Genomic DNA, 72,089 nt, shown 5'->3' with positions numbered 1-72,089 from the left:
AAATTGTTCATGTTGTTTGCTACTATGGCAAACAGCATGAACACTTAAGATTCCAACTGGTTAAGTTTCTTGCACAAAAGATGCTGTCAGTTACTCTACTATAAAAACTTTTAAACTAATCTTGTGTAGAGCTAGCTATCTTTATACTACATTGCCTTGCTATTCTCCTTTAGCTGCTATTTCTAATTAACTGTTATTTTGCATTACAGTATTTACTTCGTTTGTCCTCCCTCGAACATTTGTTAAGCCACATGTTTTCGGGCTTGCCATTAACATCTGATCTATCACCTAATCTGTCGACTACCTTACAAAAGCTATTACTTCTGGCATTTTGCCCATCCGTACGAAACTATTTCAGGGTTACTTGGTCAAAAAGGTTACAAATGTAACGTTTGCTTTAACTCATATCCTGTGCATATATTATAATATATTTAACATACAGTATTTATATTATAATACAGTATATTTATATTATAATTTATTATACTAGCACGAGAGTACGTTGCCGCGCGGTGTGACGCGCCAGGACACGTTGCCGCGCGGTGCGACGCGCCGGGACATGTCGCCCCGTGGTGCGACGCGCCGGGACACGTCGCCGCGTGGTGCGACGCGCCAGGACACGTCGCCGCGTGGTGCGACGCGCCAGGACACGTCGCCGCGTGGTGCGACGCGCCAGGACACGTTGCCGCGTGGTGCGACGCGCCAGGACACGTTGCCGCGTGGTGCGACGCGCCAGGACACGTTGCGCGTGGTGCGACGCGCCAGGACACGTTGCCGCGTGGTGCGACGCGCCAGGACACGTCGCCGCGTGGTGCGACGCGCCAGGACACGTCGCCGCGTGGTGCGACGCGCCAGGACACGTCGCCGCGTGGTGCGACGCGCCAGGACACGTCGCCGCGTGGTGCGACGCGCCAGGACACGTTGCGCGTGGTGCGACGCGCCAGGACACGTTGCGCGTGGTGCGACGCGCCAGGACACGTTGTCGCGTGGTGCGACGCGCCAGGACACGTCGCCGAAACACGAAATATACTTATCATATCTACTTCAATATATATATTTAGTTCTGAAGATATAATATGTACCAAGTTCTTTAACTACCTCAACGTGTAACCCATTCCACTTGCTCACTTACAACAAGGCAGAGCTTCCTGACATCTCTACAATGTAGCTAGCTTCCTGCAAGTAGAAATCGTTCTACTGCTAGCAATTTTGAATACTTATTTGTTGTAGACGGACAGTAAATAACCTTTAGAATATCCTGAAATTATGTGTATTTCGTCCCCCTTACTGCGGACTTTACTCAGATTGTGTAATTAAATTAAACCCGCACCACTTGTACTTTCCCCACCTTTTTGAGGTAACGAGACATCATCCCTCAGCCCCCTCGCCCCCGTCCCGTCCATACAAACACCTTGAGGTTATCTTGAGATGATTTCGGGGCTTTTTTAGTGTCCCCGCGGCCCGGTCCTCGACTAGGCCTCCACCCTCAGGAAGCAGCCCGTGACAGCTGACTAACACCCAGGTACCTATTTTACTGCTAGGTAACAGGGGCATAGGGTGAAAGAAACTCTGCCCATTGTTTCTCGCCTGCGTCTGGGATCGAACCCAGGACCACAGAATCACAAGTCCCGCGTGCTGTCCGCTCGGCCGACCGGCTCCCCTCTTCCTCTTACCAGACCTACGCCCATCACCACCATTGTTCAACTAGCCCGCCCTGTGCATCATACATTTGTATCTGTCCATACATTACGTGGCAGCTTCAGCCTGCCTTTGGAAATTAATAATTAACGAAGATTTTATTAAAATACGAAGGGCGATTAAATAAAAATTCACAAGGGTTTTATTTTTGTAGTCGAGTTTTATTCTCCAGAAAACACCACCCGACTGAGAAAGAATACCCGGATGTAATGGGAGATTTGCTTGATCACAGGGGTCTTGCCTGGGCTTGATCCTTCCCGGGCAGAACAATGGGTCTTTCCGAATATATTTCCTCACGGATGTTGTATTTCAAATTCAAATACACTTGTCAATTCAAATACAATTGTCAAATACACTTTGACAGTGTCGTCAAAATGTGTTTGACGACACTGTCACACCTCTTTCAACTCCCACCAGTAATATTAGCTATTCTTCACAAAGACCCCGTGTCCGATTATGCTACTTCAAAGGTAAGCAAGCCAACATTTAGTAGACAAGTGAGCATCTTTTCGACAGGCGCACGTGACCTCGCAGCCGAGTGGACAGCGCTTGGGAGTCGTAGTCCAAAGGCACTGGTTGCGATTCCAAGTCGAGGAAAAAACAAATGGGTAGTTACTTTCGCCTAATCCCTCTGTTCGCCTAGCAGTAAATATGTACCATGCTCTAGCTTACATCCTGGGAATGTGCGCGTGTGGTAGAGAAATAAATGCAGTAGATAAGATATGGGAAAATAGGTAGAGTCGGTACATTTAATACCCGACGGTTGAAAAGGCGGGGTCCAAGAGATAACAGCTCGACCTTGTAGACACAAACTGTCCTCCATGGACAGGTTTAGAGATGTGTTAAACTATATGTTTAACACATCTCTAACCCTGTCCTTGAAGGACAGAAGAAAATGTATATATGCTGGTTAGCATTGTAAATGTGTCTACCACGTCTGTGGTAGACACATTTATTATTCTCTACCACGTCTGTGGTAGAGCATAATAATAAAAAAAACTGTAAATACACCACCCTTTACGTAATCTGTGCAACTGACGACACACCTTGTTTTTAACACGAAATACTGCTTGTGCACGCTCTAAACAAACCAATATAACATAACACAGTAAAGCCCACCTCATCCACAACACGACCCAGACATACGTGTTAAAGCCCCCACCTCACCCTCAACCCGACCCAGACATTAAAGGAGAGCGCCCCAAACGCAACGCCGATTTAAAGTACATATTATTCGATAGAGTCGAATATAAACAGTACACATTCAAATAAATGAAAATTATGATATTTATAATCAATACGTAAACAAAATCGACAAAGTTCATAAACGTTAAATGTTGGTAAGTCACTAAGAAGTAGGCCTAATTTAAAAGGCAAAGGCAATCGACACCATATGAAGCAAGGCATCATTTATCGAATTCATATGACACCCATATACGCTATTCTTAAAGTTGATGGTTACTTAATTTATTACATAAAGCTTCCCATAACGTAATTCAGTATTCGGGTATGCGTGGAGTCAACTTACACATCGCTTTGAACAAACTTCAAAATGGAGACTCGTCCAACATGAACCCCTGAACCCGCTCCCTTTGCGATAACTGTCTTGACACCCACCGTCGCTTCCACCACTCTGACTCAGCAACACGTCATCAGCGCAGGGCCGGGCCGAGAGGCAGGCGGGGAGGAGAGGATTGAAGGACGGGATGCGAGGGATCCGACTGTGGGGAAGGTAGGAAGGCTCAGGGAGGACAGACGGACGATGAGAGAGCATGGTGAGTAGCGCAGTGAGATGATATGGAGGGTTGTGATGGTGTACATGGGGGGGAGAGGGAGGGGTGGGGTGGGGGAGAGTAGGGAGGAGGGTAGTAGGGGTAACCAGGTAGCCGTCCGCCTCTTCTCACACCACACATACAACTACACTCGCTACATTAGCGAGTGTTAGTTGTAAGAACACAACTAAGGAATTAGTTGTGTTAGTTAATAGAACAGTAAGGAATGAACGGGCTGCAAAAATCACTGCTTGCTTGCTCCACAGGCGGCTCATGACTTATTTAGTCTAAGGCTCAATTCAGTAAATGATAGAACATTATGTCAAGACAATTTCACAGTAGTTAAATTAATATACAGATCAGGAAACAACCAACCTGAATAATCCTAAGGTAACACCACCCACCTGTCTCGAACACGCTTGCCGTGTGCTTTAACTTGCCTCTCTCTCCTCGACACCTTTCAAGTCGCAGCTGTGGTTTCTCTAGATTCACCCCCACTTCTGTCTGCTCTGCCCCAACATCTTTAACCTTTGTGGAAAACAAAAACACCAGCGACTTCCTTACCCCCCTCCTCATTTGTCTAACACCCCTACCTCCCTCTTTCATGTCTCCCGCCCCGTCCCTCCCTCAAAGCTTGAAAATGATCGAGAAAAGTAAAAGTAGGGAAAATATATGTAAGCAGTCTTATATACCTATACAGTCCAAGCGAATGGATATGTAAGTCGTCGCATTAGGGCAAATCTGTGAGTCATAATGTCGGAAGACCTTACCTTTAAAAGAACACAAAGTAGCTGTCACAACTGTAAGAAAAATATGTTGGATCCTAGAACCTTTCGAACAAGAGGTGCCATACCACTGACGATACCTTTCGAGACACTAGTGCACTCTAGGGAGGAATATTGTTGCACAATAACAGCCTCATTCAAAGCTGGAGAAACTGCTGACCTGGAGTGTGTGCGCAAAGATCCTTTACTGCTAGAATCCACTCGACATCTAAATTAATGGGACCGACTAAACATTTTAAATCTGTATTCTATGAAGCCCAGGCGGGAGAGATACATAATCATTTCCAACCTCGCGTGGTGTTCAAGACATTAATCGATAAACACCTCCAAAGGATACCTCATCAACCAGGCTGTAGGTGATACGTTAGGCTGCAAGCAGCCGCGTCTAACAGGCTGGTTGATCAGACCACCAACCAGAAGGCCTGGTCAGAGACCGGGCCGCGCTGACGTTGATCCTGGCAATCATCACAAGGTAAGGTAGACCAATGCCAAGGCTCCAGAAATATATTACACGCTTCCGAACTGTTGCTGCTGATGCTACTGCAGTCTTACAGTTAACGGCAACGTGGAAAATTAATAACTGCGATCACATTTCAAAATACAAGTACAATATAGAATCACGATTTTGTGCGGGAAAGTTGTTACTGTAAAATGTGAGTTGTAACGTATGTGTAAACTCTCTTCATTAAGAGGATTAGAGCGACTGCAACCTTCTCGCCTGTCTCCTCAATCTTACCTTATAATTTTATTTTTCTCAATTTCAAAGAGTTCTTAGTGATATATATATATATATATATATATATATATATATATATATATATATATATATATATATATATATATATATATATATATATATATATATATATATATATATATACACACACACACACACACATATATATATACATACCCTCCTTCCTTCTGGAGATGTTTTAATATACGCAAGTACTTAAGTTAATTCGTTTCAATTCTTCTTCCGTGGTCTGACACTCACATTCTGACATCACGTTAATTTGTGTTAATTTTCGTGATTTACACACACACACACACACACATCCACAACATTTGTTTAGACAACCATTTACATTGACGCGCATGACACACTCAACAGTTAGCTGGCATGAAAGAACAAAGTTAACTACGCTACCAAACATGATCTGTGTCAGCAATGAGGACAGCTCCGCCGGCGATGTCTCATCTCACCTCACATCAACATTTTTCCTTCACTTTCACCTCCAATGTTTTATCCCCAATAAAAAAAAAATTCTGCAGGACCCACAACTGTAAATTTCACCTTTTGTAAGGGAAATAACTTTCTACACTTATTGACAGGTTGAAAAGTTGATGCCTCATGTTAAAAGTGGATGTTTCTATGCTACCTTTACCCTTCACATTTGTATCTACCTTTCGGTCTAGTTAGATATTTTATTGTGCAGTATTATTGAACCTAAGCCAATAGTACCCCCATATATATATATATATATATATATATATATATATATATATATATATATATATATATATATATATATATATATATATATATATATGGGGGTGTATATATATATATATATATAGTGATCTAAACTCACGAGACTCGTGAGCGGCCAGTTTCTTGTTACAGCGCCTCAGTTCTGAGAGGAAATGCGTGCTTTATCCTGGGTATGCACCCAACCTCCGAGGAGCTGGATGAGGTCCTCGAACACTGATTGTTATATTGTCATATATGTGTGTGTGTTCTCTGTAAACTGTAGCATTGCAATAAAACAAATTATTATATATATATATATATATATATATATATATATATATATATATATATATATATATATATATATATATATATATATATATATATATATATATATATAATAGGGGTAGTAAGAGAGGAAACGATTAAAGTGCAGGCGATGAGTCACAATAACGTGGCTGAAGTATGTTGACCAGACCACACACTAGAAATTGAAGGGACGACGACGTTTCGGTCCGTCCTGGACCATTCTCAAGTCGATTGATTAATCAATAAACGATTAAAGTGTTCAGTGAGAATCCACAAGGTCTTCTCTGAATACCCTTTATTTCCTTCTTCGAGGCTGTGGGTCCCTACAATTGCACCAGCGGTGGTACCCCCTTATTATAGTGATCTATAGTAGACTTATGTTTAAAACGTCAGTTGATTTGAACAGGAAACTTAAGCGGCTGCTAAGGAATGTTTACAGTTGGAACCACCTCAAAAACCTGTCAACAAAATGTTAGATGCCAAAAGCAACACAAAATTAGATCATCAAATTTTAATCGATTTGATTTTAGAACCTGGAGTAACCTTCCAAACAAAAACAAAACACAATCCGACAATGTTAACAGAAACAAGCAAACGGACGGACGGATAGACATAGCTGAACACAATCTTCCCACATTCGAAGCCTTGAGGATTGAGAAAGAGAGGATTGAGGAAACAGGGTTGAGCTGCTCTAGCAGTCTGTCTGATAGTGTAATGCCAGACATCTAACACTCGTGGTCCAGTACACGTACAGAACGAGTCACCAAATGAACAAAAGCATGGTGTCACCTTCGTACCAAATGGAACCCAAATTAGGGAGGTTCGATTTTTTTCGTTTTCCATCATGGTGGTCAAGTGTTGCTTCACTTTCTTATATGTAAAACAAAAGTATTTACTTGAATTTTTGCAATTTTCTTTTTTTATTTGTACAGCATTTCCATCACCCCCTATGTGTGCCATTGCTCCTAAAGTTCAGAAATGCTGTCTTAGAACATAATAAAACCGTTTAGGTTACTCAGCATCACGTTTTCTCTAAACACGATCTGCAATCACTTTTACATCCTGGCTCCTATTACATACTGCTCGGTTTAGGAGCACGATAGGCCACTGGAAGAATTTAAGAGCAGGATGGGTTGTGGGAGAGGGGTTTTAAAAGTAGGATAGACTGGGAGGAATTTAGGACCAGGGTAGGTTGTGGGCCGGGAGGGAAGGAGAGGATTTGAAGCAGGATAGGCCGTGGGGGCTTTAGAATCAGGATTGGCAGTGGGAAGGGGGAGGGTTGGAGCCAGGATAGGTTGTGGGAGGATGGATTTTGGGAGCAGGATATGCTGGAGAAGGGATTTGAAACCAGAAAAGCCTGTGGGCGGAGGGGGTGGGAGCCGGATAGGCTGTAGGAAGGGGGGCAGGAATTAGTATGTGGTGAGTTTAGGGTCAAAGGTATGGAGTGGGTTTAGAGGCCAGGAAAGGGGTACGAAGGGCAGGCCACTGTTTGGAGGTGGGCCAATAAAGGGGTGTGAGGGATCTGTTTAATACACTTTGTACTCAAGAGGTTTTTGAAAATGCCAATCTTAATTACTTTACGAAATCAAAGCCAATTTAAGAAGAAAATTAAATGTACACAATTTAGCAAATTGCCTTTTGTTATTGGTCAAATCTAAAATGACAGGAACGCTCAGTCACCGAAGCCATGTAAATCTGCTCAATATATAAATTCAGGTGAGGCTGACAATGTACAAGACATAGACAATAAAATTACAAAACCACGCAAACCTAATTAATAGGATCAATGAAAAGTTAATTCATTAATTCGCACCAAACCCGACTGGCACATTTCCGCACCATGCACCTGGTGACCTAAATTTCGCACAATACCAGCAGAGGCGATTACAATTTCCGATGAACGGCGTGGGTTGAAATAAAAAAAAATTATTTAATCATACTTCCATTTTCCAATTAACAAATCTGCCAAGATTTCTATGTTCTTGAAGAGCAAAGATAATGTATTAGTACTTAGTTGTGACACAGATGCCACTACGTCAGCCGGTAACTTAACAGTATCATGACAGACCCCCACACCAAACGCCCGCATACACCAACCACAAAAGATCCTAGAAATCACATGACGTGCACCTATGACGTCATAACTTATGCTTGCCCGGGAAATATGCCTAAATTGTGTCAAGAGACGCCGGTGTTGTCCATTCACGTGGCGGCGATTTGGCGCCGAGAGGCTGCGAGGAGAGCCAGGGGAAAAGGGGTACTAAAGGGCGGGGTTGACGCAGTCTTGTGCATTCATGTGCGGCTACTGCAGACGTCACAGCCCGTGGTGGTGGTGAGAAGCGGCGGACACTGCATCTTCTCTTACCTTGATCGATGAAGGCCAGCCTAACCCCCACCACCAGTAAAAAGGTGTCACCGTGTTTCCAGGCGACAAACCTGCACCAGGATTATGGGGAGGGAAAAAGGCCGGGGGACGGGGAGTGTTGAGTTAGCTTTGTACGAAAGTGACAATATTTTTACCTTGGTATCCCTCTGGCAGATCAAACGCCGCTGGTCTAGGCTACCGCAGAGTGCACAGTAAGCGTGCCTCGGCCGACAAGCACAGCAGCAGGGGCTAAGGCAGTGTACTGTGTAGAGTGGAGCCAGAGAGTATCCCGCACACTAACACCAAGGCAACTAACCTGTGCTGGTGGCTCGCTGGCCGCCGGCGTGCGCACACCCTCCCATCCCAGTTACCAGGCCGTTTACACCATATCTTCCCATATTTACACCAACTACACCACCAACGCTTCAACCTTCACCCTCTAGTGCAATGTCCTCCAGCCAATCGCCATCTCCACATCCCCTGTACTTCCATTCCTAGCAGCTCATCATCATTTCCCAAATCTACTAAACCAGAACCGGCAACTCAAGTGGTGAGATTTAGTAGCATCGGGCTTTAAAGCTATTAATACCCTTCATCTATTTGATAAGTACATTTTGCCTATGTAACAATTGCTCACGAATTCGTCCATATGGGAGAAAAAATCATCCATCAGCCCAGCACCAACAAACAGGCCGGACGAAAGGCAGACAAAGCCCTTTTTGACAGCTGGTCGTGACGTCATCACCAGCGCTTCCCCAAATCGCTGACATCATTTCGCTACCGTAACGCTGGTTCTCTCGGGTAAATCCATTACGATCGCTCAAACAAATCTTAATCTTTCAAAGCCGAATTTCACGATTTATCATCATTGAAATCAAATAACCAACGACCAAATGAAAGCAAAAGTAATGGAAATATGGAAATTATTCAGTGCCACAGAAAACGAACGAAGATTCAAGGAAAACCACACGCAGAAACAAAGGGAAGGCTCAAGTAGACACGATAATATATTTAAACATTAAGTAATAAGTTTCATTTTCGCCCATCAAATATTTGTTCATGATATATATGTTGTAACATGGTCCAATTTCATATTTCTATAAATGTGTAATGTCAGGCGCATAATAGCGGTAGAAGTATGAAAAAGGTCAAGCGCTCAGAATGGTTTAAGTAGTGCCGTTAATTAAACACGGAGAGTTAAGGGGATTCGGAGAATGGATGACGGAGAAGGGGGAATCCCGGGAGTGGATGACCGGGGAGAAGGGGGAATCCCGAGAGTGGATGACCGGGGAGAAGGGGGAATCCCGAGTGGATGACCGGCGAGAAGGGGGAATCCCGAGAGTGGATGACCGGGGGGAAGGGGGAATCCCGAGAGTGGATGACCGGGGAGAAGGGGGAATCCCAGGAGCGGATGACCAGGTGGGAATCCCAGGAGCGAATGACCGGGGGAGGGAGGAATCCCAGGAGCGGATGACCAGGGGAAGAGGAATCCCGGAAGCGGATGACCCGGGAAGGGGAATCCCGAGAGCAGATGACCCAGGGGAAGGGGAATCCCGGAAGCGGATGACCCGGGGGAAGGGGATCCCGAGAGCGGATGACCTGGGGGAAGGGGAATCCCAGGAGCGGATAACTCGGGGGAAGGGGAATCCCAGGAGCGGATAACTCGGGGGAAGGGGAATCCCAGGAGCGGATGACTCGGGGGAAGGGGAATCCCAGGAGCGGATGACCCAGGGGAAGGGGAATCCCGAGAGCGGATGACCCGGGGGAAGGGGAATCCCGAGAGCGGATGACCCGGGGGAAGGGGAATCCCGAGAGCGGATGACCCGGGGGAAGGGGAATCCCGAGAGCGGATGACCCGGGGGAAGGGGAATCCCGGGAACGAATGGCCCCGGGGGAGGGTGAATGACCTGGGGGAGGGGAAATCCCAGGAGCGGATGACTCGGAGGAAGGGGAATCCCAGGAGCGGATAACCCGGGGGAAGGGGAATCCCAGGAGCGGATGACCCGGAAGAAGGGGAATCCCGGTAGTGGATGACCCGGAAGGGGAATCCCAGTAGTGGATGACCGTGCAGGAGGGGGGGTTCCTGGTAGCAGATGAACGGGAGGGGGGGTTGTAATCCCAAGAGCGGATGACCGGGGGAATGTAATCCGGGGAGTGGATGAGGGGGGGATATCTGGGTGGGATGATGAGGACTCTGGGGAGGAGGAAGAAGTGGATTCCAAACTAGTATTTACCCAAGTCTTTCCTGAATCTAAATGTTTCCAGTTTATATCCACCGTTTCTTGTTGAATAATATTTTGTATTGATATAGTTACAGCCTTGTTTATTTACAGTACTGTACTTCTATCATGTAACCTCTTACTCTGTCTTTCTAGACAAAGTTATATTTTTTATCTCTTCATAAGGAAGGTTTTAAATTCCTGAGGGATTTCTCTATGCATTTAAGTGAACCTGTATATACTTTTGGTACAGTGACCAAAACTGAATGGCCTAACAAGAGGCCAGATAGCAGAAGACTAACAAGTCATATTACTAAGGTTCTAGAAATATATCTTGGTAATGTTGTTGGGACGACCACGATCAAGGGATTGGATGCACCCGATCATCGCCCGAGGGATATGATATATCCAATTGTATACCGATATGTTGGTATACAATCTGCTTAATTCCATACATTTATGCTTTTATTTATTTGGGGGGGGGGGAGGGTGCTTAAGATCTCTACTAATCATTATTCCCAGACCTTCATTCACATTCAGATTTCATAATTTCAACCTGGTTCACCTGATATCTGGTAAATATTATTACTTTGACTCAGATTCCTATATTTTCCTGCCTTGAATCTGCTTATTTGCCAGAGCAAATCGTGCTAGTGGTGCTCAATTTACTATTATACAGTCAGCTTAAGCATAAAATGTGCTTTTTAATGTACTGATTTGTCTGTGCACTTATTTTTTTGCTATGTTACAGAGAATGTAATTATTCAAGTAATATTACTTGAGTATCAAGTAGTAGTTACAGTACTTTTAATTATAATTCAGGCAATTCTAGGCTGAGCTATTCATATTTCTCAGTGAGTAAAAGTTATTTTGTTATAGACATCCCATTTCTTAAATTATATGAATGAGGAGTGTTTACAGTTTTGTTTGGTGCATAGTTCAGCGGAACATAGCACCCATTTTAATAGTAATATTCACAAGTTACCATTTCCATTAAACAATAAAATCCTATCACCAGGAATAAATGTCACGATGAGGGTATTTATTTACCAGAGAACCACTATTTTTATATCGTAAAAATACAGTACTGTATTATATATTCATTAGACAAGATTTTAAAATGTGCGCATCAATATCCTCTTGCAATCTTGTTGATTCACTGAATGCACTAGATCTTATGGTATCACAGCCTAAAAATGTCACCAATGGTTACAAATAATATAAAAGATAAATTACAATACAGTACTGTGTAATACTGAATTTCTGTAGGCAACAGTGGCTAACAAAAATTTAGTAAAAGACACTGCAGAAGGCCTATTAGCCCATGAAATGAATTTGCAGAGTTCTCAATCCAGCTGCTGAGGAATCCCCAAGTACCTATACCTGGTAGAACTAATGAATGCATGATGATGATAATGGGTATTTGGACACCAGTAAGAATACTGTTACACGGCCTGTTGGAGTAAAACGATTGATAGCCGAGCTTATGTGCTGTATTACATGAATCTCACACACAAGGTTAACAATGAATATGTACAGAATACTGCACTCTCAATCGAATCTACCCATTCATACTAAACTCCATTTTTGACACGTACTGTTCGGTAGAACTTCCATAATCACAACCTCCACATAGCAATTCCTCTAAATGGACAGAATTTGCTTACCCAGGCTGCCTTCCACAAGTAGGACTAACTCCTCATTCCCTCAACCTGGTAGGCCTACTGAGTGTATGTGTACATATCTGTGTGTAGTGGTCTCAAGTGTATACTCTCTAGCTTAGAGCTTAATCTTAACTCAAACATGCTGCCATCACACCATAGTCCCTGATGGTATAGAGGTAACACTAGTCCCAGGTCTTGAAAGTGATTTGATCTGGGTTTGATTCCTAAACAGATAGGATTTACTTGGCACCAAACTGTTCCTCCTCCTGTTCACCCAGAAGCAATTGGGTGAAAAACACAATTTTCCTCCCTCCCTCTTAGGTGGTGTATGGTTGGCCTGGTCTAAGACCGGGCCGTGGGGAAGCTAAGCCCCAAAATCATCGCAAGTTAATCCCTCCCTCACTCGCTCACTCTTCCCATTGGGAAAATCGAGTACCAAAATGAGCCACAGAGAAATTAGAAAAAACTTTTTCAGTGTCAAAGTAGTTAGTAAATGGAATGCGTTAAGAAGTGAAACATCTAGGAGGATGTTTCTTCCTGCCCCCTTCCCCCCCCCCTTTTCCTGTCCCTCCTAACCCTGCCATTCGACCCACCCCTACTATTGTCCTCCCTCCCTCCCACATTCCCCCCTCCCCCCCCCAATTAGCCCCTCTTCTCAGTCACCAAATATAATATTAGGGAGCAATGAAACTACAGTTCTGTCTTGTTTAAGGAAATACAGAAATTTTTTCCTGATAAACTCTCTAAGAATCTCTGCCAATATTTCACACTTGGGCAGAATTGAATCCTTGAGATCAGATGGGTTGGGAGGGGGGGGGGGAGTGAATAATTACTAATATTTCTTAAAAAATTTAACTTTGGCTACTCTGTCCAGCCTATGTCTGCTCATACCCTATTTTGAGGTTATCTTGAAATGATTTCAGGGCTTAGCGTCCCCGCGGCCCGGTCCTCGACCAGGCCTCCTTTTTGGTACACACCCACAGGAAGCAGCCCGTAGCAGCTGTCTAACTCCCAGGTACCTATTTACTGCTAGGTAACAGGGGCATCAGGGTGAAAAACATTTTGCCCATTTGTCTCCGCCTCCATCGGGGACCGAACCCGGAACCTCAGGACTACGAATCCGAAGCACTGTCCACCCAGCTGTCAGGCGCCCAGGCCATTTTCCTTGCAAATTTGGGCAAGGTTAGCAGCATCTGGCTTATATGTAATATATATATTACATATACAGTATCTGTACTATAAGAATGTATGTCTGTCCAAAGTTGTAGGCCAGACACTTGGGGTCTAGCCTCACCCTAATTGGCAGGGAAATGGGCTATGGTATGGGAAGAACATAGGCTAGTTGGTGGAGGTCGCCAGAATTCAAAAGGAAATACTGTACTGTAGTGTGATAGGGTCACATTCAGAGCCCTACTGACAGCTTTTGGCACAGCCTGCCAATATGCCTGCACAAATATTTTGGAAAAAAAAATCTTATAGAAATATACAGCATTATTCATTGATCTTGGTAAAATCACCAGAAATTTCCTGTTATTTAAAATAAAGCCACATCCCATCGAAAACAATTACAGTACAACATCAATTCAGCGAACTATACCTAAGTGATATGGGGCAAACCCCAATTTGGTGCAGCCAGAGATCCCTCCAGGATGCATTTCCCATGCCCTATGGGCTGATTTCACTTACTGAAATTTTAATTAGAACCTATAATAAACAACTACCAAATGAACATGTCTGCAAATTTTTTTTAACCACATTAGTTTATTTCTCACATTCCCTTCCTCAAAACTTATTTTCAAAGAGTAGCAGTGCCATATCTGAGAGAACAAAAACCCTACCAACTTGAATAAAAAAATATATAAATATTTTAGTTTTTAAATATTCTCAATCACTTTTCCAAGGCTTCAACTGTTTCTTGTAATGGTGAGTCCATCTATAAAAATCATCAAAATATGATTGGAGCCATAATAAGTTACCATTCCCTAATATTTCTGACGCTGTAAGAGCCAACTTCACCAAGTGATATTTTAATTTCAACCTGCCATATGAAGGACAACTACCAAGAAAACCTGTCTAAAGAGATTTAATAAACTGTACATCTAACCATTTTTTCTATGCCGTAGTCTTGAAATCTCACTTTCAAAGGAAAAAAGGACCCATAGCAGTGAATGAAAAAAAGGGAATAACAAAATTAAAATGAACGATAGAATTTGCTTTTAAATGTGTTCAATGGTTTTCCCAAGGCCCTGTACAATTTTTTTTAATGTTGTGCCCATCTACAAAAATCATTAAAAGCATTCCACACAGAAATCCCAATAGCGTGATGCATCAAATGAACAAATCATCAAAGGCCGTGATGAGGGTTTGAACCTACGTCCAAGAGGATCCCAGCTGCGACTTAATCGACTGCAGGATCCGTGTGAGGTCAATAGACCTCCCGGTTGCAATTCTTTTACCATGTCACGGTACAGTCGATTAAGGTGTGTCTGGGATCCTCTTGGACATAGGTTCGAACCCTTATCACGGCCCTTGTGGATTTGTTCATTAAAACATGATTGGATCCATATTAAGAGTGCTATCATATATATCTAATTTCCCCATGCTCTTTGGGCTGATTTCACAGAATGCAATTAGAATTTCAATGTGTCATATGAAATGCAACAACCAAGGGAACCTGTCTGTAAAAGATTTAACCAATCTAGCATATTTCCCACACCTCAAAATCTCATTTTAATGGAATAATTTTTGAAGGAACAAAGACCCATATTTTACAGAACAAAAATCTCTACAACTTGGAAAAATAAAAACCATAGAATTTGGTTTTAGATATGCTCAATGGCTTTCCCGAGGCCAAACTATTTCTTGTAATGTTGCCTCTATCTATGAACTCGGTCCCAACATTCTAAGCAAATCCACACATCCCCTGCTTCAGCGAACTCGTTTGCCAAATCAGGTGAGTAAATTCAGAGCTTCTCTGAATTGAGGTTCGTTAAATCAAAATTCCAATGTATGGTCTAAAATCTCCCCCAACGTAAAAAGAAAGGACAACTTACACATTCAAAAGGGGGAACCATTGTATTGTGTGAATGTAATTTAATATTATAGAGAGTGAGACGATCTTAGTATGCTATTTGTAATACTGTAGGATAGAAAAAAGCAGTGGTGTGAAGGGGAGGGAGGGGAAAAGTGGTTACCAAGATGGTGGGAGAAGTGGGTGATGAGGGGGGAGGGGAAAGACCCATACATTTTTTGAGCAAACGGGAGAGGCCTAAGGGGAAGGCAGAAGGAAAGGAGGAGGGAGAAAGGAGGAAAGGAGGAGGAAGGGAGAACATGGGGAGGGATGAAGGGTGGGGACAAGGGTTGGGGACTTGGGTGATCAGGGGGAAAATGGATGGATAGAAGAATGGGTGGACAAATGGAGATGTATGGATAAATGAATGGATAGATAGATAAGATTGGTAAATGGATAAATTGATGGATGGAAAGATAGAGGAAGAAATCAATGGACAGATGGGTGGATAGATGGAGGGATGTAGATGAAGGGATAAATTCACTGAATGCATTGAGCAAATGTTGGCAAAGTTAATGCTGCAAATTTGAAACATTCCGTATAAAGATACTGAATTTTTTTTAGCATTTTTTAGAAAGGTAAAGAGTTCTTTGGTGACATGTGGATGAATAGGCACATGGTGGATATTAATAAGGGTATTAAATATATCAATACAAAATAGAACACAGAACAATGGATTAAAATTAGTTCATTTTAAATTTAGGTAAGGCCTAGGTAAATTCTGGTCAGGAAACAAAGATGTTGATATGTGGAACAGATTACTGGGTAACATAGACCTGTGGCCAGATTCATGAAACAGTTATGCAAGCACTTACAAACCTGCACATCTTTTCTCAATTTTTGGTGGCTTTGTTAATAATTATTAAACAGCTAATGAGCTCCGAAGCACAAGGAAGCTGCTGATAACAATAACAACAGTTGATTGGGAATTTTTCATCTTTGTGAACTGTTTAAAATAAATGTAACCAAAGCCATCAAAGATTGAGGAAAGATGTACACGTTCGTAGTACTTGTGTAACTCCTTCGTGAATCTGGCCCCTGGGATCACTTGAATGTTTCAAGCATAGGCTAAACATATATATATAAATGAGTTTGGGCAGATATAAATAAAAGTTGTTACCTATTGGCCAATGGACCTTCTGCAGTTTCTTAATTCTTAGGTTTTTATTCTATCTGATGTATCTGAACTCAAAGAATTGAGGATCAACCCACAACAGCAAGCCTTGTACCACTCACTTGCAGTAATCTTGAGGTTATCTTAAGATGATTTCGGGACTTTAGTGTCCCCGCAGCCTGGTCCTCGATCAGGCCTCCACCCCCAGGAAGCAGCCCGTGACAGCTGCCTAACACTCAGGTACCTATTTTACTGCTAGGTAACAGGGGCATAGGGTGAAAGAAACTCTGCCCATTGTTTCTTGCCGGCGCCCGGGATTGAACCCGGGACCACAGGATCACAAGTCCAGCGTGATGTCCGCTCGGCCGACCGCCTCCCTCCCAGTAAACCTCAGAATGTCACATCAAGGAGAACTGACTGCCTTCCTTTACTCAGTAGTGTATTAAACCACATCTGGAGCTGAACCTGGTGTTAAACCCAGAGCTCAGTATTCTAATTGTCACAAGTACATTGTGACAATTATCACATCACACGGTACAAGTACTAATTGCATACTGCCACAAGGTGGCCACAAAGTGAGCTCCCCAGTGTATTTCTTCACCTGTGGAGAAGGCACCATTACCCACATGGTATGGGGGAAGGGATGATAACTATCAGGAGAAAGCAGTAAGCCACTATAAGTATACAGCACTTGAAAAGGATCAGGATATGGATTTGGGATGGGACAGGGGAAAGGAATGGTGGACATCTCTATACAATGCAGATGCTCTGATGATTTGTGTTTAAAAGAATCATGCATGAAATGGAAGTATTTTAAACTACCAGTATGGAGACTTTAAAGCCTAATCTATGAAGAGTAAGCTTGCAGGTCAGCGTCCCTAACTGTCCGCATGATTGGGCACCATTCCTAATGGCCTAGTGCTTTCTCCTGATAATTACTTTTAATTACAGCTCACCAGTTGATTTTAAAACTTTACCAAAGATAACCAAACTACTAGAAGCATACCCAAAACTATTTGTAACCAAATGAATACAAGTCTGTATGCACAGGGCAGTTTGGCAGCTGGGTTAGTTAACCTACCTTACCCAACTGGGCCTAACACTGCCTAACTTAAGCTAATGTGAATATATATAAATATAACAATACAAAAGGTTCTGACAATCTGAAAATGAGATTTATTGAACTGTCTTGGTTATGATTTGACCACACCCACGACAGCCTTAAATTATACATTTTTGCTCAGAACATCTGCATACGATACCACCATACCCTATATTTGATCTAAATAACCTAAAAAGATGTCTCAAATATATACAAACAAGCCCAATCTCAATTAAATAATGTTTAGCCTATGTATCTTTAACCTTGGCAGACTCGACACCCTCAAAAGATAAATAAAAGCCACTATATATTTCTCGACTGACGACCAGATACTTTCTCCCTCCAGAGTACCTGCAGTAGCTAGCTTAACTATAATTAAAGATAAATTAACCATACCATGGTTGCCAGCAACACAGGTTCTAGGGGGGAAGAATTCTGTTATCTTTACAGGTTTCTAAAGACCTTAACGGGGCAGATATATTTTTGGAGAAGAGGGCACGTTCCACCACCTCGCGACGCTCTCCCCAACTTTAAAAACTATAATTACTCATTCATAACTCCCTACAGGGGCAAGGGATTCCCCAGAAAACTTCACTACCCAGCAGGACGACGCTTCAAACTTAAGAATACAACCGCTGGCCGCTCAAATAAGAGGGCCAAGAGGGCTAATAAATGCACTTACCGTACTCCCGTTGACAGCAGTTTCCAGGCGCGGGCGTTTGCACGGTGGTGGCTGTGAATTTTCAGCCTGCAATTCTGACATTTATCCCGCGATTCACTCACACATAAATCGTTCACAAAGCTTTGCGGAAACACGGTCTCTCTCTCCACCCGGGCTCGGGACACCCTCAGACGAGACACGAGGTTGCCAGCATAAAAAACACCCCAAAGGGAAAACTCCACCACGCGCCTCTCCCTCTCGGCGTCGACAAAGAGACTACGACGTTATGTCTTCCGCCGCCCAGATTCGACCGGCCGCCTACCGCCCACCTCCGCCCTCACATACCTCTACAAAAATCAATTAGGTCTTCTTTTCCACAAATAAACTCCAATATACCATAAAGACACATATAGGACGTAATATACACCGGGGTGATTTATATTCCACCTGCGCCACAGTTGCCATTCCCCGCCATGGCAAGATTATTTTTGTATTTTTATTGTCGGTATTGTTATTATTATGAATAAACTTGCGGTATGTTGTATTGACCATTACTGTATACGTCACTATAGAAATATTTATACGTAGGACCAACATAAACCTTTAATTATTTGTATATTTCACAAATATATAATCATTTAAACGAGAGTTCAGTCATAATTGTTATTATATGTGTGTACTTTTATGTTTTTTTTTATTTATCAATCACTGGATGATCCATACACTTATACTGAATTTTGTAACTAGCTCATCAAGATTGTAACTTACTTAGCTAAATGAATTGTGGGGTTCAGTCCCCGATCCCATTATGTGCCTCTGTAACCCTTTCCACTACCGCCCATAAGATGGGTATAGGGTGCATAATAAATGAACTAAACTAAGTTAGTTTAATATCCCCATCTCACAGAATGGTTGTGCATTGAATTTTGTAACTATGTAGCTCATCAAGATTGTAACTTGCTTAGCTAAATGAATTGTGGGGTTCAGTCCCCGAGCCCATTATGTGCCTCTGTAACCCTTTCCACTACCGCCCCACAAGATGGGTATAGGGTGCATAATAAATGAACTAAACTAAGTTAGTTTAATATCCCTATCTCACAGAATGGTTAGTCATACACGGAATCAAGAGAGAACATGAAATGCGAGGCTGATCTATTAGCCTACACTAGCACACTCTGGGTACAGTATAAGAATATCTTTCAATATTCGTGAGTGTATTAAGTAGTTACAGAGCTCAAAGTACTTCAACCATTTGGTCTGAAATCATTGACAACAGGGCAATCAGAGATATAGTGTTGCAGAGTGTGTCCCAGCTCTTGTTCAAATAGTTGTGAACAAGAGCTGGGACATACAATTGGAATGTTCACCATTGGGGGGATTCATTACCTGCAGCCACTTGCCATAGATATCGATATGCCAGGTAGACCCTAACCTGGAAGTGGCCGATTCGTACATAACAGTTACTCTTGGAAAAATCTAAGAAAGGATTTTATACTTACAGCAGGTAACAGTGGTGATGTCACTTGTACAGGTATTACCAGAGAAGAACTATTAATGGCGATTAAAGTTGGGAAATCTAACGCCCCTGGGAGGATGGAGTAAGTAGGCGATGAGTCACAATAACGTGGCTAAAGTAAGTTGACCAGACCACACACTAGAAGGTGAAGGGACGACGACGTTTCGGTCCGTCCTGAACTATTATCAAGTCGATTGTAGGCAATAAATAGATGCAGACAATAAATAGACTAGAGAGAGGTGAGGAGAAAAATGTAGTAGAGGGGATAGTAGTAGGAATAAGAACTGCAGACGGCCTATAGGCCCATACTAGGCAGCTTTTATTATAACCACCGAATGAGAAGGAGATAGTAATAGGAATAAGAGGATTGTAAGGGAACGTAAAGAAAACAAAGAACAGAAAAGAGAGAAGAGAGAAAGAAAAGGAAAGAGAAAGAAAGATAAATGGAAGGGGAAGCTATGTTAGGTCACGTTTGTTAGAAAGATTAGAGCATTTAAGTATATACTGTGAAAGGGAAGAGTTCACAGCAACAAAGCCAGGACTCAAGTTCATGTTGGGTACAGTGTGTATTAGAGCCGATTCAACTAGACGGCGTCTATGTAGAGTAGAGGCAGGAAAGATTATTTTAGAGGAAGACCAATCAATAGGATGATTGGAATCCCTCACATGACAGAAGAGAGCATTGTTAGTGTCTGCAGACTTCTTCTCTTGAACACTTCTCTTGTGTTCTTTAAGTCTGTCATTCAGTGTACGGCCAGTTTCGCCAAAGTATTGGAGAGGACAAAACGAACAGAAAATAGAGTAGACACCAGCAGCATAAGAAGTAAGAGGAGCAGTGTGAACTAGATTGCTACGAAGTGTGTTAGTTTGTCGAAAGGCGAGCTTTATGTCAAGAGGACGAAAGGTATTGGAAAAAGTTTTGAGTTCAGATATGAAGGGAAGGCATAGTACAGTGCTACTAGTGTTGGAAATAGGTTTAGGGTGAAAGAAATTGCGTTTTGCTTGAGAGTAGGCACAGTTGATGAAATGCAAAGGGTAACCAAGGCGAGAGAATGATTTGTAGATAAAGGCAATTTCAGAATCAAGAAACTGAGGGTCGCTGAGGCGTAGAGCGCGGAGGAAGAGAGAGACGAGGACACTTTTCTTAACAGAAGGAGGATGGTAGGAAAAGAAGTGAATGTACATGCCACTATGCATGGGTTTGCGGTAGACAGAGAGGTAGAACCTGGACACAGAGCTGTGAACATGAACATCAAGAAAAGGAAGGAGGTAATTAGATTCCCACTCAACTTTGAAATGAATAGAAGGAGCCAGATTGTTAAGAGAGGCGAGGAAAGGCTGGAAAAGACTAAGGTCATGAGGCTATAAAGCAAAAATGTCATCAACATAGCGAAGCCAAAGAGAGGGACGAGTATCAACAGAAGGAAGAAGAACAGTTTCGAAGTATTCCATGTAGAAATTAGCAAGAACAGGGGAGAGAGGGGAACCCATAGCGACACCGAAAGTTTGAGTGTAATAATTACCGTTGAAAGAGAAAGAGTTAGAGTCAACACAGAGTCTAATGAGTTCGAGGAAAACGTCAGTGGGAAGCGGGAGAGGAAAAAGGCCCTCAGACGCCTTCAGTCTAAGGAAAGGTGTCCCTTCACCTTCTAGTGAAGGATGGAGTAACTTATGAAATACTTAATGAACTTGCCATTATGACGAAAAGCCCACTGTTAGGCCTCTTTAATATTAGTTATAAAGATATAAAGAGGGCATTATTCCTAGTAAATAGAAAAAAAGCTATGATCATCCCTATCCCTAAAGCCAATGGAGACTGTTGGGTCAATGTCGGAAGATATTACAACCTCTGAAGTCCTTGGCATGCTGTGGAAAGGGGGTGGGAGTCCCTGTGCCACGAATGATATACTTGAGTACTGTAAGATCCCTTATTGATTATGCTGCACCTGTCATTTCTTGTTTTGGTAAAGGTAGGATGGGCAACTTGGAGAAGGTACAAAATGAAGCCATGAGAATTATCTTAGGATGCCCAAGAAATGCTATGATTGAGATAATAAGGATGAAGTTGAATTTGAAGAGTATTGGGGATAGAATTTCAGAGATAAATGTAGCCTCTGCCATTAGATTAATGAGCGGTGGGGAAGCTAATGAATTAATCCTCTCAGTATAAAAGGTGGGAAGTAATGAACTATGTATGATAAAGAAGAGAGCATATATGAGTACCTTATGCTCTAATATTATAAAGTATGATGTTATTACAGAATGTATTGCTCTGCCTAAGAGACAATTCACACCATCATGGGAGGATTGTAATGTAGATGTAGTAATTATTCCCTTACAAAAGAAAAAAGTATGTGTGAGATAGAAGAGCTGAGGGCAACATATGATTGTATACTGTAATTAGAAAATTGCTTACAGAAAACACTCCGTATGTATATTGTGATGGGTCAGCAGCCAGATATGGGAAGGCAGGATATGGAGTCTTGATCAGGGAGTACACTGACATCGGCCTGACCGCCCAAGAGGTTGGGCACCATTCCTTTCCACCGTTCCATCTCAAATCCGTATCCTGACCCCTTCCGATTGCTATATAGTTGTAATGGCTTGGCGCTTTCACTTGATAGTTCCCCCACCCCCTGAATAATATTACAAGAGCAGTATTTACGGGCTATTCATGCCCGTGCCACCTCTTGGGTGGCTTAATCTTCATCAATCGAGAGCAGTACGTCCTAACCAGACGTTATATGATGATATCCTGAACAGTTGATAAATAAAAGTAATTGCGGAACTCCAGTTATCTAATACTTATCATAAATGGTATAAAACCTTATCATAAGCCAAGGGATTTGTAGATCAGTGTTTAAAAGGGAATTCGGAAGTAATAACTACACAGCTGATGCCATCTGTCGGCAGAAGAGAACACTATCAACTGGCTGGTCAACAGTGGCCATAAGATACAGCTTACGCCATCTGTTGGCATCAAATTACACTTATAACAAATTACCCTGCAAAATACAACTAACGCCATCTCGTTTTTTTCCAACGCACTATAAATAGCCAAACAGCAACCCATAAGGCGGGTTGTTGTGCTCGGGTAGGAGGTTCCAAGCTCCGCCCACAGTGGGTATGGGGTGCATAATAAATGGCATATCATTGATAGATATTCTTTGTTGACATTCACACAACAGCCAATCACAGGAAGGGCTCAGCTAAAGGCTCCATCAATTTAATAAATCATCTTTATTCAGCACACCATCCTTGCTTATGACATTCTGCTTCAACTTTAATCTACATAAAAAGTGAAATGTTAAGTATTTAAAAGTATTAATATAGTGATAATTAAATACTGCAGGATGTAACGAGTGTTACAGAAACATGGGCTGGCTACCTGAATTTTTACGTTATTATTGGGGGTTGCCTTGACACAAATAATGATACACTGCTCTGCCCTCTTATTCGAGTAAATTATTCAGTTAGATGGAGATTTCAATCAGGTGCAAAACAGAAATTGTTGTTCTTTTTCACAACAACCTTATTGTTGTGCACAAGGACCTATTTCTTAGTTAAAATTTTATTCATAATAAGAGTGTTGGTATTCCCCGCAACAGCCAATCACAGGAAGGTATTTCTGGAAGCTCGGCCTCCTTATGGACTCAACACATCGATCTAGCTCATGGCTCTCTGTTTCATCTCTTGTATATACAAACTATGACTTTTTTCGATTACTGTTATAATTAATAATATGATATAAAAGTTTTTACACAAAATAACTAAATTCTGCCATTAAATGGACTTTGGTATACATACAAACATACACCAATTTATTACCATTCATCCATTATTAATTTCAAATGTAATGTATACCGTTTAGTTTTTTTCCTCTCGCCATTACTTGGTGCAATATTTGAAAGTTGTCTATTTATTTATCGATCAATCTATTATCTTGTATTTATATTTATAAGTTTCTGTGCTTGGAAGAAAACTCTGCATTGAATTGGGACTAATTTATTAAATAATATTATTTAGTATTAATTAATATTTACAATTATTATTAATTACAATTATTTATAGCTTAGTTACTTTCATGTAACTCGCAATTGTACATTCTTAACATTAATTAATAGCCCAAATTAGCACATCTTGCTTTTAAATTAGCCCAAAAAGTAGCAAGTAGCGAAATTAAAAATTTGGGAGCGCGGGGCTCTCAAAAGTAGCCCAATTCGCTATTTGTAGCCCAATCTGGCAACACTGGGCTGAACTCCAAGGTGTATTAGCAGGATTACAGGAAGTAGTCAAATGTGGTAAAAATGCCTGCCAGCTTGACGATGTAAACAGATTCAAATACCTTGGCCTTGAGGTGCCACTGTATGGTCCTGTTGTATTCAGACTGTCGTCAATATAAAGAGAGGCTCCGAGCTCTCAAGGCTGTTGTAGGTTATCACTCAGGCTATGGTGCCAATGTCAGAATTGTCAAAATGATGTACTTTGCATACATCAGATCTCTAGTGGATTATGCTGCACCTCTGCTTGTTTTGATGCCTGAAAGAAAGCTTGGAGGGCTTGAAAAATTACAGAACGAAGCCTTGAGGACAATCCTTGGGTGCCCTCGTACCGCAAAGATACTTAATATGAGAAAGGAACTTAATATTCTAAGCGTTGTTGATCGTGTTACTGAAATTAACTGTCAAATTGGTATAAAAATGCTTAGGCTAACTCATCCTAATCCTTGCACAGAAGCCCTCCAGAATTTCTGTATTGAAGATCAGCATTGTTCCAAATGGATAACAAAAACTGGAACTCAACTCAGAATGTATCAGGTTCATGATTTGTACCAAGAGAAACAACAACGGCACTTTCCTGCACCGTGGGAGGTTACACCCTTTCCAGTTTTAATCCCTCCCTTTCCACCCAAGAAGCAAATTAGAGATCAGCCCAAGCTTCGTCTTGAGGCAAAGCTCAACGCCTTAAGCCATATTGATGCTCTGTCCACAGAGCATTCTCTCTCTCAAATCATATACACTGATGGTTCCCTACACCGCACCACGGGTGCAGCTGGAAGTGCAGTTGTCCTGACAATGGGCGATGGCTTGTACTTTGAGTGGGGAGTCCGTATAAACAACTGGGCCTCTACCCTTCAGACTGAACTATTTGCCTTGCTCCTTGCACTGAAATGTGTACAAGTCTCCAAACTTGATACATTAATTGTAAGTGACTCCTTATCATCCTTAAATGCTCTTAACTCTTTAAGACATAACTGTAACATGCTCGTGTCTGAAGCTAGACACAAATACAACAAAATTATTAAGGATGGTAACAGAGTCCATTTCATGTGGTCTCCATCTCATGTTGGCCTCCGAATGCATGATAGAGCTGATAAGTTAGCCAAAGAATCTGCCTATTTTAAAGGAGCCGTTGAGTGTAACCTTGGATTGTCAATGAGCAATCTGAGAGCAGCAGTACACCGAGAACTTCAACAAGATCTTGTAGATCTGAGGCAAAGTGAAATTGACACCAGTAATTCCATCTATCATCATACTATCATGCAAGAGGAGCCACACATCTATGGATCATCCAATAAAATCAGCAGACTTCTAGATGTTACTACTGCTCGGCTTAGACTCGGTTACAAGTATCTCTGGGAATTCTCATTATCTGCTGATGTAGACCTGACCAAATGTAAACTGTGTCAACAAAATTATTCACACACCCTCCGTCACTATGTGATGGAGTGCGAAAAGATACGTGAATTTAGAGACAATTCTATAACCAATGTTCCCGCGATGTGTCAATATTTCATGCAAAGTGATCTGCTACCAGAAATTTTAGCCAAATATCCCCAGTTTGCTAACTGTAGGTAGTAACTGAGTGATTGTAACGTATCCACCGCTGCCCACTGGATGGGGGCGGTGTGCAGGACAAACATATAAATTGTGACACTAACTCTCCACATGTCAGTTGCTTAATTTAGAACCTGTACTTGAGGTCGATCTCGAACCCATTGTTGATGTGACGACTTATATTAAATTTTGTAACTAGCTCATCAAGATTGTAACTTGCTTAGCTAAATGAATTGTGGGGTTCAGTCCCTGTGCCCATTATGTGCCTCTGTAACCCTTTCCACTACCGCCCACGGGATGGGTATGGGGTGCATAATAAATGAACTAAGCTAAAAAAAACTTCTTTATTGACAGTAGAGGAGCGTTGTATCCAGACCACGGTTGTGTGCGGTCGCTAGGTTGGCGCTCTTGGCGTCCGCTGATTGGTGGGAGGTGGAGGATTGCCCCACACTCTTCGTTTTTTGCACGTGGTGATACAGGATATTGTGCATTTGTTCTCGATTATTGACAACGTCGAAGAAATGGCTGAGGCGGTATGCCCAAGTGGCAGTGAGGAGGACAGACAAGATGATAATCGACCGTTTGAATTAGTAGTGAACAAAAAGAAACGGAGAAATAATAACAGACAGCGAGACAGTGAGAGTGACGATGAGATTGCAAAGAGACCAAAGAATGAGACCCTACTCGGCAAGACTCAAGACAAGACAAGAAGGAAGAGGCTGTTGTTCCCTACAACATGCCAATTGAATTTCCACCAAAAGCTAGAGTGGACGGTACGTTTGGCTAAACAATGTTTGGAATACGAACCACTTTTCAAGGAGGGTCTTCACCGGCCCTACATAACAGTTGGGACTGAACAGGCCGTGGAACGCCTCACGACGGTTGGATTTGAGAATGTAGTGATGGTTCCTCCAGAAGAAGGTATGTTGCACACAAAGATCATAGTATTCAAGTTTCCAACTTATTTGGATCCTGACTGTCTTCTTCTTAACAATGATAATGTTGTCTGGGCCAAGAGGAACAGTGTTCGTGGTGACAAACGAAGCCAGGTTGTTGCCTTGGTAAAGGGTGAGGCGCCGGAGAAAATTTTTGTGCAAGGACTAGGCTATAGGAACGTTGCAAAATACGTTGAGGAGCCTATACTGTGCATGAAGTGTTCACGTTGGGGACATATGGCATGGAAATGCCAGTTTGACCCCAGGTGTCGGTATTGTGGGAAAAATCACGACTCGCGAGAGTGTAGAGTCAAGATTGAAAGAAGTGAAAAGATTATCCCATTTTGTTGCAACTGTCGAGGCAGCCACAATGCTGGTTCCTCTCTATGCCCCATGAAGCCTCATCTGAAAGAGACTAGAACGGGTCCTACAAGCAGGATAGATGTATCCTCGCAGCAAGGAAAAATTGTGCAAGAGGAACATGGAGGAAACAGTTGGAAGCCAACGGCAGCCCCTATGATCAATGTGTGGGAAAAAGGGACGGAGAAAGTAAAGGCGAGCTTAGGGAAAGTACATCATGCAGTGGAAAAACTGAAACCTTGTGACGACAAGGTTCAGGACAATATGGTCACCTCTGAGGTTGGTAATCAAATTTTGGAGTATCTAAAAAAACTAGATAAGAGGATTGAGGCATTGGAAAAATTGGCTATGGAAGGTGGACGGGGTAAAGATGGTGGTGAAACAGGACGTGTAATTGAAAGTAAAACGAGACGTGAAATGGAAAGTGAAACGTGCGTAGAAGAAAGTAATGATGTGCATGAGGTAACGATGATAGAGGATAGTCAGGAGAATACACTTTCTAGTAGTGTTAGCGGTGTTCAACCTCCTGTTGTGACAAATGGTGAAAGAACGGTTAAAGTAAAACGGGTTACAGAAATAACAAAGAAAATAGATATGAAAAATATTACCTTCGATGTTAGTAGTAGTTGTGAAGGTGAGGAGAAAGAAAAAATGTTACGGTGTTGGAAGGAAGTTTCTAAGGTACTCTTGTATCTCATGGAATGTGACGGACAGGGCAAAGGTAGTTTTATTATTAATCATGGATGAAAGTAAATTGAGAATATTATCTTGGAACATTAATGGATTAAAAACTAGAGCAGTGGATGTACACTATTATACTCTTAGAGAGGATATTGACATAGTAGCACTCCAGGAAACTGGGGATAGGGATGGTAGCATACTGAGGCTAAATGGCTATAGAGGCTTTCACTTATATGCTGATGGAGGAACTAGGGGGGTCTCATGTTATGTCAAAAGTACCATACCTGCCGAGATAACTGGAATCCCTCAGAGATATAGAGGTATTGAAAGTATTAGCTTGCGGATACAATTAAAGGACCGAGAGTTAAATTTCATTAATCTATACATCTCTGATAGCTCCCTTGATTTACGATACTTGCCAGATTCCTTCTTTTCTGAAGATACACTTGTGGTAGGGGATTTTAATGCCAGACATCCAGCTTTAGGATCAAGGGGTAAAGCAAATAGGAATGGTTGCAGATGGTACCAGTTTTTGCAGGAACATGAAGATGTTCAACTGCTGGGCGAGCCCTCTCCTACTCATTTGAGGGGAGGGAGATTAGATTATGCTTGTTTAATAAATGCTGAGGGCATAGAGGGGAATTGTCTTACTGTGGATGAAATGCTAAGTGATCATTTTGCATTACAAATACAGCTTAAACTAGATAAAAAGCATGCCTGCCTTCAGAGGAAAAGGTTAAAGTTTAATGAGGGAGAATTAAGGGGTCTTGTCGGCCATATTAAGTCTTGGTATGATACTTATAAGCCGGTTTCGGCAGAAGCATTTTATGAAGATTTAATTAAGGAGGTAGATGTATTTAATGCAACATTGAACCGGAAACCATCTAGTATAAAAAGGCATCCCCCCAGAAAAGAAAATTATACACATGACAAGATGCTTAAGGGGTGGACATTAACAATGAGGAGAGCTCACAGGGATTGGAATAGGAATGGTAGGACTGAGGAAGGGAAGAATGCTTTACTGGCAGTTGCTAGGCTGTGTGGGGAGAAGAGAAAGGAAATTAGGAGCAAGTATTGGCAGGAATTTGCAGAGAAAGTTGGGAGTAACAGAAACTTGAAGGAAATCTGGCAAGACGTAAATAAAATAAGGGGTAAAAAGCACAATTTTGTTGCACATCCAGACCCGCAAGGAATTGCAAATGAGCTCGTAAATAAATGGGCGGAAGCTGCCAAACTTAGTTCATTACCCGCTGTAACGAGAGAGTCATTAGATTCTTGGAAAGATCTAAGAAAGGATTTTATACTTATAGCAGGTAACAGTGGTGATGTCACTTGCACAGGTATTACCAGAGAAGAACTAATAACGGCGATTAAAGTTGGGAAATCTACCGCACCTGGGGAGGATGGAGTAACTTATGAAATACTTAATGAACTTGCCACTATGACGAAAAGCCCACTTTTAGACCTCTTTAATATTAGTTATAAAGAGGGCAGTATTCCCAGTAAATGGAAAAAAGCTATGATCATCCCTATCCCTAAAGCCAATGGAGAGTATAGACCTGTGTCTTTAACCTCGTGTTTTTGTAAAATGATGGAGAGGATCATTTTAAATAGACTTTTATATATAATAGGTGATCAGCTGTCTAGTAATTTGTTCGGGTTCCTCAAAGGAAAAAGTACCTCTGATTGTATTATTAAATGTCTAGCTAATGAAAATGATTATTATAGAATTTTCATTGATTTACAAGGAGCTTTTGATAAAGCCAACAAAGAGGTTATTTTATATGAATTAGCTAGTCTTGGTGTTAAAGGGAAATTATTGCGCTGGATAGGGGATTATCTTTACGAAAGGAAGGCTCAGGTGTGGTATCAAGGTTGTATGTCAGGTGTGAGGTCTTTTGAACTCGGCACACCTCAGGGAGGAGTTTTGAGTCCCACCCTGTTTAATGTACTAATGAATAAGATAGCATCTGAGAGATACTCAAATGGGGTAACTCCGATCATATATGCCGATGATATTTTATTTCAGGGCAAAGATATTTCAAAGGTTCAAACAGTGTTGGACAATTTCGGAAACCTGTGTCACCATATGGGATTGGTGGTTAATGAAAACAAAACTAAGTTTGAATGTAGAAGTCGGAGCCCCATTGTTTTGAAAATAAACGATAAAAATATAGAGAGAGTTAATATATATAAATATTTAGGCATATATGTTGGATATACCCATGAGAGTTTGGAAGCTGAGATGAACAGACTGTTGGGTCAATGTCGGAAGAGATTACAACCTCTGAAGGCTTTGGCATGCTGTGGAAAGGGAGTGGGAGTCCCTGTGCTACGAATGTTATACTTGAGTACTGTAAGATCTCTTATTGATTATGCTGCACCTGTCATTTCTTGTTTTGGTAAAGGTAGGATGGGCAAGTTGGAGAAGGTACAAAATGAAGCAATGAGAATTATCTTAGGATGCCCAAGAAATGCTATGATTGAGATAATGAGGATGGAGTTGAATCTGCAGAGTATTGGGGATAGAATTTCAGAGATAAATGTAGCCTCTGCCATTAGATTAATGAGAGGTGGGGGAGCTAATGAATTAATCCTCTCGGTTCAAAAGGTGGGAAGTAGTGAACAGTGTATGATGAAGAAGAGAGTATATATGAACAAATTATGTTATAATGTTATAAAGTATGATGTTATTACAGAGTGTATTGCTGTGCCAAAGAGAAAATTTACACCACCATGGGAGGATTGTAATGTAGATGTAGTAATTACTCCCTTGCATAAGAAAAAAAGTATGTATGAAATAGGAGAGCTGAGGGCAACATATGATTGTATAATTAGAAAACTGCCTACGGAAAACACTCTACATGTATATTGTGATGGGTCAGTAGCTAGGGATGGGAAGGCAGGATGTGGAGTCTTGATCAGGGAGTACACTGACATCGGCACTGTAGATACTGTTATTGGACGCCGCTTAACTGACAATGTCTCTTCAACGCAGGCTGAACTCCAAGGAGTATTAGCAGGATTACAGGAAGTAGTCAAATGTGGTAAAAATGCTTGCTTCTTTATTGACAGCAGAGGAGCGTTAGAGTCTTTAAATAGCAGACGCCCAGTATATCAGAATATTGTGATAGAGTGTAGAGAGAATGTTAAGAGACTAGAAAAAACTGGGTATAAAGTAAGATTCATGTGGATCCCTTCACATGTGGGAATACTGTTGAATGAGGTAGTTGATGACATAGCGAAGAGAGCCACTGAAAAAACTCTTGTTGATGTTGTATGTCAGTTAACCTTGAAACAAATAAAAACAAGACTCAAGGTGATTCAGGAGGGTGAAGAAATGATAAAGAGAATGGCAATGGTGGACAGTAGTAACACACTTAAGAATTATTCAATAATAAATACAAATTCGTCCTTCACTTATGGTAAAGGAAAGTCTACTTGGAAGGATTCCAAGAGTTATGATTAGTAAGAATTTAAAACAAAAAGATCAATGCATAAATGTTCGTAATAAGGCAAATCGGACACTTGGATTTATTAATCGCAGCGTTAGTAACAAGACACCTGGTGTGGTTCTCAAGCTATATCTTGCTCTAGTTAGGCCCCATTTAGATTATGCAGTTCAGTTTTGGTCGCCATATTATAGAATGGATATAAATTCACTTGAACGTGTCCAGCGTAGGATGACTAAGTTAATTCCCCAAATTAGAAATCTTTCATATGAAGAAAGATTAACAAAGCTTAAGTTGCATTCACTGGAAAGGCGAAGAGTTAGGGGTGACATGATAGAGGTTTACAAGTGGATGAATGGACATAACCGGGGGGATATTAATAGGGTATTAAAAGTATCAACACAGGACAGAACACGAAACAATGGGTATAAATTGGATAAGTTTAGATTTAGGAAAGACTTGGGTAAATACTGGTTCAGTAACAGGGTTGTTGATTTGTGGAACCAATTGCCGCGTAACATTGTGGAGGTGGGGTCCCTCGATTGTTTCAAGCACGGGTTGGACAAGTATATGAGTGGGATTGGGTGGTTATAGAATAGGAGCTGCCTCGTATGGGCCAATAGGCCTTCTGCAGTTACCTTTGTTCTTATGTTCTTATGATTCAATTTACATGAGATTACGATTAGGATATAAATATATCTGGCAATACGGTGTTGATGTCAGTGAAAAAGATAAGGAGTGTAAATTATGTAGTATGCCGTCCGCCCACACCTTAGAACATTATGTATTAGAGTGTCACCTTATTGAAAAATATAGAAATAAGGAAATAAATAGTGTACCACATCAAATTGTTTGGATGTGCGATAATGGTATAATAGACAGTATACTTAGGAGCTACAAGAATTTTGCCCCAAGAATGTAACAATTATATGCTGTACTTGCTGTATGCTATGTTAAATGGGATTTTTGTACTGCTATATGTCTATTTGTACTCACTGAATTTGTGCGCCCCTTGAGGGACTTGAAGTAGAGGGGGGTAGAAATAGCCTAAGCTACTCTATCCCTTTGAGATGTATTTATTGCTTATCTCAATAAACATACTTGAACTTGAACTTGAGGAGCGTTAGAGTCCTTAAATAAGAGACGACCAGTTTACCAGAATTTTGTGATAGTGTAGAGAGAATGTTAAGAAATAGAGAGAATGTTATGGTAATAAGTTCACCAATAATTAATATTCCCATATATCGCTGGGCCTGCATGGTGGTTGGTCATAAATATAGGCATATATTAGCAGAATATATGCCTATAGAAAGAATTTATCTTTAAATAATTTAAAGAAAATTTGACTGCTTAATTTAAAACTAAGAAAGTTACATACAAAAAAAAGTTTATATTTTTAAATTATATTCGGTATATTTGGTATAGGATTAGAATTAATGATAAAAACCTTACTTGTTATAATTTATATTAATTTCATTCTTACTGATAACGGCAGTATAAATAACATACATTTTTTTTAGCATATAGTTTGGAAATGCCATGAGAAGATTACAAGTAAAAATGACATAGTTTAATTATTGTTTTTATTAGAATGGAGGCTTCCCTGTGACGTCAGGAGCAGTCGACGTGTTTACACTCTGCTCGCGGCCAAGGAAGTTGACGAGGTTCTCACTGAAATACCTTGAAGATTGGTGTGTGTGTGCCTCGCGTCCTCTTACTAACTCATTCTTTACTATAGTCTTGCAAGATAGGGTAATCAGTTTTGACGTGTTGGGGGATATCTTGGCGGAAAGGTAAAGAGAAAAGCCAAGGGGGAGGGAATGTGTTGTTGACGTGAGTCTAGTGTCCAGGTGTCAGTGAAGACTCCCACGTCATTAGGTTAACCTTGTGAGTTAACCCCCTTGTGTTGCTATTTTTTCTGTATTTGTAATAGTTATTTAGTTCCTCTTATCAGTGGGTATTGTTTGGGAAACCTGGCCCCTTAGCATGGTTATATATATTTTTAATCTTGGTTACTTAGGTGGTACTCCAAGGGCTAAATGCTTCAGTCGTATTACTTTGTTGTAATGGTTTTCTTCCTTCAAGACTGTACCTGACTGATTTGGCCTGAGTACATAGTCATTTGCACCCTGATCATACACCCTGGTTTACTTTATAAGCCAGGTGTGCTCCTCTCATGACACACGGGAGACATCTCTCATCACGCAGGGTGCCTTCGCACCTCCACAGATCTCCAGTATCATCTATTGATATTAATAATGGCTCAAAAGGGTCACCACTTACGGGCTATTCATGCCCGTGCCACCTTTTGGGTGGCTTAATCTTCATCAATCAATCAATCAATCAATCTCGTGACAGACCAGGTCCAGTGATGGCTTATGGAACATCACCTACCCTTTCAGTAGTTGAAAATGTGCACAATATAATTGAAAGGATCTTACCTAAGGACATCATCTTTTCTAGTTATGTAAATACAAATTATTTCCAATAATATAAAATAATTCACTGTTATGGGACAGGAAGCCAGAGTGTATTCATACACGTTAGGTTTTTTTTATCAAGGTCCCACCCCCCTCAGGGTCGAATTACTGACCCTTCTCAGAATGCATCCCCCACAACAAGCCGACTAACTCCTGCGTACCTACTTGCTGCTAGGTGAACAGAGGCATTAGGTGAAAGGAAATGTGCCCAACCATTTCTGTCCCACCTAGGGTTCATACCCGGAATTCTTGATTGTGCGTCGAGAACGAACCTGACTGAACTTAATACTGGGTCCCAGTACTACAGTACAGTACTTACTTGAAGTACTTGGGTAAAATAACACTTATTACAGATGCAATAAATCGGTCTAACTTATGAAATACAATAAATTGAAGGCTAATAAACAAAAAAATTATGCATATTTGTAATATGGTTTTTACAATACAGTTGCTGTAGTACAACTCTCAGAAGTGAGCTGAGATAATCAGTAGACTTGCAGCCACATAACAGGTAAACACATTTTTCCAAGTTTTGCATTATATTTTACCATCATTACACATAATATTCTGGGCTTTATTTTATTGAGTGTTGTATTTTGGAGGTATTTCATATGCAATTTTTTTTCCTCATATAATATAGAGGTCTTCAATATACAGTACTTCAATATAGAGATTCACACAAGTACTGTACAGTATATGCATTTTTTAATCATTTTTTTTTACAGGAATGTAATTCCCTGCACAAAACAAGGGCCACCTGCATATGGAAGGTGAGTGAAAATTTGAATTACATACTTATAATCTAATAAAACATGAAAATTTTAGTTTCATTATTTTTGTATAAATTAAGCCATTTCTTTAACATGTTGAGGTCTTGCACCTGTGTAATTCCCTTGCAAGAACCTGCTGCAATTCTTACACTTGTGTAAGCTTCAGAACCTGGCAAGAACAGGTCTTAAATACAGTACTGTACTGTATAACCTGGTTATACAGGTCTTAAACCTGTATAACCCTCTGAAGATTTGCAGGAACATGCTTTGGCCTTTTCCATATATGTAACCCTCTGTTTAGCCCCACAGAAAAGTAACAGTTGCTTTGTAAACCTCCAACTCTTGAATAAATGTGGTCCTATGTTGGGGATTCCCTGGGAGGAGGGCTTCTTGCTAGTCTACAAGCATAAAATGGTCTAATGATAATTTTATTTGACTTTGAATATTAGGTGTTCTTATTGGATGTTTAATAAGATAAAAAATTGCTTAAACAAATAATAATTTGATAAAGTACTTTGTTGCACAGTTCAACTTTGTGTGTACAATCAGTTTAACTGTCGAAGACAAGTCTACCAATTGCCTTCCCTGCTCCTTGCCTCCCATACTTAATGAGAAACCTCTGCACCTGTTACCCCCAATCTAACATGTTTTTGTGCATCCTGTGGCCATTGAAGAATTCCTTTCTCACCCTACTCTATTTTATATAAAAGATGAAACAGCCTGCTACTATGGCATCAAAAAATTTAGATGAGGAAAAATTTATAACACGGTCTTGAGGTACAAATATGACGGCTGCTGATTTCCAAGATTCAAAGAGCTTAATGGAGGAGGAGAAGCAAAGAACTCTAGTAAATATCAGAGGTAGAAAAGTACTTTGAGGAAATTTTAAAGTATGTGAGGAGAAGAACTGCTGTCAGTACTTAGAGTATGCTAATTTTTATAGATTATAGACAAAAGTTTAAAAAATGAAGTTTTAGAGCTATGTATACTATTAGACTTTTGAGAGGGCTACAAAGAATTTTTGAATTACAGCCTATCATGTTGCACCTCCTTGTAACCCTGGAACCTCTGCAACTCATCCTGAAGTCTCAACTTCTACTTTCCACAATTAACACAATCACACTTACATAGCTAATATTTTAAGATTGTATGTGGAGGAACAATTAAACCCTTGGTTAGTACCATTACTGTATAATGTGTTTTATTACTACCAGTACAATACAGTGTACAATATTCTGATGTCCTTAGTTTATGATGCAGTTGCAATCTGATGCAAGACGATTGGATGGCGGGACGGTGAATGTATACTACACTACGTACATGGAAAAAGACCTACATGCACTATAATTTATTTTAATCGATATGTATTAAGTTTTAAGTTGGCAATTTGATATTTTTAGTTTTGTAATTATCTATAATTTTTTCCAGATCATATACAGTACTGTTCTGTAATGAGGTGTGTGATTCAAGCTTGACATTACACAATTGTAAGAGTTACTGCAGCACTCAAAAGCTTGACAAGATGGGGGCTGGTAGCAGCAGCATTATTGAGCTGGCCTCCAATCAGTACCTCAAGAGATTTGTAAGCACAGAGATCATTACTGCCAATGATCCCTTTTGGAATCAGCTCCTATCATTCACATTTTCAATACCAGACACTAGGTAAGAATTTTTCTTTCATATCTTAAAGATTTACCATTTTTATCTAAGACTGCATTAACTCACTTCACTCCTTGCCAACTTATGATCACACTTTTCTACATCTTTCATCATCTCATCCCTATGATATACAGTACAGTTTTTGGGAAGAACCCCTCAGTAGAAGCTTCCCAAACTTAGCTCTGGTACTGACAAGCCTTAGCTAATTATGCCAGGTCTCCAAGACTCGTCCTTGCCTTCAGAAGTCAATACCAAAAGTCTGACCCACTATGTGAGGCGAGGGAAGCTTGGAATCAGAGCTTGACCCAAAACTGAGAAAAGAATGCATAGACACAACATAAGTGCTTGAAGAAAATTGTATGGCCGACTACCACTAAATGGTAGGCTTGCTCCCTAGGGGTTAACAGCCAGCCTGCCACCCTCTCACTTCAGAACTACCCATGCCATTCCCAGGCTGTAGACCCAAATGTTTCTGGGCTGTATATCTGGAGGGGTCCAGGTCTGTGTGCCCTGCTATTACCAGGCTATGCACCAAGCACTCTAGTGGATTTTTCTTGGTTCTGGGTTCATCTCTGATCCCAAAACTCCTGTCACCTCATGGAGAGAGGCGAGAGGTGGTTGTCAGGACCTCATTCTGATCCTGGCAATCAGCATCCAATGGTGAGTCGCAGAGGCTTGCAGGATCTCTTCGAAGGTTTGGTTGGACTAGCACTTGGCTCAGAGACTCACTGAGGGCCACACAAGAAAAAAGGCATTTCATTACATTCACAGCTTTATTTTATTACTTTTCCAACTTTACTAACAAAATGAGGTGGAACAAGCACCCACACCCAACAAGCAATGAAAATTCCTATACTGTCAAATATCCTTAGCATTAATGCAAGTTGGAAATACTGTAGTGAACTCCTGTTGAAACTGACAGATCCTTTCATTGCTTTTGAAGCTTGTTGTTTTGCTCATTTTGAAGCCAGAATTACTTGGTAGTGAGTTTGTGGAAGTGCATAAGCTTACTCTACAGATAATACATTATTTTTCCTTTGAATTAAATATAGCAATCATACTGCTGGAACACTTTTTATTTTTTGTATCCTATCGTCTAGTACACAGAGTTCTGTTCGAACAGGAGTGCCATGTACAGTGCAATATAGATCATTTTAGAGAGAAAATTATATTTAGAGTTAAAAAGTTTTTTGTTTTCTTTTATATTTTTAATTTTTTGTTACTTTTATGTAGTAGTTAGTCCTAATTAATATTTTGTGATTTCCAGTCAAATTTCACGTTTTCAAACCATCCTATATTCCTCTGCTGTCTTATTTTAATAATGTACTCATTTTTTTTCCTTCAGTTTCTTCAAAGTAAAAATTATGGGTCCTTGATTGTTGATGACATACTGTATTGCAGTTCAGACCATCGCCTATTGGAAGAATCTGTGACGTCACTTTATGTGGAACTCCTACAGAACCATGCAACCAGTGGTAATGTTGCATCTCTAATTCATGTGTTCCTCTCCAGAGCAACAGAACTTAAAGCATCAGCACAGTGTGATAAGTAAGCAGTGAGCTAAGTATGCTATGTTACTTGCTATGTAATTATATATACATGAGTTATGAAGGCATATCTGGATGCTATACCTCTGTAGCACAGCTCATGATTTCACTATTCCTCCTCTTGCTGTTACATTGCCTCCCCTTCTCTACAGCAGTGTGTTTACATGGCAAGCATATAATGCACTCTTTATTGTTCGTTGCGTATGCAAGCTACTTATACAACACTTGTCAGAAGATGAAGTAATTGAAGTTCTTCAGACTTCCCCTACACCCACAGAAGAAGGTAAGTTCAGGACAATTATTTGTATTAAACAGATAATAAATATTTCAATGTAAGCTTGATGTTTTGTTATTAATGTACATGCATTCAAGTACAGTACAGTATATTTTATCTGAATATAATTTTGAATTTTTGTTTCTATAGGTCACTTATTGCAGTTGGATGACATATAGTATTAGATCTGGAAAAAGTAGTGTGATTGTGTTGGTATCCATGAAGCTGTTTCCCACATATAAACCATGTGAGGTATGCAAAGTTCCCCTAATACATAATTAAGACTCTTGTGTGTCTATACACTACACAGTTTGGGCAATTGACTTTTCCTTGAAAGTATATACAGTTTGTTTTTGCATGTGGCTTTGTTTATTTTCCAGGCTAAGTTATTACCATTTGCTTGTACATTAGTTCTAACTTTTAGAGAGTTCCTACCTTGCAACAGCATTTTGAGATTGTAATACTAATCTAATACCAGTTCCCATGGTGCAGTTGGTAAGACACTCGCCTGGCTCTTCGCGAGCGCTTTGGCCTGGGTTCGTATCCTGGTCAGGGAGGGTTGACCGGGTGCCAGTGCTTAACTGTAGCCTCTGTTCACCCAGCAATGAATGGGTACCTGGTTGTTAAACAGTTTGGCGGGTTGTATTCTGGGGAAAATTATGATTAAGGACCTGCTCGAAACGCCATGCGTGCCAATGGTTTTACGAGAATGAAATAACTCTTGTATATATTAATAAATAAATGAATAAGTAATCTGGCCTTCCAGATGTTGCGCAAGATTTTGTCTCGCCCTTCAAGGGATTTGTTTTGTAATAATTCAAGGATTCTTTGAAATTAGACTATTAATATTTTAGATGGTTTAATAAAACACATGCATAGTATATACACTGTCTATGCACATACATGCATGAGTATGCACATAATTATGTCTAGAGACAATGTGAAAAACTGATCAGGAAGTTAGGCAGAAGCAACGCAACTGGGTCAGTTGGTGATTCACCTTGGGTACTAAGGTCATAAACTTGGCAACCTACTGCAGATTACTTTCCAAACATCTATACTGTATAAGCAAGGAACATTGTGAGCATCGGGAAAAGGCAAAGATGGTCCCAATTTATAAAAATGTTAACTGAGAAAAGCCATTAAACTGAAAAGCAATATTATTGACAAATGATACTCTTAAGTTAACTAAATGGGTGGAATATCTTGAAAGTAATTACAATAATGGGCAGACAATATGGTTTTTGAACTGGAAGTTTGATCATAAACAAATGTACTCTACAGTACTGTACTTAGCTTTATGATGCAGCTATAAAGATATTACATAAAATAGACAGTTGGGCAGACTGCATCTATCTAGACCCAAAAAAGGGGATTGGAACACACACGGAAAGTGGCATAGATGGAAAAAATTCTTAACAGAAAGACATGAACAGTGATAAGGGGCATTGAACTGGACGTGAGGAATATTACTTGCAAAGCCTCAGAATGCTTGGTACTACTGCCAATAATGTTCATTGTCTATATAAATGATCTTCATAAGGAATATATAGTAATATGAATATTAGACACTCTAGAAATAAAGAAAATGATCATATTTCGGTCTACAGTATAATGAACCATTATAAAGTTATTATACAACTTGATAATGGTTTGGCATGGACTGAAACATTGTCACTTCCTTTATTTTTCAGATGTATGAGTTGGGTGTATAATTTTCAGCCACGTAATTGTGACTTACTGTCTGCATAATATGCACTTGTTTTAGATGACACTTGGCTACTGGGTTACGTAAGAGGAACAATGTTTTGAGCTGTTGCAACAGGAAGATAGTACAGGTACAGTATCTGCCAGGACAATTATTTTATATTTCCATAGTCGTGAGATGGTTGTTTACCCCTAACAGTATAGACATTCTTGAATATATAATCGATTTTTATAGCCAAGGATTTGTAGTAGTAAACTGGTTCTTGGTATACGTTTTCTTTCTACTTGTGAAAGAAAACGCAATTCTATATCTCTAAATTGTACACCAGTAAAAAAATGATTTGTCACTAAGATAATTGGCTGAATGCTTTATAATCTACAATAAAATTTGCCATTGTGAAAATTTAATATGCCCAAGAAGAGCTCGCCTTCGTTGTATAAAATTAATAACGGATACAGAATTGGGTAAAAATAGAGAGATTAAGACGAGATTAAATTGATAATATTGTACATACATCGTACAGTATATTATATTAACCAATTTTTATTTCATACTGTATTTTCTTTTCTCTGCTCTTTGCTTCTTTCTATGATTTTGCCTCTACTCTTCTTACCCCATATTCTTTGAGCTGTGCCTCTCAGTTCCTCCCTCAGGCAAGGCCCTATGCCCATGGACAGAATGATGCATAATCAGGGCAGATAATTATTCCATAGTAGTACAATAGGGATCTTTTTCAAATATTCCTATTCATAAGAAAATCTTTGGAATGGAACAACAGGATCGAACCAGCATTCTGGGTTATGCCTGTCATGCACTTTAACTCAAGGACCACGACATACTAAAGGTTACACAACCTAGAGTCTGCCCGAACCCACTAGCAATTTGGAGGCACAGAGCTGGAACTCGATTCAATACTGTATTTACATGTAATCAGCACACACATTGATGTAGGTAATGTAAAAATTATAGATATATCACATTGTGGTTTCATTGTGAGTTCCTATCCATTCATATTGTCGCAGAGGAAACGGAGAAAGATGAATCTAACCTGAAATTTCCTAGAGTAAGCTCATTCAATTACACTCTAAGCTCTTCCGAGCAATACTTTGCATCAAATAGATTTCCAGGGAGTGTTGTTGCTTATCACCTAGCTTTTAAATCTACTGCTACCATGTGGCATCACTTGCATGTTAACTGGGTACCCTGTTTATGCCCGCATTAGAAACACAGATTCATCATACGTACTCATGATTGTTTAAAAAAAAACTTCAGGCTGGCAAAAACCAAAACATTAAATTAAATGAGTTACAGTCTATCTTTACATGATTTCATTGTGTACTTTGCTCAAGTCATTATTAGATGTTGCTTGTGAGTGTGTATTCAGACTGATTGTGTATTAGTACTGTATTTTTGGACTCTGTAAATAACCAGATTATCAGAGTCGGCAGTGGATAATTCTCCTTGGTTTCCACTATTTTTGCTGTTCTTTGGCAATTTTTCCTAAAACTAGGGATTAATGAGAGCACTAATTAGCAGTCTCTTTCAAACCAAGTACAGTACAGTCATTTTGACTATTTGAATGTGCCTTCTCGGGGGTCATTCTGTGCACCAATGCACACTAGTGTTTGAAGAGATCCCAGTAGCACCAGTGTGAAGTTTTTGCATCTCCTGCTTGTGCATAGTTAAATGGAAATCATGGAAAAAAAAGGTATTCATAAATGGTTGTTCATTTATAATTGAGTGAGTTTACACAAAATTACAGTATATTATATGCAAAAGAGAAATTTATAATAATTACACTACATTATCTGCAAAAGAGAAAGTTATAATAATGGCATAACACGTAATCATAATTGTACAGTATACTGAATAATCTACACGTAGATTTCCTGTCCATGGGCACAGCATGACATTGCCTAAAGGATGAACAGTGTGTTTTGCTCAGAAGCTTTTTCATCATCAGTCGAAGCTATTTTTTCATTTAATTTGTTTCCTAAGAAATATATTTCAACAGATTGCAGCCTTCTCACCATACTGCTATTCTACACCCATGTCTCACAACCATTTACAAAGGTAGGCCTCACATTTTTAAGAAAGTTGTTGGCTCGTATAGTCACATCACACATAGTATGCTCAATAGACTATCTATAATCCTGTCTGTGTCTTATCTAGAGATATATCATACATGGACATACACTTAAATATCTAGCAGAAATTATTTCAATATGATCCTCCAACAGAAATGTGATTTATGTAGATTTATTTAATGAGCATTTCAGTACAGTATGTGTGCAGTTTTCCAAAGCCTTCATGTAGTACTTGCTTATTTGTAGTATATTGAATTATTTTATAACTTCCAGCCCATCTTTGGTCTTTCAGAAACTTGATTCCCTTAAATTTATATAGTTCCTTCTTGATTTCATCAACTACAATATGATATTGCCAACATTTCATATTTTCTAGTAATACAATACGGTGTGTTTATTTTCCAACTTTCAAGTAATTGCTAATTGTAATAATGGCACCTGTTCTTCTCATTGAATATCACCATCTTCTGCTGTATTTCTCACTCCAGTAGCTCTTTAATTTTGTGAAGTAATTTTATACTTTTATCTAAAAGTAATTTAAATGTGTACGTTGCAAAATTTTCTTTGTACAGTATATCAGAAAGGCCAGCCCTAAGGGCTTTATTTCCATTCCTGAGTTGAAGTGTTTGATGGATCTGTGTGAACAGTAAAAGAGCTTAGCAATTTTTCTGGGAGGAGCCCCGCAGGCTTCATGGAGCCTCCGGGGCTACACCCAGAAAATGGCATTTCATTACATTCAACGCTGTTTTTTTTCCTGATTTTACAAGTATAGGATTCATTTGGGTTAACTTTTTGTGCTTTAAAAATAAGCCTTGAGCACACTATCCATGCCATCCTTGGAACATTGTTTGCAACCTGCAGCTAGGTGGTGCACATTTGATATCTCCTCTTTGGTTAGGCGCTGTAAATCCTATGACCGTAATGTGTTTAAATTGTCGAAGGTTATCTTGCCTAAGCTGTGTATTAAGACAACTGGTAGGAACACTTGCTTCATTTTGTGTATTGGTGGTGTAATGAACTGCAGCTGCATGAATATGTTAATGATAAACATCCCCTCCTCCAGCATTGTGTAGGTGTCTATGTCCTCTGAATTTATATGTGGGATAACAGCCAAATTGTGTATAATTGTTCACCTATATTTAGGAAGTCAATAAAAATTAGGTCAATTTTGTTTATTTTTTGCAGGATATAGACCTGTTCATCTATTTATTTGCACTTAGTACCATTTTGATGCTGTTAGCAATCATGCACAGGCAAATATCATGTGTGACCATGTATCTTGTCATATTTAATTGTTTGTGGCATAAGCATGGCCTAAAATAGGAACTCCAATCCTGTTTGCACAGTTGAAACATTTAAAAAAAAAAAGTTGTGCAGGAGATTATTTATCTATGGGAAAACAAGTGATGCTCTGTTCATCCCAGCCAGCTTCACAGGGACCATCCTTGTGTACTTCTAAGTTCAACCATCTCTTCAAGGATGCTGATGTAAGTAGAAAATGGATTGCTGAAATTAAATGGATGAACCCGAACTTTAAAAAGAGAGAGGCTGTGCTAATACAGTTTGCAGCGAGTTTATATAAAATCAGGTTTTGTGAATTTGACATGCAGTATACTGCATTATTTGTATACTGTATATTAGACCAGTATGGAGTTTGCTGCATTGGATTTTTGAATTTATGCAATATACCAATACAGTAAGTACTGTAGTTGCTTGTACCTTATCACAATTACTGGATGGTATATAATTTAGGAAATGATACTTCTATTGTGTTCATTTTTTTTATGCCACCATTAATTTAATAATTCAAATTTCAAAGCACAAATTTAATAATTCAAAATCTGCAAACTTTGAACTTATATATAACGGACTCCTCTTTAAAAAAAAAAAAAAAAAAAAATCGCTACCAGATGCCCCCTGCCCTTACCCTCCCCTCCCTAAGTTTTGAAGTTCAGATTCGGATTTTGGAACAGCCGTGGTGAAATTGATAGTCGCATACAGGTATATTGTAGTAATTTCCTGCAGATCATATGTTTATTAAATTTTTATTTTTCCTTTGGCTTTCGATAGTGCCAGTGTACATGAATATTTTTATTTATTTTGTTGTGTTTTAGAAATGTTTCACTGTGCTTGTTCTGTACTATAAATTGTACAGAGGAGCTTTTTCTGTGGTATCCATAGTGCTACTGTGTGTGTGTGTACACATACTGTGCTTTCCATGTATGTCGGCACAGTATAATATAATTATTTGCAAGTTGAAACCATGTCATCTGGAAAGAGTGGTAAGGATACGAGGAACTTCCTTACCATGGATAAGAAGACAATTGGAATTATGAGAGGCAAGCGATTGGTACATCTATTTCCGACTTAAAGGCAAAGCAAGCAGATCATGGAGTTTGTAAGCCGAAAGGAAGAGCTGTCAGTGGTAAGACTGTTGACAGAAAAACACTGAAACCCTTTATGTGTGAGGCTTTGGATGATGCTGTTAGCCTATCATTAACACTTTGTTGTAGCCAAAGGGCAGCTGTTGGTCATGTACGGTTACACTTCGTCGCTGAAGGATTGACACGGACCATGGCCATCAGGGGGCTTCAAGGCTAGGAAATGTTAGATCTGTATTTTATGATGGCCATTCAAGAATATTGACTATATGCTCATTTAGTCATTGGTAACACTGTTTGCCAAAATGTGAAAAAATTTGGACTTGTGTATATTAAAAAATCGGCAATTATTTGGACACGTGTTTTTGTTTCATCCAATTTTTTGATGGGCTTACTCTTATTCATATTTCAGTTTTACATCTCCATCATTGTCCATTCTCTCTCAAGAAAGTGAATCCATCTAGCCTTATTTCCTACCACTTACTCTATATTGTTCAAAGTTAATCCCCCACCCTTTTTATACGCTCAATACTTATTGTCATTTTTTGTTCTTTTTGGCATTCTCCTCTTCCCTCACATTCACTCTTAACCCCACTACATTATAATAAATTCATTCAATATGACCAATTTATCTTTATAAACTGTCCTGTCTTATAATTTACTAACTTTTCTACTTTTGTATTTTTCCTGACATTTTCATTTCTTGGCTTCAATGTTTATAACACTAAAAATGCATCTCGCTCTCCATTACTTCTGCTCTTCCTCTTGACTTTTTCATGTTTGTGACTATACTCTTACATTTTTTCCTAACCAACATTCATGTATGTTGTTTCAAGTGTACGAACAAATCTAGAGCCTACTGGTGATAGTTAAAAATGTTCTTTTTGGAAATTTGCCTTCATGTACTGTAGTTATTTTGGTCTTATCCATTAATTGCCAGCTTGGAAGACATCTCTAATTACTAATACTTTTGCCAATCAAATCAGATACAACCCCTAAAGACAACTCAACTCTGGTGGAGGATCTGGTGACCAGCCTTGTTGAGGTCATAGTGGATGTACCTCTAGTTGACCTCACATACTCACTCCACCATGAAGCCACAACCACACTCCTAGTTCTCACATCAGCCCTGGTCTTTGCATCAGGAGAGCTCTGCTACTTAACTATTTTGAAGTATGTATAATTCGTTTAATGACGATGGAGTTAAACCTCATGATTTTCCATATTTATATGGTGCATGGATGCTTTAGCATATGACACAACATGAAGTTGTAATAGTGTTCCATCTGTATTTCTGAGACTTAGTGCTTGGTTGCTCCTTAAGGCAAAATCTTGCTAGTCCCAATGGGCAGGGTCTGGCACAGTCATGGCAAATAAAGTGATTCTAAAGTGGATCATCATAAAGCTTTTTGAAACAACCTGGGGTTGTGATGGTGTTTGGGAGACCCCCAGGAATACTCGTACTCATTCAGCTCAGAATATGACTGCCAGTAAATTCATTCCTAAAAAATCAAGGCCATTCCAAGTGCTACTTGGTATCACAAGGACCCCCAAATGGTTCTCTCTAAACTGCCAAATGGACTGCCATACTACTACCCTTGACCACTTGATGCAGCACCTTTGCAACATCAGTTGCAAACCTAATTACATATTCCTGACTGTACTCAGATCAACTGAGTGCAGTCACAGAACAGAATTCAGTTCAGTTACTTATTTTATCCTTAGATAGTTACATTGTGTAGTGGGCTCATACTATAAAGTGGCTTTTTCTTGTGTGCTTGCGCACAAGTCTCTTATACATGTATAGCTTCTGCGCAGGGAGCAGGGGATTCTTTACGATCACCCTCACTAAGTAAAACATTCAGAAAACAAAGCAAAGTAAAGCTAAAAAGGTCATATATAAAAGAGAAATGAAGTAACAAACAACTCTGCAAACAACCCAGTAGTTAGTTTGAACCCACCCAGTTACAGCTGGCCACCACCAGATGGCAGCACTCCGGGAGCTGCTGGTTCATATGTCGTCACTAGTTAGTCTGGAGCCTAAGACCAGCAAATGATACACCTGGAAGAGGTGGGGGAGGATCAGGGAGCCATTGAGGCCCTTGTATCCGGGTCAAGCACGGCAAGATCCTGGTGATTTGATGGTTTTTATCTCGGTATTATTTTGGAGTGAGATCCAGCCTTTTATGCCTGATGAATTTATTACCTATTATTGTTTAGGTGTTACCATTTGTTGGCTTGAAGGGTTACAGCTAGGTGGGCCATTCAGTAGTCCAAATAGTGTTTGGAAGGATTTTGATTTGGTTGGAATAAACCACCTAGAAGGCATTTTGATTTGGTTGGAATAAACCACCTAGAAGACATTTTGAAATGGTGAGTATTCTTCAATGTCTCCTTAACACGTATATGACCTACTGGGAATATTCTGAAAAGTTATCATCTAAGCTAGAGCAGTGTGTCAGTTTGCTGTTAGTAGCAGATACTGCCCATAGAACCACCAGAATTTTGCTTTATGGAACAACTAAGTGCCACACTCGGGAGAAAGCTTTGCACCATGCTCGAAGCTGGTTTTGTTAATTATAAAATTCCTTTGGGGTAATTTTTCTGCGTGGTTCTTATTAAGTTTTATTTTCTGCATTTGTTACAGAATGTTGATGACTGGCCGTGCTTCCATTCATGCCTGTCTGTTTGTCAAAACCTTGTTGAAACGATTCATGGCTCAAGACAAGCCTCCTGTTAAAGATGAAGGTGGCAGCGTCGTACTTGGGTTAGCCTGTATGTTGTATTCCTATTTTTACAGACTGCAACATTGTTCCTTGATTAAATGTTAAGTTTAAACACAATGTGACATATATTGTGATTTATTGCCAGGAGTATGCTTGAGAGGAAAATGACTTTCAGCATAATGAAAATCTCGAAATAGGATGATATATCTTTGACAAAATCTTTGGAGCATGGAGTTGCCAAATCAAACTTATATTTGGCAGGAGTGTTTGGTGGAGAGCTTCACTCTCTACGCCTGAGTGTTTGCGGGTAATATGTAAAAGTTGGATTTGAGTTTCAGCTCAGTGCCTTCAAACTACTTATAAGTTCAGGTAAATTTCAGGTTGTAACTTTTAAGCACATCAGGGTCCAGTGGGCAATATGTACATTGGGGTGACTCAGGATGCGAGTTCATTTCCATTGCCCTGCTCCAAAGACTTTCTCATGGTTTTCTCTGTAAAGGTCTTATCTTATATTTAAATTAAGAGTTACTTGCCTTATTTCAATCTGCCCCATTAGCCCCTGTGTAAAGTGCTTTTGTACAGCATGATTTTTGCCATAATGTGGTTTTCATTTGGCGATTAATAATTAAGACTATTATTTTGTAACACACAATTATGATGATCTTACATGCTCACTCCAGCAGAGATGTCCATGATTTGACTCTCTCATACTCAGCATCTCTTACAACTATATACTGTATAAATATATGTATTTATATATAGGTCAGACCATGCTGGACATTACATACACCACGAATGTACGTAGTGTGTGTGTGAATATTTAGTACAATATTTCACCATGGCTAATAAAATACTAAAGAAATCGTTCATGACTTATGGGACCAAAATTGAAATATGCAGCTGTGGTATGGTGCCCATATCTCAAGAAGCACATAATAAACTGGAAAAGATGTAAAGATATGCTACAAAATGGCTTCCAGAACTGAAAGACGAGAGTTATGAAGAGAACCTAGAGGCATTAAATAGGCCAAAACTAGAAAATAGAAGAAAAAGTGATATGATCACCACTTACAAAAAAATAACAGGAATAGACCAAATTGACAGAGAGGAATTCCTGAAACTGGCAACTTCAAGAACAAGAGGTCATAAATTCAAGCTAAGAAACAAAAGTGCCAAAAAATTATTAGAAAGTTTTCTTTTGCAAACAGAGTGGAAGATGGTTGGAATAAGAGAAAGTGAGAAAGTAGTAGAGGCCAAAACCATCGATAGTATCAAAATGTTATATGACAGAGTGCTGGGAAGACGGGACACAACTAGCGGGTAGCTCTCATACTGTAACTACACTTTGGTAATAACACACATACATCCCCATGATGCAACTCCACAACAGTTGCCTAACTCCTGAGTACATATTTACTGCTAGGTGAACAGAGGGATTAGGTAAAAGAAAACGTGCCTAACACTGTCCCACCCAGGAATCGAACCTAGGACCCCCGATTGTGGCCATGATTTTTGAGGTGCACTATATTGAATACAGTAATCTTGAATTAATTTTCCTATCTATTCTACAGCTGGACTATGGAATGTTTTGACCTTGGGATTAGTTGGGAGTGGAGAGGAGTCTATTAAAAAGGGTCCCGAGTCTCCTTTAGCATCACAGAGTGTGCTGCTGCTTTTGGTGCTAGCCAACCACTATACCGCAGATCGTACTACAAGAAATCCTTACCGGCAAGCACTACTGCATGCACAGAACTTCCATGGTGTGTGTATATAAAAGTTTAGTTATTTATACAATGGTGTTTAATGCTTGTAGCTCTCTCATTTGACTGTTGCTCTTGTGATTTTAAATTTGATTCTAGCAAATGTGTGTGTATTCAGAGTAAGGCTGGCTATCTTCTACATTTTCATGCAGAAGCTACTACGTACATACTTTATTTTTACATTTGTGAGACTCTTCCACTCGGTTACTTCCAAAGGTATGATCATGTTCAACTCTGGTTTGTATCTGTTGCAGTCAAGTTGGAGTATCTTGTTTGTTCTGTTTCCTGTCCTCTTGTTCTCTCCAATACTTTGGTAAAACTGGCCATACTCTTGTTGATAGACTAAAAGAACACAAAGGAAATGTTAAGTTTGCAGATACGAATAATGCTCTCTTCTGTCATGTTAGGGATTCTAATCATCCTATGGGTTGGTCTTCTAAAATAATCTTTCCTGTCTTCACTCTTCACATGATGCCATCTTGTCGAACTTGCTGTTATACACAAGATACCCAACATGAACCTTAGCCCTGGCTGTGGTGCTGTTGACTCTTGCCTATCTTAGTACATAGTTAAATGCTCTAATCTGCTTAACAAACATAATCTGACATAGCTTTAGCTCCTCTTTTCGTTTTCTTTCTCTTCTGTTGCTGTCTCATTTCTCTCTCTTCATCATTAGGCTTTCTGCAGTTTTCATTATGCCTGTTAACTTCTATGGTTTACTTCTTGTTGTCTTTCATCTCACATTCTTCCTTTATGTATTGACTTTTTCTACCACTTTTTTTTTTATTACACAACTTCATTATAGTCTAGGATGGACCAAAATGTCATGATTTCCTTTATTTTCAAATGTGGGTGCTTAATTTTCTGCCATGGTATTGTGTATGTCTGCCTGGTAATCTAGCATTGCCTATGGCCTTTGCTTGGTCTTCCTACTTCACTCTCAATGTAGTAGCACCTTGAAGCCAACCTTAAGTCTTTTAACTTTATCAGACTGGTTGGCCAGAATAATCTTTTCTGTGCCTGGTTGCTTGTACACTAGCAGGTTTGCTAATTTTCAAAATCCTACTGCATTTGACACTACTTGGCTCAGTGCCTTGTGTTGCACATTTGTTGTGTTTAGGATACATCTGGTCACTTCTTTGCTCATTCATAAGGGTGCAATTGGCTTTGTTTAACCCTAGCTCTCTGGGGTACGGACAGAGGTCTTGGTAACCTAGCTCCAGATGCTATATTTTCTTGGCTTTCCCCAGTCTCATTGTGGCTTTGGGCACAGGCCTTTAATTTTTGTGTGGCTTCTCGGGCTTCAGTCCTCCCAGCAGTCCACTGTCATGGAGTATCGAATGTGCATGCAAATTGACCTTTACCATTTTGATCAGGGGCCTTGCAGATGCAGGTCATGGTCTCCTTTGAGTGGGGTTCCAGTATATTTAGTGTTCCTTGTGTGGTTTTGTTTGCATCCACGTAGAACCACCAGCTTCTTGTTTGTGTGGCTTTGTCCCTTGTGCACCATGCTTTTGTGATGGATTCACAGCATCTCCCCTGAATCCAGTGAGATATGGCATCTGTTTCTTCTTGTTCAGTTGCTCTTGACAATCCTTTGGTAGCTGGATAACTTTTTGGCTGTGTTTTTGTTAGCTTTCTTATACCAGTTCAGCCCTGGTTCCCAAACTTACATGTCTAGTTAATTTTTTGATCCTTATCACAAAACAGACAAAACCAGATGTATGATGGAGCAACTGAGTGTACTAATTTGAAGTTTTTCATATATATTCATTTGTAGTCGAGTGAACACTTAACAAATTGTAGCACTGTACAGTATTATGGTATCAAAATATTTGTATTAAAAAAATTATATATTTTGTAGCTGACATATAATTAACTAGAATCGTCTTGCAGATCCTGCAGAGAGCACACCAACGCAAGCAGCTGCAACATTCAAATTAGAGTTTGCCACATTGTACAAGACATTATATATTCACCTGCATGACGACCAAACAACGCTGCTCCTGTATCTCCTCCTTCACAAGAATGAGGATTTCCGCACCTATGTGCTATCCCGGACAGACATGGAGAGTTTAATTCTTCCAATCCTCCATACTCTCTACCATGCCCCTGACAGCACCTCTCATCACATCTATATGTCACTTATCATACTACTCATTCTCTCGGAAGATGATTCATTCAACAAAACAATTCATGATATTGTAAGTAATGATTTTATAGACTATACAGTATATATATGTATATATGTTTCACTATTTCATAATGTGTGTGTATTGTTAAAAGTGATATAGCTTGTATTTTTGCATATTTATGTTAAAGGTACATGGTAGAAAGACATTTTTTAATATGAAAATAAAGCTTCTTTTAAATTTATTGTTGCTTATTCTGACAGTTAAGGTATGGCTGTGATCTTATTTCTTGCGTTGCATCTGGACTTCCATAGAATAAACTTCAACTTGAGTAAGAAATTAATGTATAGCATTGAATTATTTTTATTGCAGTGATATAATCATTTGGATTGAATGATAGATGAAAGTTGTGTATAAAGGGCTCATGAGTGATATAAAGGGCAGGAGGAGGAGAATGCAGTAGGAAGGACAGATATGGTTGATGCTGATGAGAAAGTGTGATACTCGTGTGGATACCACATTATGTGGACAATGAATTGGACTCAGTGGAAGCACCTTATCTTGAGAGTATGAATGATTGCTCAAATGATACTGATGTATTCAGCACCTAATCTGTAAAATAGTATAAAGTACTGCTTGCATCTTAGATTCCAAAATTCTACTTAGTGTAGTAGGTTTTAAGAAAGATCAGATGGCACTGAATATTTTACACTTACAATATTTCCCCCTGGATTCCTTCCCTCCCTATGATGATGATGATGAATAATATGGTTCTCGTCTTCACAGCCCCTAAAGAACATCACCTGGTACACAGAGCGGCTTATTAGCGACATATCTCTTGGTGGCCTCCTCATCCTCGTTGTCATCAGAACTATAACTTACAACATGACTAAAATGAGGGTGAGTTGCGAGATACCGTGTATAAGTAAAAAAGGGGTCTTTCCTTTGTTTTTATCACAAGTTGTACTTACCATACTCAATTCTTTCTTTTAACTAAATTTCCTCAGTGACTTCTTTTTTTTTTTTCAAATTATGTGCTCAAATTTCATCTGTACAACACTGATTGCCTAACATGTATATTCAGATTTTAGCTGTACAATTATGATTACACCCTACAATATCTAATATAAAGCCTTAAAAATAAGCACCAATGATATGAAAGCCCTACCAACCTACCATATATTTTGGGTGTGTTGTACTTGTAAATTGTAATCTTACAACTAGATATCATAATGTTAGTTTTTTATTGGTTTCAAGGTTATTCTGTATTATAATAGATTTTTTCTTAAACATTCACTCCCTTAATATTTTGAATTACTTCAGTTGTCCTGCAGAGCTTACCTCTGAAGATTTACTTCTGAAGTATTCAGGAATTTCACTTGGCTCCCATCATTCTCTACATATCAGATATGTCTGTTTGTACCTTTGACTCAGCCACACCTCTATTTATGATTGTAAATTATTAATTATTTATGATTGTAAAGGATTGTCATTACTGTATTCATATCGCTGTATTCCTGTGTAGATTCCTTATTTTAAAGTTTATTGCCCTCTTTCCAAACACACATTATGCATATTGGGCCATTGTTTCCAACCTGTTCTATGTTCTGTGCCACATGGGGGCCTGATGGCTGAGTGGACATAGCTCAGGGTTTGTAGTCCAAGGGTCTGGGGTCGATCCCCGGAGGAGGCGGAAACAGATGGGCAGTTTCTTTCACCCTGATTGGGTGAAACTCAGAATGTGTCTTAGAACTGTATCATATAGTATGCATTTTTTTGTTATCTTGTACAAGATACATATGATGAATAATTCTAAGTGCCCTTTCAATAGGACAAATACCTGCATACCAACTGTTTAGCTGCCCTGGCCAACATGTCCAGCCAGTTCAGGTCCCTCCATCCATATGTGTGTCAGCGTCTTGTTAGTCTGTTTGAAACCCTTAGCAAGAGACATGCCCGTCTGTGCGAGACAATCAAAATGGCCGAAGATCTTCTTGAAGAGTCTGAGAATGACATGCCAGATGCTGTAAGTTAGCTTCATCAGTTTGTTAAACGACTTCATTCTGTATCGTTTTCTTCCCAGTATTATGACACATGCACAATTCAAATCCATTAGTTATCATGCCTTGAATGTTTCCTACATTTTTAGTGCCTTTTTTTATTTTATATGATGAAAGTTCAGTTAGTCTCATGGGAGGTTTTGTGAAATGTTAATGTAGTGATTAATAATAATAGTAATAATAATAGTTAATGTAATGTTAATAATAGTGATTTCTAGTGATAATACTCTTGTGTTTTCTCACATAGCTGAGTGATGTTAGTGTCCTGGAAGAAGTTCTCCGCATGGTTTTGGAAATTTTGAATTCTGTCTTGACTCACCAATTGGCCCACAACCACAACTTGGTTTACACGCTGCTTTACAAACGACATCTCTTCCATCCCTTCTCGACACATCCCAATTTCCAGGATGTGACACAAAATATAGAAACGGTTCTTTCATATCTAATGGGTCGTCTGGAGACAACTAAAAGAGATCCTGGAGTCCAAGACGTGCAGGTATGTAGTAGAAATATTACTGTATTATGTAACTGTTCTGCTAAGTTGAGAATTCAGTTTAATATTGAAGCACATTTTGAAAATTGCTTACCTTCACAGAACAAGATATGCATTACAGGCAGCCATTGTTGTGTGCAGTATTGGAGACTAGATTTGGTGGTACATGTGTATGCAGATTCCCGTAGGTATAGTATCCAGTTTTGAAGATCACGAGTGAATTTCAACAGTAGTATATTGTATGTAAATTTACAGTACAGTGTATTATTATTATTCCAAAGGTCTTCGACTTGTTCATTTCTTTTCTAGGAGATCTGACGATCTTATATCTTGTACTCTTTTTAAGTTTCTAGTGTTTTCTGCACTGAAGTAATTGTAATTTGTCACTGTTGAACATAATATTGCTTTCTGATGAATATTGGAAGACCTTGTTGATGCTGTATCTGATCGTAATATTTCTGTCTATCTTGTAAGATGCGGAAAGTAACAATGCACGGACTATACCTTCTAGGACACCCTTGTACAAAAATCCAGCTTAGGTTGGATTTTGTTTGATTTATTGGCATACTTTGTATTCTTTTAGAAAACTTAAAATCCACCTCACTACTTAACCTGTTATTCCCATAGCTATCACATTATTAGTATTCCATTAGTATTAGTCATCAAACACACTTTGCAAAATCTGTGTATAGAACATCTGCATTTTGGTTTGCTTCTAGTACCTTCATAAATTTATTGTAATGATCAAAATAGACAAGATCTTCCAGCTCTAAAACCATGTCTACCTGGATTGTAAATCTCACTTTTCTGTTAATGCAGTAAGTTACCTTCTTAGCACCCTCTCGAAAACCTTAATAATGTTTGATGTTAATCTGGCCAGTCTGTAATTTTGCCAATGCTTTAATACCTCCCATGTGAAGTGAGGCAATATCTGCAGGATGTCACTTGTGTCCAAGCTTTTCCTCCATACTTTTTAAGAGTCCCCATGCTATTTATCAGTCCTTTTTATACAATGAATTCCAGGAATCTACCACCAGACCTGAATATAAGAACTGAGCATGCCTCTAACAATATATTTATTTTTTTAGGAATTTTAAGATTTTCTTATCCACAAATATTACTAAAATATATATATATACACACAATACTTTAATTGTAATTATAAGTACAATATATGAATATTTATGAATTCAATGGTTTCCCCCGCAGGAAGTGATTCAGCAAGGTGTGCTTCATTTACCGAAAGACCGTTTAAAAAAATTCCCAGAGTTGAAATTCAAATATGTAGAGGAAAATGAGCCTGAGGAATTTTTCATTCCATATGTATGGACACTGGTATACCATAAGTCAGGGCTTTATTGGAACCCAAAGTGCATCTGTATGTTTGATCCTTCACAGCCTGATGGCTAATTCCAAACTTTAGCCAGATGGTATCTGGTCCTTCTCAGCCTGATGGCTAATAGCAAGCTTTATCCAAATGCTATCTGATTCTTATTAGCCTGATGGCTAATAGCGAGCTTTAGCCAAATGGTATCCGATCCTTCTTGGTCTGATGGCTAATAGCAAACTTTAGCCAAATGGAATCTGATCCTTCTCAGGCTGATGGCTAATACCAAACTTTAGCCAGATATTTGATTCTTCTCAACCTCAAACTCTAGCCAAATGGTGATTGACTTTTATGTTTTTTTTCATTTTGATGTACTGTACATGTCTTTATGTTGTGTGTTTGTTATGATTTCAAAGGTTTATTGTTAGTGGGACAAAAATTGCACTCAATAATTGTAAAGTAGGTAGGGTTGCAGTTTGAAGGTAAATTTTTGTATAATGCTATTGTATTTAAAGAAAAGTCATTAGTGATTGAATTAGAAATTTTGTATGACAGTTATTGATTAGAAACAGTATTTATATTTAAATCAGTGGAGAGTATTGTTAGGTAGGGTTAATTAAAATATTTAACCACGTTTGCTATATATTATATTTAATTATTTTCTTTTGGATTTGAGACCTTGAACTTTAACCTTGCATGTTGTTACATCACCAAATAATATTACGTAACCAAACAAGGTCCAAATATATGTGTAGCTGATGGCGTACACTGTACTGGGTTGTAAAAAGTTTTACAAAATAATTTTGTAATCTACTTGGCATGTGCAAAAATTTGTGTATCTTTGTATTACAAATAATGTTTAGTATTCTTAATACTATTCAGAATTTTTTGTTTCAACCCTTAAAAAGCGGTTGCCTTCATATGTTGATCTAGGCCACTGTGGTTTTCATCATTTGCTAATTTTAGACATTGTCCTGGTTTTGTATACAAATTACTGTATGTGAATATGGCTATAGTACATCTATATGGGGGTAATGGAGTTAACCTAGACTCCTGAACAATTTGTTATTGTTTTGTTATTGCTTTATAGGTGATGAGATTTTGTACTAGTGGCCTATAATTATCTTCAAATCAGAACTTGGCTTTCACCATTGGCATTTGAATCTATTGCTGGCTTATATTCAAAGACAGAACAGCAGCAATGGAGTTAGTTGCGAGACACTTCCTTTGAGCTGTGGCAAAAATAGGTTTATGTGCAATGTAGCTATACATATTGCATTATAAGTCTATGTATGGTATTCAGTCACTTCTGTAAATTATTTGTAACATTGTCTAAAGTAAAGTGAAGAAACAAACATAAAAGCCATCCAAGTCCTCTACCCCTTCACCACTGTGTCAGCAACTACACATTTTGTGACCATCACCCATCTTCCTCCTGTACACGAAAGTAGAAAATTCCCCCCCTCCCCTCATCTAGGCGAGGTAGCAATTATGATAGCCATACTTTTTAAGGGTTAATACAAATTATTGCATAAAAAATGTAAAGTACTTGTTAAAAGCCAGTATCACTTGATGTAAAGGATCTTGCCAGTGTGTATTGAGAGTGGTATTTATTATGATTTAAATCATTTGAGGTGCAATTATTATTAACCTAATGCAGGACCCCTTGAATGCTGACAGATTAGATGGCAGCTCTTGCTGTCATTAATGTACAGTAGAGTGTACTGTAAATATTCTGGGTATTCAACATGCAACTGTGTTTTTCAAGGAACAAATTTCATTTTTATTTTATGTTATTTTGTTAGGTACCCTATGCAGTGCATATTTCTTGGTTTTACTGGTCATCATGGTCTTCCAGTGGATTGTTTCAAGTATTCAGTCTGTGTTTAAAACATGAAAGACAACTACGGACATTGGTCTTATTGTTTTACATTGCTCAGGACACCTTTACTCAATGTTTCATTTGTTTCTCCAACTTTTTATGAATAATACTTAACAGCAAACTGCCTCAACCTCTTATAACCATATCCAAAGCAAAGTATTCCATTTGTATGCCAGTTAAATACCATGGTTACTGAACAATTTCCTTAAAATTGTTAGCTCTCATGAGCCTATATGTACCATTTCTTTGCACAAAAATGCTAGACTGACATCCATCTTTATCAAGTGAACATTGTACTCGACCTAGTATACAAACAGAAGGGTATTTCTTGTTTGTTAATCTTAAAAATGTCCGTGCATGTAATGAAATTTTTTAAAGGTGTTCTGAGCTATACAAGGCATTTTTATTTGTTCAATATCAAGAATTTCATAGAACATATATATATATATATTGTATTTATCATAGCCTATTATTTCCACTTAAGTGCAGTATACTACAGTGAACTGCACATTCATTTTCCAAAAAAAAAATAAAAAAATTGTATGTTATATTTAACTGGTTATGTTGTGATAAATTGCTATTCTAATATAAAAATTTAATTTTGAGTGTTATATTAACTAATCCTTGCTTATAATACTCAATGAGAATTTTGACTATATTGATGAATTTTTAGTCTCCTAGCACTTTAACCTGTGATATGTCTGTTCAAAATCATTGTTTTCTGGGTATGTCATAATTATTTAACCTCTGGGCATCTGTGCTCTCTTAACCCTACAGATCCTTTTCATACTAAAAAAAAATCAGTCCACAAAATTGATATGAAGAAATTGGAATGCAAATACTTTACCACAAGATTTTTAAAGCTCTATTTTTCATGAACAAGAATTTTTATTAACTTTGTTCTTCAGTGAATACTTGAGACTTGACACAAAGGCCAAAACACACAACAAATATGATGGTTACCATATAAATAATGAAGTATGGAATGACTGTAAATGTAATTTGCAGATAAACAATTTGTTCTATGAAAATACTTTTCCAGAAATGCATTTGAAAGATGTCCAATGTCAAGATAGCAAATTTTAGTATTTGCATTGAAAATATGAAGTTCAAATTAATAACATGTGTAGTTACTTAATGCTGCAGCAATACTTTGAAATACAGAAGAATTAGAGCTAGAATATTCATTTTAATATATCATTTACACTTTGGTGTTGCTGTGTATGAATCATGTACGGGGTATTTGTATTTGGGTATCTAGCTTCTTTTGGCCTTCATTTAATTTTTTATTTTAAGCATTATCCCATTAATGGGTACAATGAAAATCACAATAACGAGATAAAACTATGAATAAATATAGACTATGATGGAATCAAACCTGTACCCCTGATGACCTAAATCAAGTTCGTGGGTACGTTCAGTTGTACAGCCTCAATATTCATCTATTATTTATGGGTGTTAACATGCTTGAATAATTGTTAGTGTTGAACTCATGATTGTTTACTAGAGTACTTTGCATTCAGTGAAAGTGAAGAAGAGTCTCAAGTAATTATCAAAAGAAGGCACCAAACCGGGAAGGCTATGTAGCCCCATCAAATGTGAGGGATAATCAGAGGGCACTAAATATCACCAAGGAAACCAATACGAGAACAGAAACTCATAAGGTGAACGATGTCAAAAGTATCCGAGTCACCAAGAATACTATCGAGGGACAAGCGACTGCGGGAGACTGTCGGAAAACAAGACACACACTCATCCCGGAAGTCAGGACATTCAACAAGGATATGCACAACCATAAGAGGGACACTGCAATTAGGACAATAAGGAGCAGGGCAGCACTCCATCAAGTGACCATGAATTAAGCAAGTATGGCCAATACACAACCTCGCCAGAGCCGTTTCCCATCGCCAGTTAGAAGAGTGTCAATTACCTTCTTCCTCGTAAGTGCTGTGTGCTCTTAATATAAAGCAAAGCATATCACAGTAAGATGGCATTTATTTCTGATCTTCATACAGTATTACCAAGCTATTTTCAATGGAACTCAACCTGCTGATTGATTTACAACCAGGTCCTCAAGGCACAATTAAAAGATTGACATTTGCAAATCCTCCCTGACCAGGATTCTAACCCAGATGAAATTGCTTACATGACATGGAGTGTGTTACCACTCTGTCTCTATGTTCTATTAATTAATATAATGTGTCAGTTATTGTAAATTAATATTACCATTCCTAACAGCAACAGTACATATATTTAGCATTTCCTTTAAGCATACTTGTGGGTTTCCTGATTGAGCATCTCTTTTTGACTTAACACAACTACAAGAGTTCTAAGAAATTAATACAAAAACATAACTAATTATCATTTACTTTTTCAAGAGTTAATATTTAAATTATACTTGTAGCTACTATATTTGCCATTAAAATAGATATGCCAAACTAATTTCATATTTGCTTCAATTCTCATGGTGTAAATAATGAGTTACCATTTTCTTGTGCCAAATATAATACGAAATATGCAGTTCTAACATTTATAATTTTTTCCTTTATTACATATCAAATTGTGATAATGCTAATGAAAGTTATTGAAGAAAATGATACATTTTTGGGAAATTTTGTTAAAACTCAAAATTTCAATACAGCAAGGGTGCAATGTTCCTATAGAACTAGCATTACCATAATTTGTATAGTTTTCAGAAGAGCTGAAGTCTAGCCCTTCTCATCCTGTGGTGATGGAAGATCAACAATGGTTGCACCTCATCTTTAGCAGACATCACAGTTAAATTTTGCTAGGTTCCCAATCACATTGGTGTTGCCTCCCATAATCTAGAAGACTTCTTTGCTAAAAAGCAAAATTTATTCCTGTAAAGTCTCCCAAAAGTCTATTATTTAAATACATTTAGCCTGTCATTCATAATTAGATTGATAACCATTAGAAGAGTAACCGATTACATACCATCAAATGTTACTGGAATAAGTGGGGGAAGAAATCACCAACCAGGTTACAAAGCGACCACACGAGATTAACTCGTAGGCTTTTCATCGAGCTGCAATGTTCTACTTATTGTACTGTCACACATTCCTAGGTCCTAGTGAAATTGACATCCTGAATGATTCAAGAACTCTGGAATATTCTGCAAGAATGGCTTAGCATTTTCTTTTGATAATTACTTGAATTAATGGGTGTTTACTTATAATCTTTATAATCAAAGGTTATAAATTGCTGTTCACTCAAGCATCATTAAGGTACAGCTTTTACCTTAGCAAAATTAATTTACAAAAGTTTAAATGGTGCATATTATTTATGCAAGTATTGTAATGCCATAAAAACAAGGGAGACTTTTAAAGACATTTAGCATTTAATGACTATATTTTGAAGTTCAAATTTCCACTATATAAACATTAAGGAAAATATCATGGTGTGAAATTCAACATTAATACATGATATATGACCATATAAAATAAAGATATAAGAAACATGAATTAAATATTAAACTATGAAAAAAGGGCATTAAAAACAATTCATATATCAAGATAAAACATCTTAAAAGAAATACAAATTCGGAATGCATTACAAAAAATTACAATACCAGAAGAGCTGTGAATATGGCTTAGATTTTCATTTTTTTTAACTCTACTTACAAATATTATCTCAGTGAGAAATACAATTCTCCTGAGAGGCTAAAGTTAGCTAAATTTCCACTATTTCTTAGCCATTCACTTAGGCCACTGGATAACAGTGACTAGCCATAGTAATAATGGCCAGTTACACCCCCTCTTCTCACACTTAACTCTCCCTATCAATAATGTAATGTGCCATAGAAAATTCCTGTCAAAATTAAATTAACTAAATATTTTGAAATTTACATAATGCTTGTTTTCAGGCAAAATTAAAATGCTTTGAAAAAGCATCTACTGTAGTTCCAATAGTTCTAACAATTGTCAAATTTCATGGGTTGTGCAAAACAAGCTTTAGAATAAAATGCTATCTACAAGCTACCTCAACAACATTACAGCACTGTACATAAGTCAAAATGGTAATAAACAAACTTTAATATAACAGCCCTCATAAAATATTCTAAAATTTACTTTTACATGCATCTGTTGCAAGTTTAGTCTACCCAGTATTGTGAAGATGCATCTTCTGATAACCTACTAAAAAAGCTATGTTGCATGAATATGACATTACCTATAAAAACAAAATTATGACTGTCCAAAGGCTGGCAAATATTTCTTCATAAAAACTTCAAATGTAAACACTAAAAATAGTTTTTTTCTAACATCTCCTAAAACTGGAGAAGTAAAGCCACATGCTACCCAGGTCTGGGTAATTAACAATATTAGAAAGCTCAAGAATATCAACTACAAATCATCCTCTATTCCATAATAGTTAGCAACCCTTTAGCACTCAAATTATGCACCATTACAGAATGCAAAAGCAATTCTTGTCTACAGTATCAATAACTAGGTTAGTAGCAAGTATACTACAACAAACAACCTACAAAATACAAACACCATTAATTAAGAAATTGTCACCCTGTCTTAATCTTCCTTTTTTAAAACTTTGGTTTTGCAATTGGGGCACAAATACCATGAAACTCATGACAACCATGATAAATGCTGTGAATCACCCAATTATAATGTTACATTTTTGGATACAGTTAACTCCTTTTCTTAACTTCTTAATGCTACACTTGAGATCAAAAGTATAATATTCAGCATGGATCAGCTTACTGGACTCTATAATCAATTAACTTTTAGCGAGATACACAAGACCACTATTCTGTATTGCAATTTTTGTCATGGTTTGCTTATAATGAACATGTTATACTGAAATTGCTATGAAAAGGCTCCCAATCACACACAACACTCATAGCACCATGATATATATATTATAATCAATAAATTCGCTCCATTCTGGGATAACTTCAAATGAACACATGTAGCACATGCTTGAGCAGGCATGTGCTACAGCCACTTGGATGCTCACAGGTATCAACATTAAAAGAACAAACATGATCATATAACAAATGACAACACAATTAAGAACAGATCCATGTGAACATAGCCATCCAGAATCAAATGCCACATGAATTTTAACACCTTTCACAACCTGAAAATGCACATTAAAACCAATTCTCTAGCCAACTTATGCACTAGTGTTGCTTCTTTCCTTTATAGACATACTGCACTGTACTTCAGTTAAAAAAAAAATTGATTTAATTGCTGACGTCAAGTACACTTCTTCCTTCACACTTACAGCCACACTGACATCTATCAATATCAAATTCCCTAAAGGATAGTTTAAACTGCCTCTTACAGAACCTCTTAAATTTTGGACCTTTCTTATCCATTCACAGTTTATGGACATGGATGAACAGATCGCTAAACTATAATTACAATAATAAAACTCACAAGCTAAGACATACCGTTATATATTTGACATCAGTCTTCAATGCTTGGAAGAACTGATGACCGTCAAAGAATTCAAGCATTAAAATACTTCCAAATCTGTTCTTGTCTTCCACTTGTGGGTCTTACTATTATTTAGTCAACGGTGTGCCATAACATTCTACATGACTTGCAGGATCTGACTGGCCTCGAACACAGTTCCAGGTGGAAGGATGACTGGAGCAGAGACGTGACCTGCCTCTACACACACCAGGTTAGGGAATTCCTCCTCCCCAAAATCTGGGATCTCTTTGGCTTTCTCAATCCATGGATTCCATACCACTGGAAAAAAAATTAAAATCATGTTAACTCATTATTTACAATTTTTGATAAATTGTTTTCTCTGGTATCTCCCAATCTTTGAGAGAATAGCCACAGGCAGATTCTTAACCAAGCATTTCAAAATGCTTCCAAGCTTTTAAACAATTAAAAATGAACAAGGAACAACCACGATATCTAAGGAAATGCAAGTCAAGAGTTGGCCGAGTTGGTTTCAGGCATCACCAACTGCTTGCACTCTAAAACACTGAACAGATAATTAAACCCTTTGCTATATCTAAGTAAAATACAGAATATAGTCAGGTTCACATATTCTTCAAATAATTACACAGCACAATCAACTTCTACTACCATGCAGCAATCTACAGTATACTACTATGAAAGTCAATTCTATGTCGCCCAGAGAAAACAATTAAATGATATCAATATAAAATCCATTTGTTTTATTCACACTATATAGCATCACAGATAAACATGCTCCACCACTCATTCAAATAAGCATTCCACTGCTTCCCAAGACCTGGTGTCCAGTACAAGCAAATACTGCATATGGCTTTGTTTCTAGTTTTTAAAACATGGAGTTTAGCCTATATTTCATGCAAAAATGCTTTGCACTCCTTGTGGTTCACCATAAAGTCAAGTAGTCTTTTAAACCCCCTCAGGAATATTATATTCCCATCAATATTTACTTTAAAAAATAAATGCCTATGGCATAATATTTTTATACGAACAGGCAGGATGGCATGAAAAAGTACAGATGTTAATGTTAATTGTCTATAAAGTCTTGGTAGGCAATAGTTGCCATTTTTCTTTGTATCATTACATAAACAAAAATCAAATTGGAATTTCAAGCACATTGACTTAATTATTCAGACAATTTAAATATGTTATTTGCAAGAATTTCTTATACCTCTTTTTATCAAATTACACAAAATAAAATAATAAATTATGCCTATAATTATTGATTCCTCATATGTGTAACTAGTTCACCACAAATGTCAAGCGTTTACCAAAAGGAATATTGGAATCCACCTTCTGAACCCATTGGGACAAACCTTTCCCCTACCATCTTCATGATGGTATCATGAAGATGGTAGGTAGATGGTATTTTATGTATTGCATTGTATGTGCTTTACAATGCAATACATAAAATTCTGTATATGACCTCTGTATCCATTCTGAGAGCTGTATTGAAAAGATTAGTTCTATAATAGTCATGCATGACAATTCTTGCAGCCTGTTTTAGTATCACCATGGATACTACAGTAGAAACGTTGTCGTCCCTTCACTTTCTAGTGTGTGGTCTGGTCAAGATACTAAAGTAGGCTGCATGAATTGTTATCTATGACCATTTATGATACTAACCTTTTTGCTCAGAATCTATGGAGGTCATATACAGAATTTTATTTAGTCTGGTAACTATATATTTTTTATGTATGACATTATGAACCACATAATGTTATACATAAAGTTGGGGGTAATGGTTAGCCCCAATGAGACCAGAAAGTGGATTCCAGTGTTCTTTCAGGAAAGCACTTTACATTTGTGGTGAACCACAATTATTACTGTTTTTATGTTTAATTGCTGCATGCGTCACTTCATCTCTCCAGGGACTACTATAATGTTCCCCCCATTTTCTCCACCTCATCACAAGATTTGCCATTTTCCTTCGTATGTAACAATGCAAGAGGCTTTGGGTGGGCCTTTACTTTTGTTTAAAACTTTTGTTCAAATTGCTGCTCTACTGCCATCCTGACCCTGGTGTGGGTGGATACGTGAATAGTCTAGTATAATTCTGTGCAACTTTCCAACTTATTTGTTTTTTTCTAGCAATAGGAATAGCTTTTCTAACTAGGAATAGCTAATAGTGAGCAAATAATAATAACAAAACTGGCAAACTAGTGAAACAGTCACAATGCTCATAATGAAAAGCTTGAGGAATTCAGTAATTTTGCAACTTGGTCATGACCAACGTTGTGTTCCTGTCATTTACACAATTATATATGAATATACCAACACACACCTGAACTACAGAAGCATTTGCTCCCTCTTTTGGGCTGAGGCATAACAATATTTTATCATAATTACACTAGTATACAAAATTTCTTCCCTCATAATTATGATTCTGAAGAATATCTTTGAAAACCTATATACAGTACTATGGAAAGGCTAACCTGTTACAAAGAAAATAACATGTTCATGCACTCTACACCCATGCATGCACATTTTTTGTTAAACATTTTCTAATTTGTAAATTTAATGGGTTTCCATCAAATAATATAGATACATACCAGTATCAACAAGGTTGTACTTTTGCATTCTCATCTTGCGGCCGCTTACAACATTAGTGATGATGTGCTCAAGAGGAGTATTCTGATAGATACGATCTGTCCATTCATTAATGGTTACCACATCACGGTGCTCCTGGTAGAGAGCTCCCTCTCGGGTCTGGGGAAATTAAATCACGAATGAACCATAGTGATGTAAAAGTCAGTGTATATCTCAAAGTTAATGTAATGAAAGAAACTATAATATGGTTAGGCAGTAAAAAATGAATTAAATAACCACTAGTATATAACAATTGTAAAGTGACAAATCAAGTATAATAAATTTCTCATTAACACTGCATACAAAGTAAAGAACAGACAAGAATGCGAATAGAAATATAATTTGTAAAGACTGAACAATTGTTTTTGCTATGTGCTATGCTCTATTATGTTTAGAATCAATCTTTAACAATGAATATTGAGGACATTTTCTGAAAAAGAACATCCGAAGAAAATGTTGGTAATTTACTGAAGATACTCTGTTCAGGGTGGCTATTAATATATTAATAGGAAATTTAAGAAAAAATGTCAGTACTGGAGTGATCTATAATAGACTATAATGGTCTTACAAAAGAGCTAAACACTGGAGAGTAAAAGAAATAAACCGGGTAAAGAACATAGATAATAACTTGTAAAGATCACAATTGGAACATTAACAGCACTGAAATCTCTTCAAGTCATTCGAGTGCGGGCCGCTCCAAGCAACAGCCTAGTGGACCAAACTCACAAGTCAAGCCTGGCCTCTAGCCGGGCTTGGGGAGTAGAACTCCCAGAACCCCATCAACCAGGTATCAACAGCCAGGTATATGATATGATGTAGTCATTATTAATAGCACAGCAAAATTAATATCAAATTCTCCCAAAGAAGATAACAGACCTTATCTATATAGGTGCATCCCCTCATGCCAGTAATTTGACATCGGCGTACATCAGGAACCTTGAAGTAAGTATGGAGAAGAAGAGTAAAGGAGAGCGTCTCTGCTCCTGGGTTGTAAACAGATATGTTAAAGTGGAGTTCCTTTTCTCGTAAGATGAGACGATACGTTAAGCTGAACCTGTCGAGTGATAAGGGTATCGTAAACGTTTTGTTTTTCAAGTTGACAAAAATACTAGTAAAATTACATACTCAAAAGGCTAACTTTTCAGCATAACTATATTCATTTTTGCCAAAGAAATAGTCTTTATAAACAAGAATCCCCATTGATTGAGTTTTTAATGTAACATTATTAATAGCAGTCATTTTCACAATGGCAAAATGCTAACACTATACAACTAATGTCAGAAAATTTTCAAGATTTTAAAAATTTCAATGATATAATCCATGTTCCAATCCAGAATATAAAAACGCAACACCCACGGATAGTTCCACATGGACCGAGTGAATTCATTGTCCAGCAACTGGAACATAGCCTCTACATCTCCGGTAGGTAAACGTTCTGGAGGCTTCTTTAGCTCCCAGCGGCAAATGCGGGCAAATCCATGCTGTGGACCAGTGCTCCAGGGTCCAAACTGGGCTGCAACAGTAACCAACAGTGTTAAATTTTATAGAAATTTAGAATATATAATGCATTTGATGAAAGTAATTTTTTCATTAGTACAGTACAACAACTTTGGGACAGTAAATTGCTTGGACATGGTTGCCAACAAGCATGACTATTGTGGAAGAAAAACACAAATTTAGGATTCTGTGAAAACCTCTCCAAGCTATATTAGGCTATTCCTTCAAACAAGTTCCTAGAGTGTCTTTTAGACACCAACTGTCCAATCCAGCAAGGCAACAGCAGTGCCACAAAGTTTGTAAGCCTCCTTGCAGTATCATCTTGTTGACACCAATGGAGAAAGTCAATCTAGCCAAGAAATAACCATTGATCTTTATAAAAATGAACCCAGTACTCTACCAATAAATCAAAACATTTTTGGAAACTGCAAAGGCCTATTGACCAATGTGAGGCAGCTTTTGGTTATACTGAACCAAACATACTTATGTACAATGTCAAACACACTCATTAAACAATTCAGCAATCCCATGAATATTACTAAATCTCGCTAATCTTATTACTAATAGTAGATGCAAGAAGGAAAATGAACTAAGGGAAAGGTCACAGAATATTAATAGTATAGAATAGTATATGGTGCAGGTACTGCACCATATACTGCAGTACCACAGAAAGAACAAGACCTAAAACTGCTTCAGTGTCCAGTAATCTATTGTGGCATATTGAGAGCAAACTGACTTAAGCAGAGAATGAAAAAAGCAAATAATGAAGTCTTACCTGGCTAAATAAAGGAAGGGTAAGAAAATTAAAAACCAAAGACTAATTCAAGGAGCTCTTGTAAAGTTGAATATGATGCAATAATTTTTTAGAGACCCCCCTGCTTTAACCCTTACACGACTCCAATCACTATCAAAAATTTCATCCTGCGCTCAAATTGCTATATGTGATTGATCCTTACAGATTTTCAATTCAATTTTTTCACACACACCATGGGCACTGGCCTTCTAAATAACTATCATTTGAGAGATAAAGCAGCTAAGTAAGGATAGATACGAGCAAGAGCAAGAAGCTCAAGCAAGACGCTTGACTGGAGAAAGGACAATAGGATACAGTACTTGCTAGTTTCATATTGGTGTCTGAAGGGACCATCAATGCTATCTGCTGCCAGACCCCCATACTGGTGGTAGATAAGCTGCATTCTGGTAATGGTAATAGCTGATATGCATTTAAAGCAGAGCAGAGTAGGACTAGGTACAGACATCCTGGCAGATGAGCTATGAACCAAGAACAATTCAGCTACAAGCGAGCAATGTTCTGAAGCATCATTAATATCATCTTTACTGGAGGAAAGTAATTGATGATCTAAGTGATTTCAATCAAGATAAATGGCATCCACTGCAAATTTACTGTGATCCTGCAATAGCACCACACACAGTACAGTATAGTCAAGCAAAAGCAAAATAGACGAACTGAGGAATGCCAAGTGTCACAAACACTGCACACTTAGTGCAGTGCCAACTATGAATATGCCATATTTTACCAACCTTTATGCAATTTGTGATGAATTTAAAATCTAATTCTAAAGAACTAATGTAAAGGAAAATTAGAGATAAGAAAGTGAAAATTAAAAAATAGCAATAGAATATGTATTTTGGAGAAAGGCATTCTTAAGATAAATGACTTCTGTAGTAATAATACTTACGAAAGACAACTGGAATTCCTCCTCGGATGGCACGCTTTCCATCAAATATCGCCTGTTTACTGAAGAGATTTAAACATGGCTTCAACCAATAAGCTTCAACTCAATGACTGTAATTGTACATACAGTATTATGATTAGTTAACATAAAACCCTGTAATTGAAGCCAAGTGAATGTGTATTGTAAATCAGTAAAATGCAGAGGAACTGACATTAAATAAACATAAGCCATTTTGAATACACGTTACAAATAAATCCAGATATGAAATTCTTATTTGCAAAATAATAATTATGCCAGTAATAATATTTGCATTGTACAGTACTGTATTTTAAATAGATAAATGTAGATCCTCCTCTGGGTAGCAGAGAAGTGGAAGTCTGGAAGAGTTAGAGAAGAAGGAAGTGAAAGAGAGGCTGAGGCACTTGTATTTTTAAAAATATCTTGCAAAGTTTGTGAATGCCACACTGCCTTAATAGACTAGTGGATACCTTCCTCAATAAGCTGATATATATATACCATTTAAGACAGAATGCAAACTATTACTTTTGCAACATTATAAATTTTGCAATAAGTATTTCACACCTGGATTGATTTGTAACCCAAGTGTGTACAGTACTGGAAAGCCCTTAAATTTATTTACTTAATATCAATTAAGCATTTGTAGTTGATGCTGTAATAGTAGCAGCAACAGTAGTAGTCACCTAGTGGTGCTTGCGGGGGTTGAGCTTCGCCTCTTTGGTCCTCTCAACTATCAATCAACTAGTGTACAGATTCAGGAGCCTATTGGGCTTTATCAAATCTACATTTGAAACTGTGTATGGAGTCTGCCTCCACCACATCACTGATTAATACATTCCACTTGTTAACTACTCTGACACAGAAAAAATTCTTTCTAATTGCTCTGTGGCTAGTTTGGGTACCAAGTTTCTATCTGTGTCCCCTTGTTTGTGTTCCACCCATGCTAAATAGTTTGACTTTGTCCACCCTGTCTATTCCCCTGAGAATTTTGAAGGTGGTTATCATGTCTCCCCTTACCTCTAATCTGCTTACCAAATCTAATCTGCTTCCACTAGGCTAAGAGTACAATTGCACAGATGTACCAAGTATCTAAACCGCGTCAAAACATTTGATTTAGGTTTGTATTATAAATGGGTGCTTGAAAGCAATCTGCTTGTAGCATGGAGGGCTTAACTACTCTATCACCATGACAGGGAATAAGCAATAGCTTTTTGTCTAATACCAGGTTCACACATTTATCAACAGTACAGTACTGAGCATTTTCTATATAACTAGTACAATATCTATGATGGCATCTTGATGGTTAAATTTGATAATAGGAAGCCCTCTACTGTCTACGAGAGGCATTGCGACATCAGTGAGGAGAAAACAGCAACCATATGTTATGGTTTTGTATTTGTTGGCGCCCAGGGTAATGAGACACCAACTGGAGAACATTGGGATGAACCACTAGCTAATGCAAACAATATTGTACTCTCTTCTCAAGAAGCCCACCTTCAGCACTGATGCACTAGTTTCTCTAGAATAATACAAATACCCTTTCCCATTGCCCTTTGGAAGCAAGCATCTAACATCTAACTTGTAGCACCAGTAACCTGTATAGAAATAACTTTGTTTCGCAGGAAGTACTGTACAGACACTGTACTAGTTAATATACCAAAGGTACTCCTATGCAACAAAGAACCAGGAATACCTAATACATTACTGTACAGCAATACTAAAAATAGAGCTTTATTTTAATAAAGCCATAATGTATCCAGTTCATCCTTGTGTGCAAAATCAACACCAGGTAGTAAATGGGTGTAATATGCCACCTGCTCATACCCCACGCTTTGCTTAGTTGGGGTTACCAAAAAGATATGCAGCTGTTGTTCAACAAAAGAAATTCCCATATCTTTATTGACATACACTACTCTTATGATTATGTTATTAGCCCAAATTGATCAAGCATTTTTAAATAAAAATTAGTGATAAATCAAACACAACATTAATTAATATATGTAATAGTTTGCACTAATTACAGACTATTATTAAAAAACAAACTAAAAATGCCCAGATACCTTTAGTTCATGAACCACTCACTGATAAAACACAAAAATAAAATAAGTAGCTATTTCTGAGGTCTGTGTTCTAGGAAATATGTATTAAAATACACCCTAGCTGGCCTCCAACCCACCCCCATCCTGTGGCAAAAACCTGGTGCAGTCTGGCATCGTTGACAACACCCGATCAGGTTCACTGCCTCAGAATGCAACCAGACCACTTTTTTACATCATTTTTGTGGGCCATTTCAGGCAGAACACCAGAGCATTCACAGCATTCGTTATGCTCTCCCGGAGCTGGAGTTTCAAGTTGAAAAGGTAGTCACTCAACCGTGGTTGGGTGCACCATGAGCCATGTCTATAGTCATCAATAAATATTTAATTAAATTCCAGGTATCTCACTTTGTGCAATAACTTACAAAATATTTCATCCTATTCAATAAAGACTTGCATAAACTGAAAACAATATAAAATTGATTTCGTATTAAATTTGTTTTAAGGTTTATCAGTTCAAAATGGTTTAAGAACATTTGCTCAAAGAATTTCAATGATTATATAAGAATTACAAGTATTTACATAGGATAAGCAAAACTGTCAATCTTCAATTTATCCTTAAGACCTTATTCTACTTGCAGTACCGTACACCACACACTGCAGTACCGTACACTGTATACTGGTTCTGTACACTGTATACTGCAGTACCGTACACTATACTGCAGTACCGTACGCTGTAGTACTGCATACTTCAGTACTGTACACTGTATACTGCAGAGCTTGCAGTACTGTACACTGTATACTGCAGTACTGTGCACTGTACACTGCAGTACATTATACTGTATATTGGAGTACAGTACTGTACACTGTATAATGCAGTACTGTGTACTGTATATTGGAGTACTGTACACTGTATATATTACAATACTGTACATTGTATATTGCAGTACCATACACTGTATACTGCAGTACTGTACACTGTATAGGACAGTACTGGATACTGTACATTGTAGTACTGTATATTGTATAGTGCAGTATGGTATACTGTACATTGCAGTAATGTACACTGTATATTCAATATTTCAGTATCATACACTGTATATTGGTAATCTACGGCAGTCTATGTTCTCAGTTCACAACTGAGGGACCCCGGATTCAATCTCTAAGCAGGACAGGAACGGTTTGGCATGTTTCCTTTAACTTGATGCTTCTATTCACCTAGCAATAAAACAGGTACCCCAGGAGTTAGACAACTGTTGTTGCATCCTGAGGAAGGTCAGCAGTTAGCCTAGTGGGATAGTGATAAGGCAAAGCGCAGGCTTCCTGTCCCCCGACAATGGGAATTATATGAGCTTCAATGTAGGAATCGGACTGATAATACTGTACTTTACTGTAAATATTCTCTACTCTTGTGCACTTGCTTACTTGGACTGTGTCTACAGGGTTGAATGCCAGCTCTTGGGCCCAGTCTTATCAGCTACTGGTCATTTAATGCAATAGCTCCTAACTATTTTTTTGTATTTTGTATTTATTTAAATATACAAGAGTTTGTTACATTCTTGTACAGACACTAGCACACGTAGCATTTCAGGCAACCCCCTTAATCCTAATTTTCCCCAGAATACGACCCGCCGAATCGTTTAACAACCAGGTACCCATTCACTGCTGGGTGAACAGAGACTTAAGAGAACAGAACAGAGATGAACAGAGGCTGGATGAACAATCGTTAAGGATTGATGGCAAGTAAATCCTCCTCGGCTAGGATACGAACCCAGGCCAAAGCTCTTTGCGAAGCGTCGAGCAGGTGTTTTACCACTACGCCACGAAGACTGCGGTAACCACAGGGAACTAGATTCCTAGTACAGTATATCTACATTTAAAGCCATGCACAGTATGGTATTAGCCTCAACTACTTTCTACTGTAGTTCACTATTCACTTGCTAATTTAAGGCTATTGAAATGTTCCTCTACCAAATTCACATAAGTCCTTTCTGTTGTTGCACCTGCAAAACATTTAAGCCTTGTCTGTGTTGCCAAACCCCTTTGGCTCTCATACAGTGGGTGGTAGGAAACTGGGCAAAAGCCTAGTGGAAGCTTGGCAGAAATTAAATGAGGAATTAAATGTGTTTAATCTAAATGATATAAATGAGGACACATGAAGATTTGAAAGTAAATTCTACAAATGGAAAGATGAAAGATGTGTTTGAAATGAGTGAGACATCATATTGTGAAGGGTAAATGGGTGAATGGTGAATAATTAAGTGTTATAAGAGTTTGAAAGTTAGTTATGATCAGAAATTAAAAACAAATTGTAACTTACAAAAGAAGAGGGTTAGCAATGTTTTTACCAGAGATATTGAGGGGATGTGATGAGGTATGTAATACAAGAATATCCTGAATTGAATGCGAGATATGTACAGAGAGGTATCTAATTTTCAGTCATGATATTGTTACTGACTGTTTGCATGTTCTTGTGTTAAGAGA

At 38.5% G+C, this 72,089-nt stretch overlaps 3 protein-coding genes across 12 annotated transcripts in view; 1 reads left to right on the top strand and 2 right to left on the bottom strand.

Moving 5' to 3' along the window:
- The window catches only part of LOC123760050 (ubiquitin-like activating enzyme 1), a 45,893-nt gene extending 27,378 nt beyond the window's left edge, over positions 1–18,515 (bottom strand). The window contains 1 exon segment of the mRNA XM_045745453.2: positions 18,255–18,515. Coding sequence (XP_045601409.2) covers positions 18,255–18,335 — 81 coding nt within the window. The 5' untranslated portion in view covers positions 18,336–18,515.
- Positions 18,516–32,617: 14,102 nt separating this feature from the next.
- On the top strand, positions 32,618–56,905 carry LOC123760052 (dymeclin). 10 transcript variants are annotated; one of them, XM_045745472.2, is made up of 14 exons: positions 32,618–32,705; positions 33,943–34,005; positions 34,220–34,264; positions 35,693–35,926; positions 37,325–37,471; positions 37,626–37,753; positions 44,907–45,093; positions 46,568–46,695; positions 48,218–48,406; positions 50,303–50,610; positions 51,325–51,438; positions 52,370–52,564; positions 52,846–53,094; positions 54,301–56,905. In XM_045745472.2, the coding sequence occupies exons 4-14, from the start codon at positions 35,787–35,789 to the stop codon at positions 54,499–54,501; spliced, it is 1,986 nt and encodes a 661-aa protein (XP_045601428.1). In that variant the 5' UTR covers positions 32,618–32,705; positions 33,943–34,005; positions 34,220–34,264; positions 35,693–35,786; the 3' UTR covers positions 54,502–56,905. The 10 variants fall into 10 exon arrangements, with proteins under 10 accessions (XP_045601428.1, XP_045601420.1, XP_045601426.1 ...); XM_045745464.2 differs by having other exon boundaries at positions 37,623–37,753; XM_045745466.2 differs by having other exon boundaries at positions 32,629–32,678; positions 37,623–37,753.
- Positions 56,906–59,639: 2,734 nt separating this feature from the next.
- Positions 59,640–72,089, bottom strand: part of LOC123760053 (uncharacterized) — a 24,462-nt gene continuing 12,012 nt past the window's right edge. The window contains exons 4-8 of the mRNA XM_045745474.2: positions 67,555–67,613; positions 65,714–65,870; positions 65,234–65,411; positions 64,321–64,477; positions 59,640–62,032 (exon numbers count right to left, since the gene is read on the bottom strand). Of these exons, the coding sequence (XP_045601430.1) occupies positions 61,872–62,032; positions 64,321–64,477; positions 65,234–65,411; positions 65,714–65,870; positions 67,555–67,613 (712 nt within the window). The 3' untranslated portion in view covers positions 59,640–61,871. The remainder of the gene's footprint in view (positions 62,033–64,320; positions 64,478–65,233; positions 65,412–65,713; positions 65,871–67,554; positions 67,614–72,089) is intronic.

Source organism: Procambarus clarkii, chromosome 16 (genome assembly GCF_040958095.1).
Source record: "Procambarus clarkii isolate CNS0578487 chromosome 16, FALCON_Pclarkii_2.0, whole genome shotgun sequence".
Taxonomy (NCBI): Eukaryota; Metazoa; Arthropoda; class Malacostraca; order Decapoda; family Cambaridae; genus Procambarus; species Procambarus clarkii.
Note: the sequence above shows the minus strand (reverse complement) of the source record. Positions and strands in the feature narration are given on the sequence as shown.

What these genes read in the sequence shown, in the direction of transcription:
- LOC123760052 (XM_045745464.2), top strand. Translation starts at nt 35,787, where the DNA reads ATGGGGGCTGGTAGCAGCAGCATTATTGAGCTGGCCTCCAATCAGTAC. An exon ending in TGCTACTTAACTATTTTGAA is followed by an intron (nt 45,094 to 46,567) that starts GTATGTATAATT and finishes CATTTGTTACAG; the next exon opens with AATGTTGATGACTGGCCGTG. An exon ending in AGAATGACATGCCAGATGCT is followed by an intron (nt 52,565 to 52,845) that starts GTAAGTTAGCTT and finishes TTTCTCACATAG; the next exon opens with CTGAGTGATGTTAGTGTCCT.